Source organism: Miscanthus floridulus, chromosome 2 (assembly GCF_019320115.1).
Source record: "Miscanthus floridulus cultivar M001 chromosome 2, ASM1932011v1, whole genome shotgun sequence".
Lineage (NCBI taxonomy): Eukaryota > Viridiplantae > Streptophyta > Magnoliopsida > Poales > Poaceae > Miscanthus > Miscanthus floridulus.
In genome coordinates this window covers 24143827-24215915 of record NC_089581.1, presented here as the reverse complement: position 1 = coordinate 24215915, position 72089 = coordinate 24143827, and the positions used below count along the sequence as shown (strand labels likewise).

Here is a 72089-nt window from a genome sequence, read left to right as displayed (position 1 = left end):
CGAGTTGTCACCAACAAGTAAATTTCTAATATTGCGCGTCTAGCTCGGATGGTGTGCTAAGAGGACATTAGGTTTATACTAGTTCAGGCAGAATGTCCCAACATCCAGTTCATTGCTGCTGCTCATGTTACTAGCACTGAAAGTTTATAGTAAAGGTTATAAATGATCGAGAGAGAGATAGGTCCTAAGTCTCTGGTGAGAGGATCAAACAGGCGCTAGGGGCTCGGTCGCTTCTCTGCTATGTTTTTGTGATGCGATGGAGTCGAGTCGAGTCAATCCGATGGGGTTGAGAGTTCGATGGTTCAATGCAATGTGTTGCGATCGTTGGTTCGATGCTTCGATGCCCCCTAATGGGATGCCCTACTTCCCCTTTTATAGGCTAAGGAAAAGCATGGGATACAGTGGAGGAAGGGAAGAGAATGAGAGGAAGAAGTCCTTCAAGATCGCTGGGTCCTTCTTCTCCCATATGCGGGTCCCACCGACCCTGTAGACATCAACAGGGATAGCTTCTCATCGTGGCCCTGTCTATCACAGGCGCCATGCATAGGCGTCGTCTGCTGGTCATGGCGCTTCACTCTATCCTAGCGGTCATCGTGTCGAACTGACACGCCCGTCAGTGTTTGTACGGGGGTTAAGCAGAATAGTACCGGTACGCCCAACACTGTTCCTAACGTGAACCCCTAGGTATGTCCCGTCATGGATCGTAGGCTACATTGAGGCATGCTAGTCTCTTTCCTGGCATAAGAGCTTTGACCCAGGCCCATACGTTTGGACCTAGAGTGGTTGGCGGCAGTATGGATCTCCATTGGGCAAGACGGAGCCCCTAGCCTCGGGGTTAGGCGAGGCGAAGTTCCTCCCAAGAGGCTAGGCAAGGCAGAGTGTGAACCCAAGGCTTGAGCGAGGCGAAGCCTAAACCCAAGGGTCGCATGAGGTGGAGCCAGCCCTTAGGGGTCGAGCGAGACAGAGCCGCGGCCTTGGTGTCGGGTGAGGCGAAGCCACCCTCAGGGGTCATACGAGGTGGAGCCCATAGCCTTGATGTTGGGCGAGGCTGAGCCACCCTCAGGGGTCGAGCGAGGCAGAGCCCGCGACCTTGGTGGTCGGGCGAGGTAGAGCTTGCGCACTCGTGGTTTGGTTGGAGCTGTAGTTGCGCTCTTGGCTGCTTAGATGTATCAATGTTGATGGTTATTAGCACCTCCTCTTCGAGTACCCTAGTATTGGTCCTCGATAGTAGCCCCCAATCCTATGGAGGAGTAGAATACTCCTTCGAAGGCTTTTCTGAATGGGAGGACTATAAAGGCCTTGGCCTTTCTTTTGCTGCCCACAGTGTGATCTAGGGATGGTGATTCCCCTTCCTAGAGCCCCCTCCATAGCAGGGGCTTGGTCGAGGATCCATTCATCTTTGTGATTATCTTCCCTCAAGCATTTTTTCGATAAAAATGGAGGGTCTGAGCCATGCCACCATTTTCTTCTAAGGACGAATCATGGCACCTGGTGAGCTGTCAATGGCCTAGCCTGAGTATGGTCCCTGATATCCCATTCATAGGGATCTCGCTTGGGTTAGCTTGGCGACTGACCCTAGATTCTCAGCGGTCAATCCATATAGTTCTCGGGTCTATTCGATCGGTCCTGAGGGCTAAGCACCTTTCTTCAAAGAAAAACCATGGATTGTAACTGGCCAAGACTCGATCATGAGCTGGGATGCCCGTGGCGCTTGTTCACCCAGGTACTGGCCATTAGTGGGCCCATCCCTTTCCACATCTCACCCTAAAGGTGCCTAGAGCAGTCGTCGAACCCGTCGATAGGCCAACCTACAAACTCCTAGGCCCAGTCAAGCCATAAAGACATTTTTAGATCCGTATTCCTCTTACTCGTGACAAGTCGTGGCCCGTTCAGAGAGGCGAAACGTCCAGTGAGTTTTTCGAGGGAACGGATAGAGATTGCGTGCGCATGTCCTGTGGCAGGACGTTAGGCTAGATTGTGGCAGGCCTGGAGATCAAGGTGGATGGTTGGTTTCCTCGCATCCATCGCCCTAATAAAACCAAAGGGTTCACCCCTAGGATTCCATACCTTGCATCCTTGCCTCCATAGCCATGACTGCTGCCACTAATTGCCTAGTGTTCCCTATCTCCGCATCCCCACCGCCGTCGAGCCCGCATCCAATTGTCCCCTCCTCCAATGGATCTATGGTGCCATTCTAATATCACCTTCCAGTGTATGGAGGGCCTCATTCATCGTAGTCTTCTCCATGCGTGGACCTCAACTGAGGAGTGGCTGTTGCCCGGCAAGGAGGATCTACCATCACCGCCTAATGGCTACATAGTGTCGTTCGCCCACTTTAATGAGCGTGGGTTCACAACCCCCACCCACAAATTTCTTTGGGGACTGCTGCATTATTACAAGATTGAGCTGCAGCACCTCAACCCCAATGGAATCTAGCACATGGCGGTGTTCGTCACCCTATGTGAGGGATTCTTGGGGATTAGCCCCCACTTTGATCTATGGAGGTACTTCTTCGCCATCACCCTCTAGAAGAAGAGGGAGAAGAGCAGTAGGTAAGAGCTGCACATGCTGATGGGGTGCGCCGGCATCCAACTCTGGAACAATCGGGTTAGCGAGTACCCACTGATGAGGCTATCAACGTCCAACAAGGGGTGGCACTCGTAGTGGTTCTACCTCAAGAATGACGCCACTACCCCTCTGCTAGAGTTTATCGGGTGCCTGATCGAAGAGGCCGTAGAGTCATGGAGGAAGTGAGGCGTCCCATAGAAGGACAAGAAGAAGATTCGGGACCACATCACCGCCATCTAGATCCTCAAGGAGAATGGCCTGAAGGGGTTAGGCGTTATCGGGGCATACCACACAAGGAGGGTGGCACCATTAATGACGCATGTGCTCCTGCTATACGCAATGGCTCCCGAGGCATCGCTCGATGGAATGGCACTTGCTGAGGGGGCGCTCCCCAACTCTGAGATTACACAACACATCAAGGAGACCATGGAGCCCTCGTGGGATGATGCGGGCGCCCCCTCAATTTTGTCTACTCGGTGCTAGGACATCCTCTGATGTGGTCGAAACTAGGCCACGTCATCTTCATAAGTTCCTCCTTCTCTTGTCTTCTCTTCAATCGATTTCCTGACCTCTTGATACTAACTTTGAGTGGAGTGAGACCAGCCGAGGGACCTCATCTTCATGGATCACCCAACGCCATTGTCGAGGGATTCGTCCATGAGGGCAGTGAATCACGCCGAGGGTGAGCGACTGAGGAAGGCAAAGGAGGATAAGAGGAGGAAGAGGCAGCGAAAGCTGTAGGAGCGAGAATGGGGGGAGGATACTAACAGTGATGACGACGATGATGATGACGCCAACGAGGTAGCCGATGATGTCGAGTGAGACATCCTAGTAAATGAGGATGCACTGATAGGTATCGGTTCGTCCTTGCAGGAGTTGGGACCCTTCCCGTTCCACGGAGGAAAGGGTACATCTAGGAAGTCAGTGGAGGCGGGACATACCGTTGGGCCCCCTCAGGAGTCAACGGAGGCAGGCGGCTCTGCTATCGTGCTTGAGACATCGGCGTAGGCGGGCGGCCTTGTCATCATGCCCTAGGAGTCAAGGGGAGCATCCCCACTATCTAGGAGCAGAGGGTGAGCTCAAAATGGCCTTGTTCCGATGAGGTCGAGCGAAGGTCGAGGGGTTCACCCCCAAACGTATCTGCCATCCGACGGCATTGAGGTGAGTCATCAGCTCCTCTGTTTTTCTTTGTTTTGGTTGGATTTTGTCTTGACTTATGCTTTTCATCTCTTGTAGCATTGGGAGGCAGCGTAATCCTTTGGCGCTGGCACCAAAGAAGAGCGTCGCCCTTCAAGCGAGGTGACAACCGTCTGTTGGCGTTGTGCCTATTTTGGGAGGGAGCGGAGCCAGTGTGATTGCATCGTCGGTCGGTCAGGCGCTGCCCATGGTGGCACGTATGCCCTCAGCGGGACGAGTGGATGTGGGGGCTCAAGGGATGCCTTCGAAGGTTGTGGAATAGTTGACGATGGCGGTGATACCGCTGCCAATGATGGGGCAGATGGGGCTGTTGACCTCGCTCATGGCACTGACCATGGCGAGCGTGACATAGTCAGTCAGGACCCCACCGATGTAGACGGAGGTGGCGGCGGCTATGATAGGTGGGTCATAGTTGGGCGCTATCGTGGTGGCGCCTGAGGAACCGGTGCAACCCACGCCATCGATGGCCCAGGTGATGGCATCTAACATGGGCCAAATGGAGGGGGACACGACCAAGGGGTCCCTAGAGGTCGTGGTGCTGGGATAGGAGTCAACGTCTATTCCGCTGACCCCTTCCGTCATCGGAGGGACTGTCCCGGTAGGGACGTCATGGCGAGAAGGGTCGGCGGTGATCGGAGCTGGCGGGGAGCCATCCCTGGCCCCAATGTTGGTGGGCAGCGACTCGCCTACATGGGGCAAGCCCCTACTTCGGTGGGCGAGTCTGGAGGATCCGTTGTTGACGCTCTTCACTCTCGATGCCGCTGCAAAGAGCATGGAGCGAGAGAGCCTCGACATGGGGATCGTGTCCATGCTCAAAACCCTAGACCACGCCTAGGGTGCCTTGCATGATGTTGTTGTTCCCTCTAGCTGGGTTTTCGCTTGATCCTACTTATCGCCTTTTTCCTTCTCTATGTGCTTTTTGTATCCTGACCATCGTCTTCCTACAGTCCCTCATAGCTCATAGCCGAGGAAAGTCTCAGTTCCTTCATGAATATAAGGAAACCTAGGACCACCTCATCGAGGAGGCACGGCTGCATGGGGAGGTAACCACTTAGCTTGTTGTGGCCTAGTAGAGGGTGGCTGAGCTGACTCCCCTTGCCGAGGAGGTGGATAGTCTTTGGTCATGGGTGGCTGAGGCCCATCGGCATGCTGATGAGGACGAGAGGGCATTTAAGGCCCTATCGGCGAGATCGTGGAGGGACGATGAGGAAGCCACCAAGGTCAGGAAGGAGCTAGATGAGCTGCTCCAGAAGGACGCCAAGACCCACCAGCGGATCCTTGACCTTCTAGCTGAGGTTGAGAAGGAAAGGCAGCTGAAGCTGGGGGCCGAGGAGAAGCTCGTGGCCCTAGAGAAAAGGACAAGTCTGGATGCCATGGCGGTCACCCAGCTACGCAAGGAGTGGGATGAGCTACCCCAAATTGTGGAGAGGCTCCACTCGGAGCATGGCGTGGCTCACGAGGAGCATGACCACGCCCTCTGAGAGCATGATCTAGGCTATCAAGAGCGCGACCATGCACAACAGAAGGTTGACTCCCTCTAGGCCGAGCTTGGAAACACGACAGCCCAAAAGCTAGAGGCTGAGAGCGTCTCTGCCGAGCTGGCCATGGACCTTGCCGAGGAGAGGACAAATTCTCAAGCGGAGAGCAACAATCTTAGTATCCTGAGCACCGCCCTCAAAGTGGTCTGTGATGACCTTGAGGTGGTGCGATCAGAGGGGACCAGCTCACTCATGGCCCGTGCTGTCGAGATCACGGCTTGGGTGCGCTAGCTCGAAAAGAATGCCCTTCACACCAGGGTTAATCAATCCTTCGTGATTGCTCGTTATCATTATGGGGACAACATTGACTAGTAGGCGATGAGCCATGGCTTCGCGCCTGGCTATGAAGCCCACGAGCTGGAGGAGATGGAAGCGGTGGTGGCTCCCCTTTCGCCGGACCTGACGGATAGGATAGAAGACATAGTTCTCTCCCGGAGGGGCTAGTTAGTCAGATAGGTTAGATGATCATTATTGTAATCAATGGACAAGTGCCGACCCTTGTGTATTGTTTAAACAAACTCATCATTTTGTTTTGAATGAATTTATTTTTCCTCCCTTTTTATGTGTGCAAAGGGGTTCATGTGTTCCGACCCTTCTATTTGTTAAGACTGTAGGGCCCGAGGTGTAGGAGGGAAACTCTGATCATGTTGGTAAGCAAGAGTGCCATAGCTGCTGAGGCATAGATTTATTGCAGTCCGACCAGCCTCGCTCAGTTGTTTGTTTCCACAGACCTAGCCACTAGGTTTAACATGAGGAAGGGGTTGGGCATGGTGACTGTTTCAAAAAGGGTGTATGTATACCCTTATCACCCCCTAAGTGAGACCCGACCCCTTGCCATTGCTGGGGGTTGGGTGTCACTAAAGATTGAGGAGAGGATAGCGAAACTAGTAGGAGAAAGTGTCTTTTGTTTTCATGTGTACCCCCTCCCTAGTATCTGACCCATCATTCTGCGACCACGCGTTTGGTCTCCTTGCGAGTCTAACTTTCCTCGAGCCCCTACACGTAGTAGGGGTCCGGTCGAGGGTTAGCTGGTCTTTGTGATCGTCGCCCCGTCCGTGGTTTCCACAACTGGAGGGGTTGAGCTAATGTCACTTGCCACGATGACTCGAGTGACGTGCTCGGTGAGCTTACTAATGGGCATGTTCGAGTGGAATCTAGATCCGTCTTTTGTGACAGGGTCGGCATAGCCCTTATGTGACATTCCACTGCTCTTTAACCCGCCTCTCCTTAGATGCCTGAGCCGCTCTAGAGGGTGACTCAGGTGGCCCGATGGCCTCCCCTTAATGGGGATTCTGTGAGCTTGGCTCGAGGTTAGGATCAAATGAGAAGGTCGAGATGACCCTATCCGCCTCTAAGCGGGTCGAACGAAGGCCGCTGGGGCTCATCTGCATTTTCTCCTGTGGCTTTGTTCGATGCAAGGTGGCCTCGAGCCCTTCATGGGCTGGCCTTTGAACCTCGGTCTTCTGATTTTAGGTCGAGCAACTCGAGCCCCCGAGCCCCATGGGGGTCGCTAGGGGTCAGCCAGATTTCATGCGTCAGTTTTCACAACCAGAGGGGTTGAGCTAACGACACTTGCCTCGATGGCTCGAGTGTCACGTTCGGTGAGCTCGCTAACGAGCATGTCCGAGTGGAATCTAGGTCCATCATTCACTGATGGGGTCGGCATAGCCCTCATGTGACATTCCACTACTTCTTTACCCGCCTCCCGGTAGATGCCCTAAGCCGTTCGATTGGCTTGGGTGGCTCGCTGGCCTCTCCTCGATGGAGATTCTGTGGGCTTGGCTCGAGGTTAGGATTGAATGAGAAAGGTCTAGATGTCCCTATCTGCTTCTGAGCGGGGTTGGGCAAGGCCGTTGGGGCTCATCTAAGTTTTTCTCCTCTTTTTGTATAAAAAGGTTAGCGTGCTCTGACCCTTTCTGTTGTTAAGGCCGTAAAGCTTGGGGTGCAGGTGAGCAAACTCTAATCATGCGGTTGAGCAAATTTGCCATAGCCGCTGAGGCATGGGTTTCTCGCAGTTCGACCAGTTTTACTCAGAGTTTGTTTCTATATCCCTAGCTTCTAGGTCTGAATGTGAGAGGGGGTCTGGCATGGAAAATGTTTGCCAGGTGGATATACTCTTAGATGTGCACTGACCTCTTCGGTAGCTAAGGACAATAAGCCCAGGGTGTGGAAAAAACTCTGATCATGCTGGTGAGCAAAGGCCCCATAGCCGCCAACACGTAGGTTTCTCACAGTCTGACCAATTTTACTCAGCATTTGTTTTCACAAACCTCACTTCTAGGTCTTAACATGAGAGAAGGTCAGGCGTAGAGAATGTCTACCGATATGTATGCTCTTATTAGCCCCTGAGTGAGACCTAACCCCCCGCTGTTGCTGGGATCAGGCATCACCTAAAGATCTGGGAGTTGATAACGAAACTGTTAAGAGAAAATGTGCATATATTAAGGGTAAAAGTGACGTAGATGCTCGATATTCTAGGCATTGATGAAAACTTCATCGTCGATGGCCTTGGGCTTGTAGGCGCCTGGTCGGAGCACTACCACGATGACGTATGGTCCCTCCCATAGCGGAGAGAGCTTGGGGCGGTCCTTGGCGCTCTAGATGAGGTGGAGCACCAAGTCTTCGATGTTGAAGACCCGACCCACACTCGATGGCCGTGGTATCAGCGTGACGCTTGCTGGTACTTGGCTGAGCGAAGGAGGGCGACATCGCGTGCTTCATCTAGCTGGTCTCCTTCATACACTCCCCCTTATTGAAGCCTCTGAACAAGAACCACTTCGAGAGGCCGTAGTCCTTGTATAGGTGCTCGACAAGGAAAGCATGGTTCGGGCATGGCCCTTTGAGCAGTCTCTCGAAGTGGTTTGGGGTACCCTCGACGGGCTTTTAACCCCCCTTATGGTCGGTAGTGGCCATGAGCGAGCCCTTGCGCTGCTATTTGTTCTTCTTCTTGTTGGGATGGTTGGAGGTGCCTTCGCCAGTGTCCTTGTCCCACTTCGCCTTGCCCTCAAGGATTCATCGACCAAAGGCCTGAGGCCCCGACAAGTCGGGGCTTAGGCTTCGGTCCTCGCCACTGTCATAGCATCCGCCATGATGTGGGTGGTAGCCATGGCTAGCCCCTTCCCTCGCATCACTGTAGGTGCACCTACGGGCGTTGAGGATGTCACGTGCATCATGGTGGGAGCCGAGATGCTCACGCACCAGAACCGCAGTGTGCGGCCTATCACCTGGCTACACCTGGTGGACCAACACATCCTCATCGGTTTGTTCTAAGGGCACATCACGCCTACGGGCGTCAAGGGTGTCGTGTGCATCATGGTGGTGGCCGAGACGCTCATGCACTAGAACCGCGATGCGCGGCCTACACGGGAGCGCTGTCGGGGCGCTCCGAACGAGGTATTCTAGAGAGAGTGGCTCTCCTTCGGCGAGCTACGTCATGACATTGGCAAATGAAAAGGTGAGGTGGTGCAGGTTCTCCTAGGATGGTTGGGATCCCAGGAAGGCACCGAGCTGGCACTCTAACCTCTCGTAGTCGAAGCCAGGGGGCTAGTCGCTCCCAGGGGTGTGGGCCTCCGATGCGCGTAGCTACCGCTCCTCTAGCACCTCGGCGATCATACCATGGCTGGCGGAGTGGAGAGATTGGATGGTGGTGGGAGCCCGCACCAGCTCTCCTTCTGTCATGACGATGAATTCTAGATCCTAGAGGCGCACGTGCACGCCCGAGACCCGGCTGACGTTGCGATTAGCCATCTGAGGCCTAGTGTGGATGTTGAGACATGCAAAAGGCCCCTACCTGGCGCGCCAACTATCGGTGTTTTGAGTTGTCACCAACAAGTAAATTTCTAATATTACGCGTCTGGCTCGGATGGTGTGCTAAGAGGACACGAGGTTTATACTGGTTCAGACAGAATGTCCCTATGTCCAGTTTGTTGCTGCTGCTTGTGTTACTAGCACTAAAAGTTCGTACTAGGGGTTACAAATAGTTGAGAGAGGGACAGGTCCCATGTCTCTGGTGAGAGGAGCAAACGGGCGCTGGGGGCTCGGTTGCTTCTCTGCTATGTTTTTGTGATGCAATGGAGTCGAGTCGAGTTGATCCGACGAGGTTGAGAGTTTGATGGTTCAATGCAATGTATTGCGATTGTTGGTTCGATGCTTCGATGCTCCCTAATGGGATGCCCTGCTTCTCCTTTTATAGGCCAAGGAAAAGCATGTGTTACAGTGGAGGAAGGGAAGAGAATGAGAGAAAGAAGTCCTTCAGGATCACTAGGTCCTTCTTCTCCCATATGCAGGTCCCACCAACCCTATAGACGTCAACAAGGACAGCTTCCCGTCATGGCCCTGTCTGTCACAGGCACCATGTGTAGGCGTCGTCTGTTGGTCATGGGGCTCCACTCTGTCCTAGCGGTCGTCGTGTCGAACTGACGCGCCCATCAGTGTTTGTACGGGGGTTAGGCAGAACAGTACCGGTACGCCCAATGTTGTTCCTAACGTGAACCCACAGGTATGTCCCATCATGGGTCATGGGCTATATTGAGGCATGCTAGTCTCTTTCCTAGCGTCAGAGCTTTGACCCAGGCCTATATGCTTGGACTTGAAGTGGTTGGCGGCGGTATGGGTCTTCGTCGGGTGAGACGGAGCCCCTGACCTCGGGGTAGGGCGAGGTAGAGTTCCTCCCCAGAGGCCGAGCAAGGTAGAGCATGAACCCAAGGCTCAGGCAAGGCAGAGCCTAAACCCAAGGGTTAAGCAAGGTGGAGCCAACTCTCAGGGGCTGGGCAAGGCAGAGCCCGTGGCCTCGGTGTTGGGCGAGGTAGAGCCAACCCTTAGGGGTTAGGCGAGGTAGAGCCTAAAGCCTTGGTGTTGGGCGAGGCAGAGCCACCCTCAGGGGTCATACGAGGCAGAGCCCACGGCCTCTATGTCGGGCAAGGCAGAGTCTGTGGCCTCAGTGTTAGGCAAGGCGAAGCCCACCCTCAGGGGTCAGGTGAGGCAAAGCCCATGGCCTCAGTGTCGGGCGAGGCAGAGCCACCCTTAGGGGTCGAGCGAGGCAGAGCCCATGGCCTCAGTGTCAGGCGAGGCGGAGCCACCCTCAGGGGTTGGGCGAGGCAGAGCCCATGACCTTGGTGTTGGGCAAGGCAGAGCCAAGCCTCAGGGGTCGAGCCAGGAGGAGCTCATGGCCTCGGTGTCGGGCGAGGCGGAGCCAACCCTTAGGGGTCGGGCGAGATGAAGCCCACGGCCTCGGTGTTGGGTGAGGCGGAGCCACCCTCAAGGGTCGAGTGGGGCGGAGCCCACGGCCTCAATGGTCGAGCGATGCGGAGCTTGCGCGCCCAGGGGTTGGTTGGAGCTATAGTCATGCTCTTGACTGCTCGAATATATCAATATTGATGGTTATTAGCCCCTCCTCTTCGAGTACCCTAGTTTTGGTCTTTGACACTCCTGGAATAGATCAAAGTTATCCTTCACACCATCCTTCTAGAGTAGATTCTCGGTAAGGTACCGAGTACACCAACGATGGTGCAAAGGTGCATACCCCTCTATCTGCTCTCACATGTCATTAAGTATGCCCTAGTGTCTATCAGATATGACGCTAACCTCCCTGCCAGGCCCAACCATATGTATCCGGACTAGCCTTAAGAACCATCCCCAACTATCATTATTCTCCTTGTCAACCAAAGCAAATGCCAAAGGAACCAACTTATTGTTCGTGTCATAGGATATGGCTATAAAAAGTGTACCCTAGTATTTGGCAATAAAAAACATACCATCAATGGAGAAGACAGGACAACAGTGCCTAAAGGCCTCGACACACTGAGGGAAGCACCAGAAAACATGAAAGAATATCTATCTTCCATCCTTCCATGCATTTGGTTTTAGGATGTACTCATAATGCATGCTTGGATTCACCGCTTTGATTGCATTGAAAAGTACTGGCAGCTGCTCATACCTATCCGCTCAGTCCCCATATATCATCTTCCATGCTCGCTGCTTAACCCTCCAAGCTTTACCATAAGTTATCATATAACCTCCATACAACGCCTCAATGGTCCTGATAATTGTCCTAACCTTCATATTGGGTTCTCCCTGCAATATTCGCATCAACCGCTTGGCAATAAGGGTAGATATCAACTATCGATGCTTTAGTGTCAGCACATAGTCACTACAATTATGTGTCAACTGTCGATGCTTTAGTGTCAGCACATAGTCAGTACAATTGTGTGGACCGACAACTTTTGTGATATTCTACTTTTCGGTGACCTTTTGCTTCCTTGCACAAACCCTCCATGGGCAGAGTTCCTTGTCACACATAACTATGTAACGGCGCTCCATATATGAATACAAGACCTTGTAAGGTCTCTTTCATATCACTATAAATGCCTACAACCACCTCTTCAATGCAGGGAGGTCCTTGAATACCCTACCATTCTTAATTACCATGTTAGGGCTAGCCTCAGGAGCTTCTAGGAGCTCATCATCACGTCCTTCTACACATGCCTGATCAGAATTGAGAAAGATCGCTGAACTCATAACTCTTGGATCACGGCGGCCGGGAAAGATACGCCTCAGTATCTCAACATCACTCTCTGTTAGCTCTCCAACAGGATGATCATCATTAGAATCAAGAGCCCTTGCCATCTCATATGGCTCTGAATCATTCATAATTTCAACACTATTAGAGCCACGGAATCCATCTCCACAGTGGACTTGCGCAGCAACAGTGGGCACATCCACATTGTCAGGAATATCTCCTACAACATAAGTAGAAAAATAAGGAAAAAATGAAAAAAATGGATGTAAGGAAGGGGGTAAGCTCCCAATAACCATGCGGATAAGACACATACTTGGATGATTCTATGTCAAAGGGATCTCATGAGGAGGATCTGCCATAACATCATGAGTCTGACAAGTCTCCAACTAGCTCATTGGAGGTAGATTGAGCATCGAGAACCGTAGGTGCAACCTCCACATCTATATCAGGTTTTGGGATGGGAGGGTCGAAGTGTGCCTGCTGACCCATTGGTGGGGAAAACCCATGAGGGATGGGATCAACTAACACCCGACGCACAACCACGTCTAAACTTTAAAATTGACACTTCATAGCCGATCTCACATAGTTCTCCCACTGGTCTATAAACCCAATTGAGATCATCTTCCTTAGGATGTTGGGAAGGGAGCCTAGGTGAAGTACACCCTCCACTGCGATGGCATCATCATCATCAGCTCCATGGCAATATAGCTCCTCCCGAACCCTTTCAACCAACTCACTAAATGAAGGCTTCTTATTGAATAACACAGCATGCTTTGCATCTCAACAAACTCAACATATCCATAGCGATCTCTTTCCACGGTGCCTCTATGATATATGCTCACTAGGTTGTCCATCTAGTTCATACACATAAGAACGCACAATTCCTTTAGTCCAATATAAATGAAGCATACTAAGTACAGGGTCTCTAGTATGTAATAGCTAACTAAATAGATATTATCAATTCACTACTCACTACTAAGTACTACTAACTAATTATGTCAAGTAACTATCTAACTAACTATGTAACTAAGTACATAAATATTTAACTATCTTACTAACTATATAACTATGTAACTAACTATATATCTAACTATGTAAAGTATCCATCAATCAACGTATCAATCTAAATAACTTTCTACCTATCTAAATCACTACCAGACTAACCAACTAATAACCATTGTTAAATAACAAAATTTAAAAACTAATGTACCTCGAGTGCAAGGGAGGCATAGCCGGTCGACAAGAGGCAAAGATGGCTGGTGGGGAAGCTATCGTGCGCCCATGCGTGCACCCCGCCGGGAACCGGAGTGGCCAAGCGGGTGGGGCGGGCAGCCACAGGAGGCCAGCAAACGGCACCCCGCTACCGGCCTACGGCCCCCACTGCCCTTGTGGAGCGGGCAAGGGAGGCGGCACAGCATGGGCCGGTGCAGTCGTGGCCGTCCAGGTTCGACGATGGGTAGGGCGGCGCAGCAGTCGTGGGTGGGGCATGACGTCTCGTGGCTCAGCGCGAGGGGTGGGGATGGGCGCGGCCGGGCACTCCTAGCCATCGCGGCGCAGCACGGCGTGCAGGGCCGGTGGCCTGAGGCGCGTGGGGCAGGGCGCGGCTGGCCGCGACGCCGGTGTGCGGGGCAGCATGGGCGTGGCCGGGCACTCCCAGCCGGCGCGGCGCAGCATGGCGCGTGGCTCGCCAGCGAGCGGGACGGGGCGGGGCGTGGGCCGCGGTGGTCACGCGGGGCGGGGCATGGCTGGCCGCGGCGTCGGTGTACGGGTCGGGCTCAGGCGCGCGGCCGGCCGGGGCACGGGACGGGGTGGGGCGGGGCACGGCTGGCCGCGACGCCGGTGCTCGGGGCGAGCTCACCTACCAACGCGGAGCGGCGCGGCGCGCGGGCGAGGCTGGCTGGCCGTGGCGTGGCGCGTCGCGTGAGAGAGAACGGGAGAGGAAGAGAGGAGAGGAAGGAGGAGAGAAAGAAAACGGACCCCACCTGTAAGGCCGAAACGACGCCAAAATATTTGGCGCTGGGCTTGGCGCCAAGGTGCCTGCCAGGTCATCGTCACGTTTTCATTGATGCCTACTGGCCCCATAACCTAGGCGCCATATGCACTGACGCTCATACGTGTAAGCTCGACGTTAATTAATCCGACGTCGAGTTAAGGGTTCAGATTTTGAAATCATACCTAAGGGGCACATATGTGAAAAAAATTCAAAAAAAGGAAAAAAAACAAAAAATCCGGCCGTGCGTACTTGCACCCGTACTATACAAAAACCGTCCATTTCAATCTGAAACCCCGATCTCTCTAGAAGCACAGGAGTACATTATTCATACGCACGCCGCATGTATCCACTATCCGACAAAAGGTAGGAGTGGCTGCTCTTTGCCTCTTCGACATTTCATAAAAGGTGGCATCTCACCAGAAAACCTTCCAACTCAGAAAAAAAAGGACGCTATGATGTTGTAATGAACTAGTACTCTGAAGGCTCAAAAGCGCCGCAGGAGACCGAATCACCGAAACCAAATTTCCAAACTCATGTAGAGCACTGTAGTAGTAGTTTATGTCCCGTTGACTTGACTGATAAATCATGACTAAAAGTACTGTTAACTGATTTATTATAAGAGAAAAATATTACTCGTTGGTTGAAAAAGTACTGTGTATAAGCCAAGTGATCAGAGCGTTAGCAGGAGTATAGTAGAAGCATATTGAGCAGATCTTTAGTCTCCGATACAAAAGGCGAGGCAACAGGCAAGGCAAGGCAGCATGTTCCAAACGCCTGCGTCAATGGCTGCAACACAGCGACAGGCGCGGTACTCGTCGTTTCTTCAAAACCGCTGCGACTTCGGGCATGATTCGTGCGTGCAGGGCACTCCTCGATGCCTGTGGAGCCCCCACGGGCGACATACTCCTACTTGGAGTTGGAGGATGGCCGGCCGCCGGCGCGGCACGTCACTGTGCTCCCCAAAACCCGAGCTGCCGCCTCGCCACGAGACAGCAGCACCTAACCCGCACCCGCGCGCGGCAGAGAGCTTGAGCCCAGGAGGGAGAGGGACGACCGGCCAGCGGCCACACCGAGTTGCCGTCACGTGCCCGCCCCGCGCAGCCCCGTCCGTCGCCGTCGCGCCGGCTCCACCAGCCGCGGCGGGGCCGGCCACGTCGCCCCACGTGGTCCCCGTTCCCGCACCGCAAGGGACGCGTGGGTGGGGACGTCCGTCACCGTCCGCACTCCGGCAGTCCGCTGGGCCGTCGCTGGCGCTGGCGCTGTCCTCGGCACGCGCGCACAGTGGGGCCTGCGGACACGCAACGACGGAGCAAATGATGAGACTGCCCCCAGCACCGCACTGCTGCAACGGAGGCGCGGGTCCCGCGCCGCCTCCTGGCGTTTCGATGAGCTAGCCTTCTCGCGACCCCCCCCCCCCCCCCCCCGCGCTGCTACTGACCGAAACAAACAAGCAAGGACTTTACTAGAGCGTGTGTGTGTGCAGGCGAGCGCACTTCCGCCCGTACGCCTCCTCCCCCATCTTCTTTGTGCCCGCATCGTCTTCCTCCTTCACCCTCCCCACCACCGCCTCATCCTCCTCCGTGTGGCCGCGACCTTCTCACCCCGCCCCGATCCAGCTCTAGCCGGTGAGTGCCTCCGCCTCAAGCAACCCCCACCGTTACCGTCGGCGGTGACCTCCTCCTTCCCCTCCCCCTCCCTCCCGCCTCTCCTACATGCTGCCATGGCGAACTCCGGTGAGCTCCGACGAACTCCGACCATGGCGCACCCGCCCCGACCTAGCCTGGCCACCACGACCGCCGTTAGCTCCCCTAAACCGCCCGTCGATCTTTCCCACCGTATGACCTACCTACCTCCCCCCGGCCGGCCCTTCTATACCCCGCCGGAGTTGGAAAAGAAGGGTGGGGGTGCGGCCTCCGAAACCATAGGCGCCGCCGGAGGTGGGGAAGAGAGAGGGTGGGCGCGGGAGCGGCGTGGGCGCAGACGCGGACGGCGAGCTTTGGGCAGGCGCTAGCGCGGCGAATCGGGCGGTCTCCTTCTTCCCCGTGCGCATCGGACGGTCCTCGAGGTGTGCACGCCGAAGCTTCATCGCCTGCGCGTTCAGAAATTAGCATTTCCGAACAAGTAAGCAACCCCGTTTGATCTCAGAATAGATAGAAGTACTCCATTCGTCCACAAAAGAACGCAATTCTCGCTTCCCGAGAAGTTAATCAGTTTGAACTTTGACCAGATTATATAAAAAATACTAACCGGTGCAAAACTAGTATCATTAGATTAGTCATAGAATATATTTTCGTAATAAATTTATTTGAAGACATAAATATTAATACTATTTGCTATAAACTTGGTCAAACTTGAGCTACTTTGACCAGTATGGAATTCATAATTACATTCTTTTTTGGATGGAGGGAGTAATTGCTATCGTTCGTCGTGTGAGATGAAGGCTACTGCTAGTTCAGTTATGTGGCAGAACCGCCTAATCTAATGTCTCCTAGGAGTACTTGTCTTTTATTAGACACTAAGCACTCAAGGGAGAACACTAAATTACTCGGTTCCGTCGGGCATACCCCAAGGAAGAACCTGAAAATCTACATTTTTTCGGCAGGATCACAAATGAGAGAATAAAACTTACATCATTCTTAACCATTTCTTACATCAATTTTTAATACAACACTAGAGTATAATGTTTATTGTTATAACAGCGAAACGTAATCATATTATCAAAGTTATGAACAATTCAATTATACAGCGGAATATAAACATGTGAACAGGGTTACAGCGGAAATAATTATCTATTCATGGCATGATCAAAACATTAATTTGTAAACTATGACAACAAATTATAAACTTTTATTTATAAAAATATTTAGTGAGAGTTATAAATAAAAACTATGATCGCAGCGTGAAGGAAATCCTCTCTGAGCCCACCGGGAGGAATTCACACACAAGGATCAGCTCTAGCATCCGCCTGTCACATGCAACAGGAGAAATAAAACCCTGAGTACTCAATTGTACTCAACAAGACTTACCCGACAGGAGGATAGAAAAGACTTCAAGGATATGCAAGGCTATCTGACTTGTGGGTTTATTGCATCTGCAGAAAGCATTACTAAATGTGCGTCATTATATTCGATTTTTATTAGCAGTGCATTAATTCATTAACTAACCAGTCTATGTAAGCACCTGTGCTACTTTCCAGCAGGCGGTAAGCAATCAGATTCCTTTTTCCATCTTTCATCTTTTAGTTCTTACTATGATGCTAAACCGTAGACAAGTTGTACCGGAACGCCGGCGATTCGCGAATCAATGCCCCCAGCTAGGTACCCCAAAAATACACGCCTCGCTTGTACCCAAGGCATAAGCAGAACCAACCCACTATCCTCCTATCACGGGGTCTAGGTCCCCGTCCAAACTGGGACTCCAAGCCTCCGCCCCTGAGTCCTAAACTCAGTGTGGTGCAAGGACCTCCTAACCCAAAAACCACCATGACAGTCGGTTCGGAAATAGTCGGAACCCATGACAAGAGAGTAACAAGTCTTCCAAACGCCCATACCCAAGTATGTGCTCAGGATAATAAATATGTGACTTGCCTAGAGCCTTATACAATGGCCAGCCCTTTACCGACAAGGACAAGGAAAGCAGTATAACCAAGCTATGCCCCGTTGGCCGCAGGACACAACCTCTTACACCCACCAATACCCAAACCATATCCCTGCCCGGTCACCATTTTTTCTTTCCACCATTTATATTTGGGAAAATAGTGTTCTTGCCCCTTACACAGATGTGCAATTATGATTTTGCCCTTAACTGTTCACAAGTCAACGCGATTTTGCCCCTGGTCAACGCGAATTTGCCCCTGTTTTTACCATTGACTAGGGGCAAAATCGCGTTGACTTGTGAACAGTTAAGGGCAAAATCACAAAGTTAGAAAAACAAGGGCAAAATTACAATTTTACAACAAAGTAGGGGCAAGAACACAAGAGCCCCTTTATATTTTTCAAGTGATAACAATACAGTAATATATTTCCTATATCTCGCGAGCGATAGGAAATCACTCGACTTCTACCAGAGTCCTGTAGCATAGCAATCTACACGATCCTGTCATACTAGTAAGACTCATAGGATAAAGATATATATATGCAAGTGGGTTTCATTCAACTCCTAAAAACTTAATGCACAAATATAATTTAAAGCGCCGAAAAGTAGGGGTTATGCACCTGGGCTTGCCTGGGTAAAATATAACCAAAAGTTAGTATTTACGTCTTCAGATCATCCACCATCATCTGAATAGAAAGCCCATTGCATCATCTTCTAGAGAGAACACCATTACACCATCTTCAGATTCTCACTCATCCTTCACTTGATCCGTTGATCTATCATCGTACCTATATGATATGTAATGCGATGCAATGCACAGACATAATTAATCAACTACAATCGTGACTCGTAAAAATACGATTTACGCCTCTCAAGTTAATGAGCTAGTTCCAACAAAGACTGTAATTAGGCTACATATCCACGTCGTCAATTAAGGCATTATTTCCCAACAAATATTTTAGTTATACAAACCCAAGTTGTTTCTTTATTTCATTCTACCGATTTACTCATTATTCAAAATAGGGCATCATTATCTATCTAGCAAACTAATTATTCTAGAGCTGCAAAAATTACAGTGAGTATCTAATATTGCTAGGAGCCTACTATAAAAATTTCAGATCTAACACTATTACCAATTTATCACAACAATTCCTATAAGTTTATATTTTTACAATATTAAGTACCTTAAATTAAATATATAGCTTCCAAGAATATCATCAAACTATGTGAACAAACTATACTAACAGGTAGATCATGATTTTAGGAGACTAACAAAAATAGTTTCATAATTTTTGGATCCCTATACTATTTTATATTAGTTTCACAAGTTAAACTAGAAACCTAGATTAGAAAAGTATTTAGGAAATGAAAAGGACCGTGATAAGACGAAACCCAAGGTGCCGACTAAAGGAGTAGGCCAACAAGCACCGCGGAGCCAAGACGAAACCCATGGTGTCGATTTGGGGCCAAACGGTGACTTCTAATGCTCTGACCACGCCGGTGGACTAAAAGCTATGGTGGCGCGACTGTTCCAGCGACCTGCGACCTCAGAGACGGAAACGAAAAGATGGGAGAGCATCAGAACCTTACCCCGGACATGGCTATGGTGTTGTCTAGAGCGGAAACGACCCATTCTAGGATGGCCACGTGCATGGTGAAGGGCGGCGGCGCTCTGAGCGGGGCGTGGCCGTGTCACCTCGTTGCCGATGAAGGTACTGACCAAGCTGAGACGAGCACCAGATATAGGAGGTTAAGGTGGGTTAGAAATTGCCTTCGATCGAACTGCTACTGCTGCCTTGGGCCTTACCCCCAAATGTGCTCTATAACGGCGGCGAGCTGATCGGCGGCGATGGAAATGCCAAATTGGCCGGCAATGGAGCACTTCTAGTTCTCAATGCGGGTTGGGCATTTAGCTAGCTTCATGAACTAGCTACTGACACGAAGAATTGACTCGAGACGGACCATGCGTTGTGAATTTGAACGGTGCCTGCCGACAGCAGCACTAGGGCACGATAGGGCACAGTGCACGACATAGGGCGTGATTTGTCTTGATGGGTCGTGCGAGTTGACCGGTGGCGACAGAAATGCCAAATTAGACGGCAACGGAGCACTTCTAGTTCTCAATGCAGGTTGGGCATTTAGCTAGCTTTGTGACCTAGATACTGACATGAAGAATCGACTCGAGATGGACCACACGTTGTGAATTTGAATGGCGCCTACCGACAGCAGCACGAGGGCATGGCAGGGCACAGTGCACGACACCGGACGGCGGAGACGGTGAGTGCGTGGGAAGGGCATCATCAACCCGACAAGGTGGTAGCTCGATGAGATGGCCACAGCATAGGCGAAGCAACCCAACGTGCAGTAGCAGCGTGGTGTCGCGACATGCATAATGGCGGCAAGTATGTGTGGCGCTGGCCTAGCATGGCACGATGAAATGCAACACAATGAGGGCACAGCGGCTTAGCACGACTGCTCATGCACGCCCAGCAACACAACAGCGAGGCAACAATGGCACGTGACAAGGCAGGCAGCGTCGGTCAGCCGGGTCATAGACCTATGCTGATGCGCGAGAGCAGCGCCACGCCCGGCAATAGCTTGCGCACAGTAGGGGCGGCTACGGTCATGCCAGGCCCAACATGCAGCCGACAGCCACAAGGTCGGCCAGCGAGGCAGCGGGACAAGGCATGGTAGGAGTGCAACCAGGCGAACGGTGACAACAGCACGTTGATGGTGGCTAGGCTCGGCTAGGCGCTCAGCTGGCAGGCCAGGCCACGATGTGGCCAGACACGACAGATGTGTTGAGGCGCGTGGTGACCACGGCCACAAACTGAGTAGCCGAAACCAATGTCGTGCATGCTTTTTAAAGTGATGCCAAGGCCACCAACCAGTGCGGTTAAGGTTCGACCAACCTCACTAATCCAAAGTCCATGCCACCAGCTAGCTAGGGAAGCAATTGGCGTGACCAAAGAGCAACTAGGGAAAAAGATACGAGAAGGCCAAGATGAGTTCGTCGCGTAGCGCGTCGGTTCACGAACAAAACATCGAATGTGGTTCTTTGCATGTTCTAGCGAGTTTCGAGCAATTCTTGGGATAACCCCGCTACGTCAGACCATTCTACGAACCACTCCACGCCAAAGTACTCACCATGATGCAACTAGCGATACAAGGATATAAAGTTAGTGTTTAAGAAATTTAGCTAGAATCTAAATGCTAACACGTCATTGTCTATCGTTTCTGACTTCAAAAATTATAACTTTGAGTTTTGAACTAACATCCAAGAACTACTCAACTAGTTAGTTCAATATAACTCGCCACGAGTGATACTTTTAAACATCATTACAAGCGTTGTTGTCTTAACGAAATTCGATCTTTGAGCTATCAGAAATACCATGGAATAACGCCTATTTACCAAATCAACGGTTGCATTCCATCTACTAAACTTGCACTTAAATTTTCATTGAAGTACCACTTACAAGTTATATTTTATTTTTGTTTATAAAAAATATTTTTCATGCTCACAAGCAAACTGCTTCTCGTATTTTCTTGTTAAGATCTCATTAGCATATTTAAGTAACTACTCACTATATTAATAGATCTATTTCTTCGACCGTAATCTTAGTGCTAAGCGAGCTTGTAACACCAGAGGTGTTACAAGTTATTCTTGTCCTAATAAGAATTCTCATCTAAGTGACTTGATGCATTTGAAGTTATTCATATTTAATGAATGGAATCAAGTCACATGCTCAAGATGGCTATGCTCAAGTGATAAAGATCAAAGTTGACATGTTGGCACCCTCACTTGATGAAGATTGGAATACATGGCTTCGGTTGAAAGAGATCAACTCAAAAGGTTTAAATTCATTATACTCTTTAAATTTGAGTTAATAGGAATGTCGTACTATTAAGAGGGATGCATCATATTGATAGATAATGTTTCATAAGTGCTCAAGCCAACCCATGTGAGTTTTGAGTGTTTGAGAGACAAAAGAGCTAACCTGTTTTTTGCTGGTCTGGCATTGATACCAGACATATTCGGTATTTTCCCAACAATGGTAAAGTTGTTGTTCTCGAGTTGGTTCATCGGGAGTTCCGACAGTCGAGAGTTTCGGCAATGGTCAGGAGTTCTGATGTCTCGTGCTTAACTAACTTAGAGGGTTCACTGTCCTGGTAATACCGGACGTGTCTGGTATGGACGACTAGAGGCCAATGGCTAGTTTTCAAATGCCTTGAGGGTCAGGAGTTCCGACATGAGTCAGTAGTTCCGACCGTCGGGAGTTCCGACACGCGTCGTGTAACACCCTCGGTGTTACATTGTACTGTTCTTGCTAAAACATCGCATGAGCATCATATTTATGTGTACAACATGAATTATAAATCAATGTTAGGCACTTGAAATATTTATGCAAAACATGAAACAATGTTACGTGTCATGTCACTTGATTGAATTTTTGTCAAACAAAAATGTTATAGAACATTTTTGCGAACGGCGATGAAACATGTGCGGTCGAGGGCAAGGATAGCTAGTTAGTCCATCAAGTGGGTCGGATTTGGGATTCGACGTGAAACCATTCAAAGTTAAGTCATTCCATGTAGGTTAGAAAGAAGGTCGACGAAGCCACCTTTGGCAATAATTGTAGAGCGATCGACTTCGGAAGTGGTACGATACCTTGACTCCGATCGACAGCCCAACGTACCCTCTTGTGCATCGAACAGTTGGTTTGGCCTTTGGAGCATCGTGTACAAGTTTTCAAGCTACTTTAAAAAGCGTACACAACACATGACTTAGCTCTGGGCGCGGTCACCACTTGGCCTGGCACCGCTGCTGGCTTGCCAGCACACTGCCGCGCCGGCCACGTCCCACTGCTGCGCCAGTCACATCCCACTGTCGCGCCTGTGCATGTACGCACTCGCCTGGCTATGTCACTATGGGCCTTGACCACCTGCCATAGCGCTGGCCATGACCACCACCACTGCCCTCCCTGCCACCGCTGCTGGCTCACCCAGCGCGCTGGAGCGTTGGCTGCGCCCTCACTGCCTCCCGTGAATGCACAGGCCCTAGCTGCTGCTGCCCTTGCTAGAGCGTGGGTCACTTCACCGGCTGATGCACTGCATCTAGGGCACCGACCGTGCCTACCGTGCCATGCCCTGCTCTGCCCTACTTTGGCCAGAGGTGCGCCAGGTCCATGCTATACGCCGCCCATCACCACGCCAGCACTGCTCCCATTGACTCACCTTGGTGTCTCCCCATCACCCGGTGTCACGTTGCACTATGATTGTCTTGTTTGGCGCTGTCCACGGTGACGCCATACCATGCCTCATCGGCTTGTAGCCTCGGCCATGTAGACAGCCACCTGGGCATGCCTCGCTGTATCCGTCATTAGGTGCATGGGTACATTGCGTTGACGACCACGGCTGTGCCAAGCCATGCCACGCCAGAGCCCATGTCCTTGCTGTAGCCATGACCGGTGGGACCTCCTTCATTCAATTCACCGTGACCGTAGCAATCTAATCAAATTCATCATAGCCTCGGCTCCGTTGGGTCACTGGTCGTGCAACAGTCCCCACCTCACTACCTGTGTCCCCGTGCTGTGCCCCAATTTTGAAATGCCATGCCATCGGGTCCATAAGACCTGGGCGGTCTACGCCGTCGGCTAACCATGCAACCAAGGCACCCTATGGTAATTCAGTGCACCACCAGCCCTACTTTACCCTCCTGAGCACCCTGCACACCTCGATCATAGTGTTACAGTAGTCCAGCCATCACCGATGCGGCCGTGCCATCACCAAGAGTCGTCGCATCATCGGTGCGCACGCGGCCAACTCACCTCGAGCCTTCTCCGGCTAGACCGTCACCTCCAGGGTCTTCGTGGCTAGTGCCTCGAGCTCTCTAGCTATTAGGTCTGCTTCATTTTCGCTGTGGCTCATAGGAATGTACCCACCATCATAGGTCAGGGACCACCACCGGGGAGGGAGCCTAGGACGATGCCCCTGTTCACCGTAGCACTTCCAGCCGCTGTGCATTGTCGTGGACGTAATCATCGGCCCCTTAGCTAGGCCTTAGAGGCTCGGGTGGCGCCGGCGTGACCGCCCGGTGCCCGCACCGTCGTGCCAGTGCGCGCACGGGTGCCGAGGGATGTCACCGTGGTGAAGAAGAAGAAAGGGGAGGGCGTATCTGTAAAAGTGTAGACTAGTGAAATAGTGCCTTAGAGCTCGCTGTGAATATCGAGTAGATCGGGGGTGTTTTCACGTAATTGCCGTCATGCGTGGGTTTTCCCCCGTCGCGGGCCGTTGGCCGGCTGGGCCACGCGCGAGTGGGCTGCACTGCGCTGGCGCGCGTGTCGCGCCATGGTGGGCCGAGGTGTAGGATTCGATTTTCTTAATTTCCAGAAGAATAGAAATGCTTATTTATTTTAGTTATGAGTCGAACTTCGATAAATCATAGTAAATTGCGTAGTTGTCCAAAAATAGTGAGACTAATTTTGTTAGGTTCACAAAAATACCATCTACTCATTAGTACAGTCTGATTGTAGTTATGTGTGGCAAGTATTGGGTCATAAATTACAAACTAGTGGGCTAATAGTATGTAGATTAAGATTTGCAGGAATATTTATGGGCGATTGGTAATAGCTATAGACCTCAACATTGTACAGTGGGTTCACTAGGTTATTAGGCACTTGCTGTAAATTTTGTAGCCTTAGAATGAGTTGCTAACTGACGTAGCTACTACCCTTACTTTATCGTATTTAACGTAAATCAGCGTTAGGAGTAAGAATAACCGTAGTTGTTATAATAATAATGAATGTCATATCTCAAACCTATCGGTAATAATAGATGACTTAGCACCGTGGTCTGTATCATTAGCTTAGGAGTTAAATCGATGTACTTTTATTTTAAGAATTTTTGTTGCCGTATTATTAAACATTGCATCATCATTTCATGTAGATCATGAACTGGTAGACTTCGTGTCCATTGGCGAGCCAGAGTACGATGAGGTGATCGAGGAGTACAAGGAGGAGATCCTCATGTAGGGTGCTGACCCTGCTGACTCGGCGCCTGCCCAAGGCAAGCCCCGGAGCATAACCCATATTTTTATGATCACTGAATATATATATATATATATGTGATGTGCATTTAAGTTACAGACATTTTATGGAAACTACCTACATAAACATACCTACCCATGAGTCCTACTAGACAGGTCGAGTAGCTGCTATGCTTAGGATATCGGTAGCATGAGTAACCTGCCGTTACTCGCAAATATGTAATAAAATATGAACACTCATAATAAAATGGTGGAAAGGAAAAAGGTGACCGGGCAGGGATATGGATTGGGTATTGGTGGGTGTAAGGGGTTGTGTCCTACGGCCAATAGGGCATGACTTGATTACACTTTTTCCCTATCTGTGTCAATTAAGGACCGGTCATTGCATATGGTTTTAGGCAAGTCACAGATTTATTGTCCTGAGCACATACTTGGTATAGGCGCAGGGAAGACTTGTTGCTCTCTTGTCGCGGATCCGGCTCTTTCTGGATCGACTGATGAGAAGAGGAGGTGGTGGAGGTCCTTGCACCACACTGAGTCTGGGACTCAGGATGTGGGGGCTTGGAGTCCAAGTTTGGACAGGGACCTGAACACCCAGGATAGGAGAGTGATGGGCTAGTCCTGCTTGTGCCTAGGGTACAAGCAGGGCATGTGTTTTTAGGACACCCAGCTGGGCACATTGATTCATGAATCACCGGGAAATCTAGTACGGCTTGTCTACGGTTTAGCACCATAGTAAGAACTAAAAGTTGAAAGGAGAAGAAATGGAACTGGTTGCTCAACTCTTGCTTGAAAGTAGAATAGGTGCTTATATAGACTGGCTAGAGGATAACTTAATACGGCTAATAATAAGACATAAATAAGGACTCACTATTAGTGTTGCTTTCTGCTAAAGAAAACCAGCAAACCATAAAGCCTATCATATTCCTTGGAGTTGGGAGATTATTCCCACTAGTCGGATAAGTCTTGCGAGTACATTGTGTACTCAGGGTTTATTTACCCCTATTGCAGGTGATGTTTGAGAAGTACCTTGTATGGAGGATTCTTCTGGTGGGCTCAGACGGATCCTCATCCCTATCGCTAGATGTATATTTTTAAATTCTGCTGTTTATCATTCCACACTCTGGTATTTGGTATTGTAATAATGTACTTTTTAAGAAACTTTGATGTATGAAATGAACTTGTATTGTAACTCGTTCCCATTATTGGATCCTTGGGAAAAATGTGGATCTTTTGGGTCTCCCTTGGGGTGTGCCCGACGGACACCGCTCGTTGTAGCTTGCTTTCGGGGTGCTTAGTGTCTAGTGGAAGACGAGCGCCTCCCGTAAGTATGCTATTTCGGGCGGTTCTGCTATACGTCGGGAGTTTCGACACCTCACATACTTTAACTCAGTTACCATTGTTTTCAAATGTGCTGAGGGTCGGGAGTTTCGACATAAGTTGGGATTCTAACATGCATTAGGAGTTATGACATCTCAAATACTATAACTTAGTTACCATTGGCGTAGTGTAAGTCATACCGGACGTGTCGGCAACGACTATAAAATGACTAGTTTTTCTAAGAGGGCTATAAATACCCCCAAGCCTCCACCTTTGCAGGCTACTGATTCTGCTGGTTGTAATACATATTTTTTTGCCTTGCCAACTCTCCCAAACCCTCTCTTAGTGAGCGTGTGATCCAAATCACAAAATCCATTTGTGGTTTAAGAGAGAATTTAAAAAAGAGAGCAAGCCACTACTTGAGCACTTGTGCATATTGTCTATTTTGTGATTTGCATTTGTTACTCTTGGACTCTTTGGTCCTAGATGGCTAGGCGTCATCGGAGAGCACCCGAGAGATTGTTGTGTGCCTCAAAAAGTTTGTAATGGTCGATTCTGCTGCCTCGGAATCAACTAGTGGAATTAGGAAAAGGAGTTGGAAAAGACTCTGGCTAGAGTGACCTTTGTGGTACCCTCTAGGGCTGACCTTTGCTGGGTCGCCCGTAGCGCCCTCAACGAAGAGTAGGACTTGAACGAGTCCGAACTTCGGTAAAACAAATATCATGTCTCAATTCACATTTCATTCGATATTTGTGTTGCTCTAGCTCTTGAGCAGGTTCTCTGTGTATATTGTCATCTCCAGTAGATACCTGTAGTTTGGTTTGAAGATAGAAATCAAAAGGAGCAAATTTGGGGCTGCTCTGCAAAAACCATGCATATCGGACACATCCGATATACATACCAAACACGTCCGGTATTTTCTGCCTGTGCTGAATATATTCATTCTCTGTTCTAACTTTGTGTTGTAGGGTTGTAGCTTCAAGATATATTCTTTATACCTTGTATACTCTGTGGCTAACTTATGAGGGGTGGTATTGCTCTTATTTGGAGTTTCCATTTTGGAAACTCCCTTTACTAATCATTTTCCACAATTGAAGGTGTTAGTCTTTAGAAATACCTATTTACCCCCCTCTAGGCGGCATCCTAGGTCCTTTCAATTGATATCAGAGCGAGGTTCTCACCTAAAGCTTCACCGCCGTGAGAAAAGGATGTCGACGCATATCGAGTTGGAGCCGGTGCTTCTCCAAAATAACGGTTCAAACTTTCTACCTTAGTCTATTCATGTACTCAATGCTTTTAGAGATATTAGTCCTCTTGTTGAGCATATTGTGGATGCAAGCATACCTCTTTCTATAGTTGATGGGAGCAACTACAAAAATTTATCAAAAGAGGAAGAGATATGCGTGCAACTCAATGCTCAAGCTATTAATATTATTTTGAGTACATTGAGTGCAGAGGTTCAAGATGAGGCAATCTTCGATGGATAACCACATCCAGAGAGTGCTCATCTCATTTGGACTAGACTTGTTGAATTATATGGAAAATCCAAATGTGATGATGCTATTGAGTGCAATTCAATGGAAAGTATTCCATTGTGTCTTCATGCAGTGAAGAAACCTCACAAGACCTCAAGAGCGCCGAGTGGGAGCAAGAAGTGCAAGCAACGCATGACATGCTGTCTGCCTGCACATATCGGACATGTCCGATATTACTACCAGACGTGTCCGGTATGGCCGTGGCAGTAGGACAACAGGCAGTCTATGATGATGAGGCTCAAGCCCGGTGGTGACTAAGTGATGAGTCAACCTCAGTATCTCGTGATACTCATCACTTGTGTCTCATGGCCAAGAAAAGCAAGAAGAAGAGTAACAAGAAAGATCAAGAAAAGGAGAAAGCACAAGTGGATGATCAAGATAACGGTGATGTTGAAGTTGAAGACAATTACAACCTTGATCATCTCAACCGCAAGGATAAGTTCATCATCATGAAGATAGTTGAAAAGAATGATGAGCTTGAAGAAGAGATTGAGAAGCAAGAGCAATCACTTCAAAAGTAAGAATTATTTCTCATCTCCAAGATGGAAGAACTAAAGGCTCTAAGTAAAAGGTATGAAAAATTGTCATTTGAGCATGCTTTAGTTACTAACTCCTCTTCTAGTGTTTCACAACTAGAGAAGGAAAACTTTGAGCTCAAGGCAAGGCTAGATGAACTATCAAGCAAGTATAATGTGCTATAAGCAAACTATGTTCATCTAAAGTGCTCTCATGAGAAAGTAGTAGAATCAAGCATCATGCTTGAGGTAGCTCATGAGGTTGTGATCACATCGGTAAAATTTTCTCAACCTCTTACACATTCACTCACTAGTACACCATCTCAATTAAATATTTCTTGTATTAATGAGTGTGCTCCTCAAGCAAGCTAATCTTCGATTGAGCTAAATCATATAGAAAACATAGAGCTCAAAGAAGAGGTGAAAAGGTTAAAGAAAGATGTGATTCGGTTGAAGGGTAAGGAGAAAGCACAACCTTCTCAAGATAACCGTGATAACATGGTGAAGAAGCTTGAGAAGGGTTCAAACCTTGCTTCCTCCAAAGTCCAACAAAAGAATCACATTTCAAGCAAGGCCAACACAACCAAGAGCAAGAAACATGGAAAAAGGTTATGCTATGGTTGTGGATTATATGGACATGAGTGGGCAATGTGTCCACATAAGAGTTGGGCCGATAAGTGTGAAGCGGCCAAACAAAAGACCTCAAACAAGTTGGCCAACCAAAACAAAAGTGATGGACAAAGCGCTTGTCTCATGATCAAGAAATTGGGGCATCCTACCAAGAAATGCCCAATGTACAAAGAGGTAAGAAAGGAAGCCCAAGTTGCAACAAGAAGATGCTATGGATGCAATGAGATGGGCCACAAGGTTGATAGATGTCCATACAAGCAAAACAAGCATAGAGTAAACAAAGGCCACATATGCTATGCTTGTAGAAGAAAGGGGCATTTAAGCTATGAATGCCCAAATGGTAACACTCCTAAGCCAAACACATTTGTTTATAATGATATACTTAGGAAGACCACAAATGGAGTTAACACTAGCAAGGTGATGTGTTCACCACAAATTAGTGCTAAAGTCATTTGGGTGCCTAAGCACTTGTTGACAAACACAAAAGGACCCAACAAGAGTTGGGCACCAAAGTGTGCTTAGGTTAATGAAGTAGGTACTTGGTGATGAGATGAAGGCTTCGGGGTGGTTGAGCAAGTAAAATGAAAATATTCACTCAATCTATCAACTAATTCTTATCATAATCTCTTATATGGTTGACCCAAAGATAATTCAATGAATATATCATCTATTTCATTCTCACCATTGGTAACAAGTACATAAACCTTATAGGATAGCCACTTTGTTCATTTTGTGTTCAATAGTTCACAAATAGGCATATTTGTGAAATATTGAAAGTGGCTAATTAGATTCAATTGAAAAGTATTTTATTTTGCCATATGATGCTTTTAATGGCTTTCTAGTAGAGCAATTTACTTGTTGAGATGTAGGGCATAAAATAAATACTACAGCTAAAATGAAGAATCACAAGCAGCGGGTTATTTGTTTCTGTCCTACACCTATCGGACATGTTCGGTATTACTATCGGACATGTCTGGTATGGACGGGGATAGAAAGAAAATGTTTCTGTTCTGCGTTTTCCGAACGTGTCCGGTATACCTACCGGTCGTGTCTGGTATTGCAGGAACCAGAACACTAATAGGATTGCAACCGAGTCTTTGATTCATATATCCTCAATTTACTCAGAAGCTTGTGATTTATCATATCTTAATGGATTGTGAGCATCTCTTGAACTCAAATTTAAATATGATAAATTATTTGGTTGTGGTTCAAAATTGAAAATTGACTCTCAAATTCTTTATAGAATAAAGTGCTAGATAAAAGTCATTCAAATTACTTAAAGCACTTATTTAGGGGGAGCTCAGTTTCTATTTTGCACCTTGTGGACTAACAAATTTATCTAGCATTCTTTGTAGTCCTTTGGATATTTTTTTATTTGGTATCTAGCATGATTATTTGACAATTAAGGTCAACATAAATATTATCATGCTATGAATCTTCTTAGTGGTATTCTTGTGTGCTTAAGGCAAAGGTATGTTTTTACATACATGCATTGTAAGTGCATCTAAGGCCCTTTATATGTTAGAATGTGCATTTATGTGATATAGGACAGATGTTTTTCAAAACTCATAACTACCATGTGTAGGTGGTGTGAATTTGAAAAACTATTTGAATCTTGGTCTTTGTGACCTAGCCGGTCATGTGATAATTATAGCTCTCCTTGATTGTTTGATTGGCTAATTACACATGACATGGCTTTCTTAAGTCCATAATCTACTATGTCTCACAATCTCTCTCTCTCAAGTAATCAAAATCTATATATGCCAAATATTTAGAAAAGAGAAGTGATACTCATGGCATTTGGATAAGAAAAGTGTTTACACCTTATTTGGATCAAGGACATACATGTTTTTGGATCAAGAAATGATAGAGACGGGGATTGGAATTAAGTGAATGAAATTTGGAACAAAAATAGCCAGCCTGCAAATATCGGACGTGTCCGGTGTGGTATAAGCGGGGTTATAAAAAGCCCATACCCCTTCAGCCCTGGTCCTCTATCTCTCTTTTCTCTTCTCCAAGCCGACGCCACCACCGCTATTGCACCATATTGGTGATCGAGTGATTCCATAGAGAAAAAGAAGAGAGAGAGATTGGATCATAGGAGATTTGCATCAAGATCGAAGGCTCCAGGACTTGGATTTCCAATCGCATCTTCATTCACTCTCTCAACATACCCTAATCCCAGACCTCATCCAATCTAAGCGGTTAGGGCATGATTTTGAAATCCCTTTGGTAGAGATGCTATATTACCTGTCTTGAAGCAATGCCCAAAGTTTGGATTGAGTTGGTTAAAGATTGAGCGAAGGACCCCAGTTAGGGTTGCTGTCTGCTCATACCGGACGTGTCCAGTGTCCAGTATGGGATAGCAGAGCAGGTTTTGCTCCCTTGTTTCAATCTTCTCAGTGGTTGATTCTTAGGACTAAGTTTAATTGTCTATTATGTTTTGTGAACCTTGTGACCTAGTTTGGTTGAGGTGATTGCAAAGCATAGGATAATTATTCTTATTTCTTTGTTTCAACTAAAATAAGCTATCGTTTGGCATATATCTAAAATTCCTTGCAAATCTTTAGATACAGGACATTAGCCATGAGTGGAAGATAGGAGCCTAGGTCAAAGCATATGCATGATCCAGCTCTAGAGAAATACAAGAAGGCAAGGCAGGACACATCCCAGATACAGTCAGCAGGAGCAGGGTAGCAATAGGAGACTCTCCAGAGCTACTAGGGGTGCTCCATAGTACAAAGAGGGAGACAACAGTTCTTCCTCTAACACATATATAGAGGAGTATAGAGTGGAGCCCAGTACCAGAAAGAGAAAGAGCACTGATAGAGGTTCAGATGGGGACAACTCAGATGATGAGCAGGAGATTAAGGAGGAGCAACCAGTATCTCTAGCTCAGCACCAGCCAGGCCAGGGTATGCACTATGGATTACTTAAGACACATCCACCTAGTGTACCCTCTTATGTGTCTAGAGTTGACTATCGAGTGAACGGCATGACCAGAAGAGCTAGAGATGAGAGGAGAATTGATCTAAGGGGCTTGCCTAGGATTCAGTTTGATCATCGATTTCAGACAGCCTTTCATAAGGACTTCTACACCAGTGTGATCCTCACTAGGAACCCAGTGATTGCCAGGTCTCAGTGGATTGACTAGTAGTATGTCAGAGATTTGCAGAAGGCCCCCATTGATCACGCTATTGCCATTTGCCAGCATATAGGGTTTTATGAGATTATGGAGTTCCAGCATGACTGGAACATAGAGGTGGTAGCTCAGTTCTACGCCACCTTGTATGTTGAGGAGGATGAGAGGCGGATGCGCTAGATGCTTGAGGGCTAGTGGTACAGTGTGGATTATGATGCTTTCACCGCCCTACTTGTTTTTTTAGAGGAGGATCTTCAGAGAGACAGGATCCATACAGAGCAGGTACTCCCTCCAGAGTAGCTGGCCTACATGTACCCACCAGGGGGTGAGAGAGGAGCAGTAGGGAAGGTTCTAGGTCTTTACCCTACTTATAGATACCTAGATAGGATGTTCAAGAAGACCATTGATTACAAGGGTGGAGATAAGGGAAACATTATAGATTATTCTACAAACCTGCTCCATAGGATGACACCTGAAGCATGCCCCTTTAGTGTCTTTGACTTCATATGGTGCGAGATTAGGAGCATTGGCGAGAGGCCCCTCAAGGGCTATGGTTTTGCTCTCTACATTATGCACATGATTGAGCAGGTCATAGGGCATACCTTTGAGTATGACAAGGTACATAAGGCCCTAAAGATAGTTGTAGATCTACCTAAGATAGGTGTACCTCTAGCAGGACTAGGAGGAGCAATAGCAGCACTAGAGGCAGATGCACCTGCAAGTGGTGCAGCAGTAGGAGGAGCTTCTCCTCTACCACATGCTGCTTCACGTTTCTCTTCACATCGCCGTAGTCCTCCTTCTCCTTTTCGTAAGATGTTCAGTGCTATATTTGGGATGTGTAGAGACATCTAGACCTATCAGCAGAAGAAGAGGGAGGTTAGGAGGAAGGACACTCGGATTCTGAAGCAGATTGCTGCTAGACTTGAGCTTGATCCTCCTAGGTCTCCATTATCAGATGAGGCAGCTAGTGAGCTAGAGATAGAGGAGCAACAACAGGCCAGGTATGATAGAGGGTTTGTTGAGTTTCTTCAGCGACAGCAGCAGCAGCAGGCACCAGAGCACCCTGACACTCTACCACTATAGGCTCATGTGCCTACTCACTCTTAGCCACATCCTAGTACTACAGACGAGTATGCTTTAGACTGGTGGAGTGACCTTAATGGGAACGAGGGTCCCGGTCTTTTGTCACGTAGAGGTAATTATCGTTGTGGTGGAGAATGACACACCGATCTGGCTTCAGATCGAAAGATCGAAACCTGCAATCTTAGCACCACAACTCCTCTGGTTATCAACCGAGACACGAATCCGGTTGACCTCACCAAGAAGGCTAATCCCTGCCTGTGCAATGAAGAATAGAAGCAAGAACAAGAAAGAAAGCAACCAAATTGCAGATGAATGATTAATCTCACGAAGCTAGGGTCTCACAAACCGATGAACGGCAAAACTGTACTTGACAGATTAATCTAAGCAAAACTTAAAACCTAATGATGGTGGTAGTGTATGATTATAAAGGTCTTAGGGTCATCGCCTACCCTAGACACGCCCCCTAATGGGCCCAAACACAATACACGGTCCATCGGACCAAAAGACGGTGTCGCAGCACCCTGGCAGATTCTGGACGCTGACTTGTTTTGATGATTCCTATTGATTATGAAGGCCTTTTGATGTGAGACCACTTGGATTGGCTTCTTTATCAAATTAGCTTTCCATCCATATGTAGATCATCGAAAACAGAGTCCGGATGCGTCCTGGGTGACCAGTTTAAGATAGACTGGTCATAGAGGCCGAGGCAGACTCGAAATCATATTGGATCAGGACTCCGGTTTCTATTGGACGTCCTTGCTGGTCATCATCGCCTCCACCACATCCTCTAAGTCCTTCATGACCCTCTTCAATGTTCCTAAGCAAGATAACATCATTAGGTAGTAGTCTATTCTCAAAAGTATGAAAAGGATCGCTTAAGATCGAGCTCACCTCTAAATTGAGTTGACACATTCGAGCCCGGGTCATTGGACCTTGCATGACGGTTAGAGGATCAGTGGATGCATCTGAAGGAGTGATGTCCTCATCATCATCCCCCTCTTGAAATGGAGTTATCCTTGACTCAAGCTCATCTTCTTCTCCTAAATAAGGTTTCAAATCTGCAATGTTAAAGGTGGGACTAACCCCAAACTCGGGTGGCAACTCAGCTAGAAAAATGTCCTCATACTCCTACAAAAGGTTAGTGATAGCAGGAGGCGCCAAGCTAACAATATCATCAAGCAAAAACATAGCTCGTTTGCATATCAAAGCATAGCAAATATTATCATCAGAAATTTCAGCAAAGTCACATTTTGTTACAAGCATAACACCACCCTTCAATTTAATTCCTTCGGCCTTAGAAATAGATGTAGACTTATCCTTTTTAGGTAGAAGAATAGAATTAGCAACTTGCTAATTTTCAGATTGATCATCATTCAAACTAGCAACACGTTCTCTATCAGCTTGTACAATTTGAGTAGGGGTCAAAGGTACCAAAGTAATTCTCTTTCCTTTATACACAAAGGTGTATTTATTACTTTTACCATGGTGTGTAGCATCATTATCATGTTCCCAAGGATGACCCAATAAGAGTGAACAAGCTTGCATAGGTACCACATCACAATCAACAGAATCAGCATAAGAACCAATAGAAAATGATACTCTACAAGTTTGTGTTACCTTTGCTTTACCAGAATCATTTAGCCACTGAATATGGTATGGACGTGGGTGCGGGCGTGTGGTCAAGCCAAGCTTCTTGACCAAATCAGAACTCACCAAATTATTGTAGCTACCTCCATCAATAATGACACATGCTCGATGGTTGCTGATGATGAAGAAAATCTAGAACAAGTTATGGCATTGTAGCTTCTCAGGTTGCTGTACTTGTGAACTGAGCACCCATTGTATAATGATGCTCCTATAGGACGCCATGGCCTCATCACCAAGGACTTCGCCGTCCTCCTCATCTGCATCTTGGTCTTCTTCATCCTCAATGTCAGAGGTGCTGATGTAACCATCTTCTGTAGCAATATATGCCCGCTGACTTAGGCAGTCCTTCTGCACATAGCCAATGCCATGGCAGCGGTGGCACTGAATGTCCAAAGTGTGTCCCATCGATGCAATGGATGAGGCACTCTTGGTAGGCACATGCAAAGAATTTTTACCTAAATCTAAAGGTCATGTGGGAGGTGCCTTAGGTGTAGCAGAAACTCTAGAGGCTGTTGGTCACTTGCTCACTGGTGGAGGCGCTCGAAAAGTGGTTGGCTTGGTCAGCCCCAAAGATGGTGCCGAGCATGGCGTGTATGTGGTGCTGACCTTACTCTTGCTCTATTGTTCATGCCCCTGCAATTCCTTTTCTACAAGCATAGTAAACTGAAACAACTGGTTGACAGTGTTAAATTCTTTATAATCAACAATGTCCTGAATCTCAGGCCTCGAACCCGAATAAAAATGACAGATGGCATCTTCGTCCCCCCTTCACAACACTACAGCGCATCAATCCCTTTTGGAGCTCACCATAGTAATCCTGTATAGATTTATCTCCTTGTTCTAAACGCATCAATTTCTTACGCAAGTCACTATGATAAGAAGGGGGAACAAAACGATCACGCATAGCTACCTTAAGTTCTTCCCACGTACCAGGTAAAGTATCCTATGCAGCTAGCCCATTCCACCAAATAATGGCAAAATCCTTAAACTCACTAGTAGCTTGTCAAACTCTATGATGCTCAGGCACGAGGTGGGCACTAAACTTTTGTTCTACTGTCATCTCCCAATCAAGATATCCCTCAGCATCATAATGACCTGAAAAAGATGGTATTGTGAACTTAATCTTAGCATAAGGATCATCGGGCACACGGTGATTATTACCTTGATGGTGGTGGACGCCACCCATACCTGTCGTGTTGCGACAAGACGTCATCGTAATCTTGCTTGTCGGAAGGCTACTCGATCTATGTTCCTAGCAGCATCATGCACCAGTGTCTTCTGGCAAGAGACCATCGGTGTTGCTGCCGGAGACGTCATTATTGTTAATCGCCACCAAGGTTTTCAACTCAGTAACCTTGTCGGTTAGCGTAGAAATTCATTTGTCCAATCTCTCCATGCTGTTGCCAATGTTGAGTTCAATGAGTGCGTCAGTGATGGCCTTCCTGACGGCCTTCATTCATCCTTTTTTGGGTATCCTCTACAACAGCTTGTAGTTGCTCTTGGCTGACACACTCATTGAAACCCTTAGGATTGTTATCTCCAATCTGATCACCTCCTACCATTGTAAACACAAAAACAGGAACAAACGGTGAAAGTTATCCATACCAAATGACTACGTGGTTGCAGTGGTGTCACTTTTCACAGCAAGTGGAAGCGTCTTACCAAGCTCTTACAAAGTTCTTACCAACGCAAGCAGTGAGTGGTACAACCGGCGGCTAGTTCGTGATACCTGTGAGGCAGTGATACCAAGATTGCAAGGCCCTTTTTCTGTACTGGTCTAAAGAGTTTGTGGAGCTTGGAAGGCACATAAAGAATAATATGTATATCTGGCATATAAGTCAGTAACAGCAAGTAATGCTGAATTATAGTCCAAAGTACTTGTTCTCGTTGCTGGTCTAAAATGTTCCAAGTACTAGGTGTGTGACAAACAAGTATGATGGATAGCAAGGTGACAGGTGTGTGAAAAACAAGTATGGTGGATGGAAACAACAATACAAATAAGGAACCAGACAGCACACGCTAACACAACTCACTTTGGTCTTCTCTATGTGCTCCTCTAGATATTGTTCCTCTTTTGCCCCTCTCTTTTTTCTATTTTTTTGGTATCGTCGTTATTTTTTGGGAAATTTTGATTTTTTTTATTTTATTTTTCGATATTTTTCCTTCACTTAGGAGCATAAAAGAAGTAACCATAGATAATATGAGCTTAAAAAATGAAATACGTGGTCTGTGGAAATTTCAGAAGACGTGCTCAAAATCGACTAAAAAGCTTGTGACCACGAAAAGAGGATCTTGTGACCAGTTTTTGACCAATTTAAAATTTTCCAACCCCAACTAGAGCTAGGGATGAACAGATCAAAAAAAAATTTCTGATCGATTTTGATATATGGAACGTCGAAATCAGGAGTTCGTATGTGAAAACTAGATCAGTTTTAAGAATTGGCTCCGAATTAGAGGACAAAACGAGAATAATGTGCGCAAAATTGGTCAGAGCAAGCAAAGATTTGATGGAAACGATCGGGGGAAAACACATGAACTAGGACTCTAACACGACCTTAACCAGCAACAAGACCTCGACCCGGACACAAACTCAACACGACGGACTCTGAAACTAAAATATGCAAAGGCTATGGCGTGGAAGGTTCTAGGACAGGAAATAAAAGTATGGCACTAGGACTATGGGACGAATGCGAAACACTCAAAACTAGGGAATAAATGTGAACCTGATGGTATACCTTAGCTCCGATTACCACTTAATGGGAACGAGGGTCCCAATCTTCCGTCAGGTAGAGGTAACTATCGTTGTGGCGGAGAATGACACACCGATCCGGCTTCAGATCGAAAGATCGAGCCCTACAATCTTAGCACCACAACTCCTCTGGTTATCAACCGAGACACAAATCTAGTTGACCTCACCAAGAAGGCTAATCCCTGCCTGCACAATGAAGAACATAAGCAAGAACAAGAAAGAACGCAACCAAATTACAGATGAATGATTAATCTCACGAAGTTAGGGTCTCACAAACCGATGAACGACAAAACTGTTCTTGATAGATTAATCTAAGCAAAACCCAAAACCTAATGATGGCGGCAGCGTATGATTATAAAGGTCTTAGGGTCATCGCCTACCCTAGACACGCCCCCTAATGGGCCCATACACGATACACGGTCCATCGGACCAAAAGACGGTATCGCAGCACCCTGGTAGATTCTGGACGCTGACTTGTTTTGATGATTATCATTGATTCTAGAGGCCTTTTGACGTGAGACCACTTAGATTGGCTTCCTTATCAAATTAGCTTTCCAACCATATATGGATCATCGAAAACGGAGTCCAGATGCATCCTGGGTGACCAGTTTAAGACAAACTGGTCCTAGAGGCCGAGGCAGACTCGAAATCATGTTGGATCAGGACTCCGGTTTCTATTGGATGTCCTTGCTAGTCATCATCGCCTCCACCACGTCCTCTAAGTCCTTCATGACCTTCTCTAATGTTCCTAAGCAAGATAACATCATTAGGTAGTAGTCTATTCTCAAAAGTATGAAAAGGATCGCTTAAGAACGAGCTCACCTCTAAATTGAGTTGACACATTCGAGCCTGGGTCATTAGACCTTGCATGACGGTTGGAGGATTAGCGGATGCTTCTGAAGGAGTGATGTCCTCATCAGACCTCATAGGTGGTTTCGGCTACTATGGGTCTAGGTGGCTATGACCCGTTTGGTGCGGGTGGTTCTCGTCTAGCCGGTGCTCCATGCTCAGATGATGAGGATGTTGGCAGAGATGAAGATGGTGATGAGTGATCACAGCTTTCAGAGATTGCTTGCAGCCCCTTTATCCGTAGTATGTCATTGTTGGACCTTTGTGGTGATAGATGATAAAGGGGGAGAGACTGATTAAAGCTTCAGGATATTTGTTTCATTTTGCTTATCTTTGTACCTGAAGATATGTACTGTAGGCCGTAGTTTTTGAGCTTCATTTTAGTTTTTTTAGCTTCATAGATTGTATCATGTGAGAGATGAGACTTATACTTATGCTTTATCTATGTATCTATTGAGACATGATCTTTATTTATATATTAGTGGCTTATGGACTTGAGAAAATGTGTAATGAGTGCTATGTGTGACATACATGTGTTATATTTATTTTCATAAGGACTATGTATGCTAGAATGAAAATATTTGATGTGATGCCTTTATATTTTCTTGTGTGATATATCTTGTCATATGCATCATGGTTTTACTTTGTCACACACATATGCACCCCACGGATGCAATGATTTAGGGGTAGTCTCCTATATATTTTAGTATGTGCAATTGACATTTGAGGTCATCTTGTGAATTCTAATCATAAGCTTAAATAGTTTATATTCTTTTGTAAGCTTTAATCAAGTTGTCATCAATCACCAAAAAGGGGGAGATTGAAAGTGCATCTAGCCCTTTAGTGGGTTTTGGATGATTGAATGACAACGTGATTAAAGGTCTAACCTGTTTGCTAAGTGTGGACTAGTAATAGGTTATCTCACAGGTACTTAATGAAAGCCAAAATGATGTGTTGTTGTATAAACAATCTAGTTCAAGCACAAGACAACAATGCAAATGGAATTCATGCAAAGGCTTATTTATTATGGGATTTCCATGTACTATATGAAAGCAAGCCTGGTAAAAATTAGTTGATGAGACATAAGGGATTGCATATGGAATGGTCTCATATTTGAAGCTTGCTAAATTGAAATAAAAAAGATAACAATACAAATGAATAGATGATTCAACACAAGATGTGACTTGATGGCTTGAGATGGTGAAGATAGCAAGGAAAGGCTTCGAGGCACTAAGCAAGGGTGAAGGGCAAGCGATGGCTTGGCAGCCGAAGAACCTAGCTTGGGTGAAGAAGAAAGTACTTGCATTTAGTTGAGGTACTAATCAAGCTATGATGGTCATATTGATGTGGAGGATCAAAGCTATAGTGGACAAAGTGTTGGAAGTGACTTGATGCATTTGAAGTTATTCAAATTTAATGAATGGAATCAAGTCACATGCTCAAGATGGCTATGCTCAAGTGATAAAGATCAAAGTTGACATGTTGGCACCCTCACTTGATGAAGATTGGAATACACGGCTTCGGTTGAAAAAGATCAACTCAAAAGGTTTAAATTCGTTATACTCTTTAAATTTGAGTTAATAGGAATGCCGTACTATTAAGAGGGATGCATCATGTTGATAGATAATGTTTCATAAGTGCTTAAGCCAACCCATGTGAGTTTTGAGTGTTTGAGAGACAAAAGAGCTAACCTATTTTTTGTTGGTCTGGCAATACAGGACGTGTCCGGTATTTACCCAATAATGGTAAAGTTGTTGTTCTCGGGTTGGTTCATCGGGAGTTCTAGAAATGGTTGAGAGTTTCGATGTCTCGTCTTAACTGACTTGGAGGGTTCACTGTCCTGGTAATACCGGACGTGTCCTGGTATGGACGGCCAGAGGCCAATGGCTAGTTTTCAAATGCCTTGAGGGTCGGGAGTTACGGCACGCGTCGGGAGTTCCGACACCTCACATACTTTAACTCAATTACCATTGTTTTCAAATGTGCTGAGGGTTGGGAGTTCTGACATAAGTCGGGAGTTCCAACGGTCAGGAGTTCCGATATGCGTCGGGTGTTCCGACATCTCAAATACAGTAACTTAGTTACCGTTGACGTAGTGTAAGTCATACCGGACGTGTTGGCAACAACTATAAAACGGTTAGTTTTTTCAGGGGGGGCTATAAATACCCCAAGCCTCCACCTTTGGAGGATGCTGATTCTGCTGGTTGCAATACATATTTTTGAGCCTTGCCAACTCTCCTATACCCTCTCTTAGTGAGTGTGTGATCCAAATCGCAAAATCCATTTGTGGTTTAAGAGAGAATTTGAAAAAGAGAGCAAGCCACCACTTGAGCACTTATGCATATTGTCTATTTCATGATTTGCATTTGTTACTCTTAGACTCTTTGGTCCTAGATGGCTAGGGGTCGCTGGAGAGCACCTAAGAGATTATGGTGTGCCTCGGAAAGTTTGTAATGGTCGATTCTACCGCCTCGGAATCAACTAGTGGAAGGAGGAAAAGAAGTTGAAAAAGACTCCGGCTAGAGTGACCGCGGAGGCCCGCGTGCGCCAATGTTTTTGCAGAAACGAACCCTAGGATTTCAATGAAAGTAACCTATAATCCTTTCCACTATTTCTCTCTCTCTCTCTGATGCTTTCACCTAGCCCCCTAGGCTTTCTCCTAATTCGAGCGAACCCGCCCCCTAGCGACTCCACACGCGACTGGCGTGGCTACGGCTGCACACTGCCCCGCTACGCCGATCAATAGAGCGAGGCACCGACTAAAGGAGTAGGCCGACAAGCACCATGGAGCCAAGACAAACCCAAGGTGTCGATTCAGGGTCGAACTGATGACTTCTAACTGCTCTGACCACGTCGGCAAACTAAAAGCTATGGCGGCGCGACTGTTCTAGCGACCTGCGACCTCGGAGATAGAAATGAAAATATGGGAGAGCATCAGGACCTTTACCCCAGGACACTGGACTATGGTGTCATCTGGAGCAAAAACAGCCCGTGCTTGGATGGCCACGTGCACGGTGAAGGGTGGCGATGCTCTGAGCTTGGCGTGGCCGTGTCAGCTTGCACCGGTGAAGGTCCTGACCAAGCCGAGACGAGCACCAGATATAGGAGGTTAAGGCGAGTTAGAAATTGCATTTGATCGAACTGCTACCACTGCCTTGGGCCTTACCCCCAAATGTGCTCTATAACTGCAGCGAGCTGATCGGTGGCGATAGAAATGCCAAATTGGCCGGCAACGGAGCACTTCTAGTTCTCAATGCGGGTTGGGCATTTAGCTAGCTTCGTGACCTAGCTACTAAAGCAAAGAATCGACTCGAGACAGACCATGCGTTGTGAATTTGAACGGCGCCTACCGACAACAGCACGAGGGCGCAGCAGGGCACAGTGCATGACACAGGGCATGATTTGTCTTGTTGGGTCGTGCGAGTGACAGGGCAGCTACGCTATTGGACGGTGGAGACGGGTGGCTACACAACGGGGCCACCTGGCCTTGTCTGAGAGCGGGCGGCTAAAGCGAAACGGCGAGCGCGCGGGAAGGGCATCATCCACCCGACAAGGCGGTAGCTCGACGAGATGGCCACAGCGCAGGTGTAGCGACCCAGCGTGCAGCAGCCGCGCAGTGTCACGATGTGCATAATGGCGGCAAGTATGCGTGGCGTTGGCCGAGCATGGCGCGACGGGACATGACACAACACGGGCATAGCGGCTCAGCGCGACTGCTCATGCGCGCCCAGCAACACAACAACGAGGCAACAATGGCGTGTGACAAGGTAGGCAGCGTCGGTCAGCCAGGTCACAGACCTATGTCGGTGCGCGAGAGCAGTGCCCCGGCCAGCAACAACATGCGCACAGTAGGGGGGGCAGCTGCGGTCATGCCAGGCCCGGCATGCAGCCGTGGCCACAAGGTCGGCCAGCGGGGCATGGCATGGTAGGAGTGCAACCAGGTGAACGGTGACAGCAGCACGGCGATGGTGGCTAGGCTCGGCCAGGCGCTCAGCCGGCAGGCCAGGCCACGGCATGGCCAGACATGGCAGACGTGCTGAGGCGCGTGGTGACCGTAGCCGCAAGCTGAGCAGCCAAAACCAACGTCGTGCATGCTTTTTAAAGCGATGCCAAGGCTACCAACCAGTGCGATTAAGGTTCGACCAACCTCACTAATCCAAAGTCCGTGCCACCAGCTAGCTAGGGAAGCAATTGGCGCGATCACAGAGCGACTAGGCAAAAAGATACGAGAAGGCCAAGATGAGTTCATCGCGCAGCGCGCTGGTTCACGAACAAAACACCGAACGTGGTTCTTCGCGTGTTCTAGCGAGTTTCGAGCAATTCTTGGGATAACCCCGCTACGTCAGACCATTCTACGAACCACTCCACGCCAAAGTACTCACCATGATGCAACTAGCGATACAAGGATATAAAGTTAGTGTTTAAGAAATTTAGCTAGAATCTAAATGCTAACACGTCATTGTCTATCGTTTCCGACTTTGAAAATTATAACTTTGAGTTTTGAACTAACATCCAAGAGCTACTCAACTAGCTAGTTCAATATAACTCGCCACGAGCAATACTTTTAAACATCATTACAAGCGTTGCCGTCTTAACGAAATTCGATCTTTGAGCTATCAGAAATACCATGGAACAACGCCTATTTACCAAATCAACGGTTGCATTTCATCTACTAAACTTGCACTTAAATTTTCATTTAAGTACCACTTACAAGTTATATTTTATTTTTGTTTATAAAAATTGTTTTTCGTGCTCACAAGCAAACTGCTTCTCGTATTTTCTTGTTAAGATCTCATTAGCATATTTAAGTAACTACTCACTATATTAATAGATCTATTTCTCCGACCATAATCTTAGTGCTAAACGAGCTCATAACACCAAAGGTGTTACAAGTTATTCTTGTCCTGATAAGAATTCTCGTCTAAGGATCCGTTTAGTGGAGTTTCTTCACCAGTTCCAGAGCTATTCTGATCTTAGCGGCCGGAAGCGTGGAACATGGTCACGTTACAGGAACATCGTTCCAAAAACGTCTACATCACTGATACGAGAACATTTACGTTCCCACGTTATAAAATACCACCCAAGTTTACGTTCCCGTTCCCTTGTGGGAACTCACTGCTAGGGTTCCGATGCCTGCACAGTCAATTGATGCTACCTCTAAGCAGTCAGCACCACGCGTAAAGTCACGACAAACATACTCTCACAAAGGATGGATATAGAGTGGAGCTTAACAAACCTAGGATGGAGGGAGTAAAAATAATAACATGCCTTATACACGGAGAGACTTTGTGCGAATTTTAAGTATTTACTGCAAATCTCCCTTGCTCCTTGCTCATTGCAGGTCTCGAATAAGCATGATCTCCTTTTTTTTTTCTAAAAAAGAATATCCTTGTTGGATTGTCCTTCAAAAAAGAAAAGAATATCCTCAAGGAGCATAAAAAAAGAAAGAAAAATCACGGGAGCTCGCTTTTTCATGTGCTTCATGTCTTAATTAAAAAAGTGATCTAATCACCGGAGTCCTACTAATCACACCAAACAAAAAGAAAAGCGCCGATAAAACCATCACGTCCGGCGACGGTAGCTAGCATATACCCGTACCTACCTTAACACCAAACTTTTTATTTGCAACAGCCAACAACCGTATGGGCTCAACGCTCAAGTAGGAGTGGAGTGGTACCGTGGAAGACATCATTTGCAGTGGCGATCGGAAAGGCAAGCTAACTGCGCCGGCTAATCAGAACATCATCAAGGACAAGGACCATTATTTGTAGAAGAAATACGGGGGAAAGTGACACAAAGGAGCACGGATCGGATGGTGATTAACTCGCTAACTCGCCATCTGGCAGAGCGCAAGCTTAATTAAATGGACACTAAACACGCCGCGTGCCACGCATTACCGGAGAACCGGGTGGGATTAGCCGCCTCGCTCTTGTTTAGCATTATCCTTTGGAAGAAAGTTATTAACAACAGCGCTTGCTCTGTCTCTCTCTCTCACCACTTCTCCAGCGTCACGCTCTGGCCGTCCCTCTGTCACTTCACACTTGACGCACCGCACAGCTGCCGAGCCAAAAAAAGCCCGTGGTGACCACTTCACTTTTGTCGCGCACAAGTCTATCCGATCCGAAGAGAATCTTCTACCCGCCGCATCCGGGCCGTCCACTCGTCCGCCTACCCGTATCCCACGCCCCTCAAAAATCTGTTCATTTGTTAAACTAACCCATGCTTATAATGATTATTATTAATCCATGCCCGTCGTCCACCTGTCCGGCTGTCCGAGACACTACAATAATCCCTGCCCAATTCCGGCATGTTCGCTGCTGTATTCAGCCGACTTTAATTCGTCGTGGAGCCGTGTTTCTCTAGAAGCCGTGCAAATGGTAGAAGCCGATTTAATACCAGCTTAGCTGCTAGAGTTACGCGTCCACGGCGACGACCTCTACGCAGAGCGTGCTCCGATTGGCCGGCCTCCTGGGATCCTCCTCCCCGCGCCTCGCCCCCGGAACGCGCGCGCGAGAGAGCGTGAGAGATAGAGAGAGGAAACAAGGGAAGGAGACGACGCGCTCTCTTATTGGCCGCCGGCTCCGCCCCTTCGCGCCCAGTGGTCAGTATCAGCAGCGGCGTCTGAGCCTCTCTTCCCGACTTCCCGTTCGCCCTCGCTTGCTTCCTTTTATTCCCTTGCTTCTTCCTGATTGGCGGTTTGGTGTTGGTTGGCCCTCTTTTTTGCCCTGCCTCGGGTTTGATGCGGCCGCCGCCTCGTGACCGACCTCGTTTCCATTTTTGGGCGGCGGGCCGGGCGGGTTCGGATAAGGCGGCCTCCCAATTTCGGCGGAGGGAGCCGTTGCGGGGAGCTTGCAGTGCCAGTGGGTTGGGGAATTCTGGTTGGATCAGGGGGAGATGGGTCCTGTTCATCGGAGCAGCAGGATTGATTTGGAGTAGGACTGATGGTGGGGTGTGATTATTTTTCTGGAGAGGATTGATTTCTGCGGCAGGGGCTGCAGCTTGGTTTCGTTGGTCTGGTCGAGTCGAGGGAGAATTCCTGTGTTCTTCAGCACCTGCTTGTCACGTGCTGTCGGGTTCAGAAATCCAGGGTTCTCGATAGGTCTGTTTCTCGGTAAAAGCTCGGTCTAGCAGACAGCATTACAACAACGCGTGACTTCTGGTCTGGCTCGGCCGGAAGAGCGATCTAAGTCTTCGACCGCGCGTCTTCGACCGGGGATACACCGAACCTCTGTTTATAACTCTTCTTCGACCGGCACGGTCAGAGCCGACTGGGAACGACCGAACGGGGACGTCCGCTCGGTAAAGACCCCAGAATTAGGCGGAGCAGATAAGACAAGACGCTGTCAACCGTAATACCGAGGACCGTACCCTGCACACATGCAGAACAGTACTGTCAGGGCATGCCAAAAAGGTGCTTTACAACATTTCAGACATGTCAGAACATGAATAGTGTTATGGGCGTCGATATTTATTCTACATTATGGTAGGCGCCGGCATTTGTCATACAAGAAAAATACGATGTGGACGTCAACAGTATTGTAGGCGCCGACAAACTGTCTTATACCTGACGGCGTGGACAACAAGACTAAGACACTCTCTCTACTTATAAAGTCGTCATCTTCACCTGTAAAAGGGGATGCGCTCTCTTCTAAAAGGAAGATGATTCATTCATTCGGACGACGATGGATTCCGATCCTCACTTTGCTAGGCTCACGTTCCAATACTTAGCGTATGTTCCAATACTTAACGCACGTTAGAGTTCCCGTTACTCTTAGCTCTTCAGTCTAAAGTCCAACTAGACCTCTGATACCCTTATTTTATTCCTACTCGTTTGTAACCCCACGACAAACTTTGAGTAGCTTTACTTAGGAATAAAGTCTCTGACCGACTAGAACTGGACATAGGGTATGTTGGCTGGACCAGTATAAACCATATATCATTGAGCGCTAAACCACGTCCGATCACAACATAGGACGAAGCTATAAATAATTACGGTCGATCACTTGCACCGACGCATGGTGTTTGGTTTTTGCCTTCCGATCGGCGTTTTGTTGCTTATTGCGGTTTTAAATGGTTTCGAGTGAATCGGTAGCTAGAGCTGAAACTCGAGTCTCGCGGCGAAACCTTGCGCTCTATCTTGAATTGGCCCTGATGTTTCGTGTCCAGTGTTCTGCTGCTCCATGATTCGCGACTTGCGAGCAAGAATGTGTTCTGCGATGGAGTCAGAGCGTCGCAGAGTTTTACGTGCCTGCGATCGAGTCGGGATCGCGACCCTGTTTTGCACCGAGCACATCCTGCATTCATTGTCGATCCTCGTTTGTGACGTACTGCCACTGTTCAACTCGGTTTGACTTTTCCATCGCTCGTCTTCCTGATGCCACTGAAACAGCGACGGCCACGGCCTGAGCGGCGCTGCCAGCAGGGCGGCGAGCGTGAGCAGCATGGAGTCGCGGCCGGGCGGGACGAACCTGGTGGAGCCCAGAGGGCAGGGCGCCGGGCTGCCGTCCGGTGGCCCGGCGGTGCAGCCGTGGTGGACGACCTCCGGGGCCGTGCTCGGTGCAGTGTCGCCAGCCGTTGTGGCGCCCGGGAGTGGGGCGGGGATTAGCCTGTCGAGCAGCCCGGCAGGTGGTAGTGGTGGCGGCGGCGCGGCTAAAGGAGCCCCGAGTGACGAGAGCAGCGAGGATTCACGGAGATCCGGGGAACCAAAAGGTATGGCGATGCTAACTTTTTTTCTCCCTCTTAGTTAATAAAGAGATGGCTGAGCTGTTATTGCAGGAAGTTGTTGTAGTGGTGCACTGGTGCCTCTTCTCTTATAGTTCAGCGTTCTTGCTTCTTTTAGCATACAGTACTGCATCTTGATTTGAATTCGTTGGAAGATCTTTCTATATCAATGGAAGGTCTTGCATAAAAGATGCTTCCACTACTAAGGAGTACTCCATCCGTCCGGTCCCCAAAGCTAGAATTGCGTTTTTTTTCTGGACGGAGAGAGCAGGCATAGCACGGCAGTTTCTTATTTAGTATATAAAAGTATGGACGAATGACATTGAATGCAGCCATGCAGGCCTTGCTGAAGCTGCAGCAGTATTGGCACCACCAGAAGTCTGAAACCTTGCTCAGTTCTCTGATTCCGAATCTTTTGTAGCTGCATCAATCTCATGGACGGGTATCATATCTGCTGTGCTGATGTTGTATTGTACTATTGTGTATTTATCATCACATTCGTAGTTCCACTTGCCTAGTTCCATGTTGAAGGAGTACCATCTTAATTCTTATCTTATAAATGTTAAGCAAGTACTTTAATGAACTAGAGCAGTTTGTGCAATACCATCTTATTAATATTAAGTAAGTACTTTAATCAACTAGAGCAGTTTGTGCAAAAGGATAAATGGGTTTCAAATGATTATCATTGTGTTAAATGTCCTGTAGTTTTCCCTGGTATAGTATTGACAGTGCTAGGATCGTGGCTGTTTCTCTTTATCGTATCTTTATGTGTAAATGTTTTTTTTCCCTCTGCATTGAAGTGTTCACTAATCAACTAATCATAATAGCATTATCCAGTGTGTATATTAACAGAGAATCGTATGAAAGTAAATATGAAAATTGAATGAAGAGTTAAATATTATAGAACTTTATGCATCAAATGCTTGCATGACTTAGAGAACTCATTTCTGCAGAAGTAATCCCAGTAGTAATTGGCAGATAGCTTAAGCATTGAAATATCTATAATTTGAGTTTCTATCTTTGTTTCTGGGTTCCCTTCCGCCCTGGGAGTTTGGCTTGTGAGCCTGGTGCTCATCTTCTCTTTGTAAAGCTTTATACCGTTTCCTTCTCTACAAAATGATCGGCAGAGCTCCTGCCACTCTTTACCAGAAAAAAGGTTTCTGGTACATCCTGCTTGTCTAATTAATCCTAACTTCCACTGCTTGGCCAAGTATTTCATCCTTTTATCAATTCTTCCAGCAGCATGGTGGAGCCTTGATTGCATTGACTAAAAATAAATAGATGTGTATGATAACAACATAAATTAGTTCGTTTTGATGCAAAAAATGCAAAATAGTGGTCAGTTAAGATATTAGGATTTCAACAGTAGCTACTTACGAGTACCTCTTTGTACACCTCCATGAGAATGTGCTCCCAGCAAGCTGCAATCTTCTGTGAACTGATTTGCATCGCCCCCCCCCTGTCCGTTTTTGCATTATCATATCTCACCATTAGCAGGCTAAATGGTTCCTTGCAAGAATCATTTGACTGCCTTGAAAGGTCGCTATAAACAGCTCAGGCTGTTGAAATATAGTATGGTTGCCAAAATTCCATGCTTTGCTAGTTCCAACTTTTGGTATAGCCCCCTCCCCTCCCTCCCTCCCTCCCTCCCTTCCTCCCTCTTGTCTTTTGGCTAATGCTCCTTGTTTTGAAATTTTCATAGTATTGGTTTGCCTCTATTGACAATGCTGCGTTCTATAATGTCAGATGAGAGGGGAATGCTACTTCCTTATGTAATGTTTTAAACGTTGGTGTGAGTACAGCTGTACACGTTCTACTTGGGTAAACATGCTATACTGTTAGATTTGAAGAGTTTGATTCATTATCAATCATTGCGTTGGCAACAAAAGTAGATCTTTTTGATACCTAACAACAATAAGAAGAAAGCCTTTTAGCTCCAAGCAACTTTTGCTACCAACAAAAGAAATCAAGAACTGATGTTATTTTAATTCCAGATGGAAGCGCTGGTCAAGAAAAGAACCATGCCACATCGCAGATACCTGCTTTGGTGCCAGAGTATTTGGCACCATACTCACAGCTGGAACTGAACCAATCAATTGTGTGCACCCTTTTCTCTATGGACTCTGTTTCTTGTCTGTTTATGTTTCCATTTCTGAGAACTTGTAAGGCAACGTGTTCCTTGTCTCATGTTTATATATCTTTCCTTGTGTAGGCTTCTGCAGCATATCAGTACCCAGATCCTTACTATGCAGGCATGGTTGCTCCCTATGGAAGTCAAGCTGTGGTACTATTCTATGCTGATTTAAGCATTATAAATCATGGGGCCCCTTTTATGCAAATTTTAATAGCACTGCTCTAAATAACAGCATTAGCTACTCAAGCAAAATATGAAATCTGAGATGAAGAGAGTGGAGATGTATTGAACAGTTGTCAGTCTTATGAGCATGCTTCCTATTAAAATTACAGCACATGATCCAGAAAATGGAAGCAAAATTGAATTGAAAATACTTGTGTTCCTTTTTTTGGTAAAAAATGCTAACCTATGGTAAGCAGAAACATTTGGTTGTGTGCGTGGGTGTGTGCATGTGTAGGGTGGGTGTGTATGTGTTAGTCGCTGAATTCTCACTCTTGGAAGTAGCAGAATTCTTACTCTCATCGAGAGAGGATGACACTAGGAGTTAAGACAATTTTCTGGTTTATTTCTTAATGCCATACCAACCCGAGGGGTTGGGGATACATATTTATAGGCTGCTAGCCAGCCAAGTATATGCCAAGATGCTAGTCTAAGATGCTGTCCTAGATGCTAAGATGATGTTCTCTAGATGCTAGTATAAGATGTTGTCCTAGATGCTGTCCTCTAGTCTAAGATGTTGTCCTAAAAACACAAAGACCACAACAGCCCCACAAAGACCACAACAGCTCCACAAAGACCACAGCAGCCAGACTTATCCATCATTCTCCCCCTAAGTCTTGTGGGAAAGTTGAACCATCCCGGTCCTGGAGCAGAGCTCAAGGAACTTGATCCTCCTAAGGGGCTTGGTGAGCAGGTCCGCAAGCTGGTCCTTGGTGTTGATGTAGCTCGTCTTGATGCTCCCTTCCTCAAGACAGCCTCGGATGAAGTGTTACCTCACCCGGATGTGCTTGCCGCGTTCATGGAAAACGGGGTTCTTTGCCAGGGCCAGAGCGGACTTGCTGTCCACCCTGAGCTCCACCGCTCTAGTGTCTCTACCGAGGAGATCACCAAGCAGTCGAGCGAGCCAGAGCGCCTGAGTCGAAGCGGTGGAGGCCGCTATGTACTTGGCCTCGTAGCTAGACAGGGCCACCACCTGCTGCTTGACCGACTGCCAGTTAACGAGGCACTTGCCGAGGAAGAAGAGGATCCTGCTCGTGCTCTTGCTGGTGTCGATGTCGTCGGCGTGGTCGCTGTCGTTGTACCCGACGAAGTGTGCCGCCCCAGGGCACCTAGGGTAGTAGAGGCCGTGGTCGAGAGTCCCCGCAACGTAGCTGATGATCCTCTTCACAGCCTGCTGGTGCTCCGTTGTCGGTCGCTGCATGAACCGACTAACGTAGCCGACGGAGAATGCCAGGTCTGGCCGTGTGTGGGCGAGGTAGCGAAGGCTCCCCACAAGACGTCGGTACTGCGTAGCGTCCACCTCCTCCGTCGTGCTGTCGCGGCTCAGCTTCAGCCTGTCCTCCATCGGAGTGAGAGCTGGGTTGCAGTCGGTGAGCCCAACTAGCTCAACGACGCGCTTGGCGTAGGCGATCTGTCGAAGCGTGATCCCGGAGTCATCCTGGTGCACCTCGATTCCCAGGTAGGAGAGAGGCCCCAGGTCACTCATCTGGAAGGTGGCCTTCATCTCTTTCTTGAATGCCGCCATCTCCGCATCCTTGGTGCCGGTGATCACCAAGTCGTCGATGTAGACACCCACCAGCAGAGCATTACCTCCACTGCCCCGTCGGTAGATGGCCGCCTCGTGCGGGCTTTGCTCGAAGCCCATCCCCTTTAGCGTGGAATCCAACTTGGCATTCCACGCCCTCGGTGCCTGCCGCAAGCCATAGAGGGCCTTGCGCAGGCGGAGCACCTTGCCCTCATTGCCGGGGATCGCAAATCCCGGCGGCTGGTGCACGTAGACCTCCTCCTTCAAGTCGCCGTTAAGGAACGCCGACTTGACGTCCATGTGATGAACACGCCAGCCCTCCTGGGCAGCTAGCGCAAGGAGGAGTCGCACGGACTCCATCCGTGCCACGGGAGCAAAGGCGTCGTCGAAGTCGACCCCCTCCTACTGCATGAAACCTCGTGCCACCAAGCGAGCCTTGTGCTTGACGATGGCACCGGCTTCATCCCTCTTCAGCTTGTACACTCACTTAAGGGTGATCGCGCGGTGACCACGAGGAAGGTCAGCAAGCTCCCAGGTGCGGTTCTTCTCAACCGCATCCATCTCCAACTGCATCGCGGCACGCCATGCCGCGTGTCTCTCGGCCTCTGCAAACGACCGAGGCTCGCCGTCGTCTCACGCAAGGTGCAACTGCGCCTCCAGGTCGTGAGGCACCGGTCCCGGCACCGGCTGGTCGCCGAGAAGGTTCTCCATCGTACGGTACCGCAACGGCTCGCCGTCGTGGTACGCGTCGACGTGCTCCTCGTCGTGAGAGAGCGGAGTAGCGAGCTCAACCGGGCGGTGCTCGACACGAGCTGGTGGTGGAGTAGACGTGCCCGGAGTGGTGCCTGTCGGTGCTGGAGTGCGTGGCGTTGCCGGTTGTGGTGGAGCCGGCGAAGAACTCATCGCAGCCGAGGTCTTGGCTGGAGAGCGTGGTGCTGTCGGAGTAGCAGGCGCTGGGGTCGGTGGAGGCTCAGGGACTGGGGTAGACGCGCTCGCCGAAGAAGAGCCGCCTACTCCCCCAGCTCCCTCGAAGTGGACGTACTCGACAGTGAAGTCGTCGTACGTCGGAGCCGAGCCGTCGTCCACCGCCTTGTCCCACGTCCATCCTCGCCCTTCGTTGAACACAACGTCGCGCGCCGTGCGCACACACTGTGTCTTCGGGTCCAGGATGCGGTAGGCCTTCGAGCCCTCCGCGTAGCCGATGAACACTCCCGGAGTGCTCCTGTCGTCGAGCTTGCTGATGTGGCCAAGCTCCTTGGCGAACGCAAGGCAGCCGAAGACCCGCAAGTGGGAGACCGCCGGCTTGTGCCCATGCCAAGCCTCGTACGACGTCCTGCCGTCGAGCGTCTTGGTAGGCGAGCGGTTGAGGATGTAGACGGCCGTCACTACCGTCTCTCCCCAGAAGACAGTCGGCATCCCCCTCTGCTTGAGGAGGGCCCGAGCCATCCCCACAACCGTCTGGTTGCGCCGCTCGACGACGCCATTCTGCTGCGGGTTGTACGGCGCGGAGTAGTGGCGCTGAATGCCCTCGTCAGCACAGTACGACGCGAATTCAGCCGCCGTGAATTCGCCGCTGTTGTCGGTGCGCAGCATGCGCAGCTTGCGGCCGCACTCCGCCTCCGCAGCAGCCTGCGCGCGCCTGATGGCGTCCGCAGCCTCTCCCTTGCTGTCGAGGACCATCGCCCACATGTAGCGGGAGAGGTCGTCGATGAGCAGCAGGAAGTAGCGTCGTCCTCCCGGTGTGGCCGGTGTCACTGGGCCACACAAGTCCCCGTGCACAAGCTTGAGCCTCTCCTTGGCTCGAAAGCTAGCCCGCTGTGGAAAGAGGAGTCGCCTCTACTTTGTCAACACGCAGATGTCGCAGAGCTGCTCCACGTGGTCGAGGCACAACAGGCCTCGCACCATCTCCGTGGCACTGAGCCGCTTCAGGGCCTCAAAGTGAAGGTGCCCGAAACGCTCGTGCCACTGCCACGCCTCGTCGTCCTGACGAGCAGCGAGACAGAGGGGTTGTGCCACCTGCACGTTAAGGACGTAGAGTCGATTTGCGCTTCTGGATACCTTGGCAAGAAGGCGACGACGACGATCCCAAATCCTCATGACTCCGTCCTCAACCACCACGCGTGAAACGTTCTCATCCAGCTGTCCTAAGCTGATGATGGAGTTCCTCAATGCGGGGATGTAGTAGACTCCGATGACCAGCCTGTGCTCACCAGACACGGCGGTGAAGATGACGGAGCCGACGCCCTTGATCTCTACGCCGGAGGCATCCCCAAACTTGACGGAGCCTTGGACGCTAGAGTCAAGCTTGGTGAAGAACTCCCGTCGACCGGTCATGTGATGGGTGGCGCCAGTGTCGAGGCACCACCCGTCAGTCTTGTCGTTGCCGGAGCTGTCGCCGAGGAGGGCGTGTGCTTTTGGCTTGTCGAGGTGGAGGAGAGCCGCTGCGGCCGGTGTCGCTGGAGGTAGCTCAATGCTTGCATGTGCCATGAACAGAGCCGGCTCCTCCGCCTGTGCGACGTGGGCCTGGCCGCGTTGTGGCTGTCGGTAGTCCTTGGCCCAATGGCCGAGCTGGCCGCAGTTGCGGCAGGCGTCGTCTCGTGCCAGCTTGTTCCTGCCGGCGGCGCCGCCCTGGGCGCCTCCGCGAGCATCACCCTCGGCACGTCCTCGCGCCCCGGCCTGGGCGTCTCTGTGCGCCTTGCGTGGCTTGCCACGCTTGCGGCCGCCTGTCGCGGAAGAAGGCTCCCCCTTCTTTCGGTCACCTTGGCTGGCAAGCCATTGCTTCCGAGTGAGAAGGAGCTTCCCGCCAGTGGTGATGGGCCCCGAGAGAGACTGTGGCTCATCGCTGTCGACGACCTTGAGCCAACCTATCGCCTCCTCGATCGACATCGTGGAGAGATCCAGCAGGGACTCGATCGAGCGAGCCATCTGCTTGTACTTCTCGGGGACACAGCGAAAGAGTTTTTCGACAGCTCTCTCCTCGCCGTAGGTGTCATCGCCGAACTGCACCATCTTCTGCAACAGAGTGTTGAGACAGAGAGCAAAGTCATCAACGTCCTCACCTGGCTTGAAGGCCAGTTCTCCCACTCCTTGCGAAGTGCGTGCATTGTGGACTTGCGGGCGCGGTCGCTGCCGATGCGTGCTGCAGCGATGGCGTCCCAAGCCTCTTTGGCAGTCCGCTTGTTGGTAAGCGAGAACTGTATCTCGGGCGGGACTGCAGCGATGAGGGCATCCAGCGCCCGTCGATCTAGATCGTAGTCGACGTCGCCGTATCGGACTGCCTCCCACATATGCCGCACCTAGAGCTTTACCCTCATCACCACAGCCCACTCGACGTAGTTGGTCTTGGTGAGGGTAGGCCACCCACCACCGGGACCGACGTCCTTGACAACAGCCTGGAGCCCGTGGTAACCACGGTACCGATCCGGGGAGAGAGAGCCACGCTGCCTGTGAAGGCCGCGCTCTTCATCGACCCGTCGGTACCGATCTGGGGAGAGAGAGCCACGCTGCCTGTGAAGGCCGCACTCTCCATCGACCTGTCCGCCACCGTTGCCGTGCGCGCCTCCTCCAGGAGCGCCGCCAGCGCGTCCGCGCCTGTCTGGGCTGCCGCCGCGCTCGTGGGCGTGCGCGGCTGCCCCAGGAGCGCCACCGTCGTGCGCGCCTCCTCCAGGAGCGCCGCCAGCGCGTCCGTGTCTCGTGGGCGTGCACGGCTGCCCACTGCGCCGCCCGCGCTCGCGCTGCCTCCCTCTCTAGCAGCTCGAGGTCCGCGTCGGCGGTGTCGTCAGCGGAAATGGAGCTGCCGATGCTGCCGCGCAGAGCCTTGACCTCCGCTGCCGCCGCACGCGGTGCATTCGCCGCCGCCGCTACTTCCGCCTCCGCTCTGGCTGTTGCCAGCCTCGACGCCCTTGCCGCCGCCGTAGCGGTCTCTGCCGCCGCTCGGTCGCGTTCCTCTAACGCGGCAAGTTCGGCCTCCTGCCGACACCGCGTGCTCGAGGCGACCGAGCGCTGAGACTGCCCTGCGGACATGACGCGCTACCGGGGGCTGCTGCGTGGGGAGAGGGCTGCTTCAGACGAGCTACTGCTCGTTTGCACGGGGGAGGAGTGAGCAGGAGCGGCCGGAGCTGCTGCTCGCAGCTGGGGCTGTTGTGTGGCTGGGAATGGAGATGAGCAGGAGATGCTCAGGCTACAGGATAATACGGCTCTAATACCACTTGTTAGTCGCTGAATTCTCACTCTTGGAAGTAGCAGAATTCTTACTCTCATCGAGAGAGGATGACACTAGGAGTTGGGATAATTTTTTGGTTTATTTCTCAATGCCATACCAACCCGAGGGGTTAGAGATACATATTTATAGGCTGCTAGCCAGCCAAGCATATGCGAAGATGCTAGTCTAAGATGCTGTCCTAGATGCTAAGATGCTGTCCTCTAGATGCTAGTCTAAGATGTTGTCCTAGATGCTGTCCTCTAGTCTAAGATGCTGTCCTATGCTGTCCTGAAAACACAAAGACCACAACAGCTCCACAAAGACTACAGCAGCCAGACTTATCCATCAGTATGTGCACATGAACACACACTACAGCTTGTCCCATTAGAGGTGTCAAAAGAAGAAAAAAGTAACGTTGTCATAACTATGGAAGATGGTAGTGCTCAGATGTCTTTGGATCAAGTACAACACTCTGAATAGACGAATTCATCTTCACTTTATTCAATTTATGTAATCATGTATTATCAATACATCTATGTTCAAAGCTCGACCGAATTGCCTGAATTAACTTGGAAAAACAAAGAGCACTGCTACACGTACAATCATTTGAGTACAACTCAAGATTCCAACTGTTAAAATCACATGGATGATAACGGTTTAGGTGCATGGTTGTACTTCAGTTGTAGTCAAATTGTTGTACTCAAAGCATTTCCCTTCCGCTTGTGTTGTAGTACTCTTCTTTTTTAATGTATAAAGCGCCCTACATACTCTTTCTTTTTTAGTATATAAAGCGCCTTACGTTTACGTTATATGTGCAGGCTCATTTTCAGCCACCTGGACTAACTCAATCTCGAATGCCATTACCTCTTGAAGTATCTGAGGAGCCTGTTTATGTAAATGCCAAGCAGTACCATGGTATTTTAAGACGGCGGCAGTCACGTGCCAAGGCTGAACTTGAGAAAAAGGTGGTCAAAGCCAGAAAGGTTAGTGGAGTAGTATTATGACCCTGCCTCCTCTGTACTTCCCTTGTACTACTTTTCAAGATCTAGGATCAGTGACTTTCAGCTTGTTCCTTAGCAAACTACGTGTCTTGTTTATTTCTGGACGTCCTTGAGTGGTTGAGTTATAGTCATAAGTGAAGTATGTAACTTGACAGTTTGCTAAGAACTTGCATTTGATATTGCAGCCATATCTTCATGAGTCTCGTCATCAGCACGCGATGAGGAGGGCAAGAGGAAATGGGGGACGCTTCGTAAACACAAAGAAAAGTGACAATGGTACTCCCAATGGTAAAGCTGAACCTAAGAAAGGTAGTACAGTTGTTCCATAATCTCTTCATACTGCACTTCATATGAGTGCATGCATTTCCATTTCTTATACCCTGCTTCTGCATGCCCTAGGAGATGATAACTCCGAGCATCTCCATGTCCCTCCTGACTTACTACAACTACGACAGAACGAGGCTTGAAGTAGCGGTCTGGCTCTGGCATCCTAGAACAGCAGTTTCTGCCCACAGGCATAAGCATTTGAGATCGGATTCATAGCTCCACAGTATGCGCAGCCATCTCTGCGGTAATGCTCGTTCACCTGAATGAGCTTTGTACCGAGGTAGCTATGCAATGCAATCTGGGCGCAGGAGTCCATCAAGTGTCCAATGCCATGGGTAGGTATGCTGTTTCAGGCAGTTCATTCTTGGCTTTCGCGTTCCACCCTTGTGTAACTGGTGTGTTGTAAGTGAGAAACAAAGCTTGTGCTCTGTATTGGGCCGTTCGGCGATACTGTGAAACATCTGTCTGTCTGTATAATTAAGAAGGTCAAACTTTGGACTAACTCGGTAGTGCTTTGTCTGATTTTCTTTTAGCTTTTGAACGGTAACACGGCAACAGCTGAACTCATGTTGGCTTTGTTCGTTGCTCCGCAACGTCGGTCTTGTACTGAATATTCCTTGCGCCATGTTCGCTCTGGCTTATTAGCCATGTTATAGTATTTTTTTTCTTACAAATCAGCGAACAGTATTTTTCATGGAACGCTGTAATTTTATATTTTTATATGTGGGAATCGACACAAAATCGTGCAATCTTCCTGCGACCCAGTTGTGACTCTGATTGAACCGCACGAATTCATATGAAACTCCTACAAAGTTCTCGTGAAATTCATGTGTTTCAATGAGGGCTATTCCAAGGTTTTCATTTTCGGAAATTAAAATTTATCGGGGGTCACAAATAAAGAGGATAAACAGGATATATCAGAAATATCCGACCAAATTCAAATAAAATTTAATTTGAATTTAAGTAAATTAATAATTAAACAAAATGTGTACGAAAAAGATAGATATTTTCTTATCGACACCTACGGATAAAAATGATATATTGGAAATATCAGGAGATTTCCTTGGTCGACTTCAGTACCGCTGTACGTGCATCCCTTTCATCAGTTTCGTCGTATTAACCCCAGAAAAAAAAATTATGCGCTCGTGATGCACAGCAGCACCGGTGCAGCACCGCTCAATGCCTTTGATTCTTTCGTCGACTGGGCTGGGTTGCGCGTAAAATCAGGACTGACTAGAAACAAAGGCGTGGCTTTGCCACGCCAACACCAGATTTGGGCCAGTGTAGAATCCGGTGTGAGTCATAGTTACCTATAGTTCTCTCCAAATGATGTATTCATCTAAATCTGTGCCATGGTCAGTAGAAATGGTCTTACATGATGTTTCCATCTAAATCTTTGTCCCAGATTAAAAAACATAGTCATTGATTAACATGAGGAGTTGCATGGAGCTACAAATTCTCTTGAAAATGGTCGTGGCATCTGACACGGTTGCTATATATGGTCTCATTTTAGTTCACAAATAAGATATAACATAGTAGGCTCCATGCCTACCCGAACTTGCGCAAAAGGCCTGATTCTTCTATTGGTACTGCATAAATTCCTCCACACTCTGTTGCTGCAACCTAACCCAATGCAGAGAAAAAGGACAATGATTTAGATACTGATCCAACAAAACTAAGAACAAGGGAAAGAGGCTAGTAAATAAAAATAATGAGGATTCAGACACCAGTTGCTGATATTGCGTATAGAATTTTTAGTCCATAATTTCTAGCAATTGTTAGGAATCAAACATTATTGGAAGATAGAAAGATTTATAAAATGAACCTGTATTGTAGACAAAGAAGACCATAAGCATTTACTAATTGCAGTCACATCCTAACTAAATCTTTCTTGTTGAAACACTTGTGTGCAATCTAGAGAGTTTGTTAAAATGGAATTATATTAAGACTGAAGTTATTAGGAGGCATATATATGTTTAATTTAGTGCATATACGAATATATCTACTACTATAGTGATGGCCCCTTGTGTTTATTGATGTATAATTGAAATTGTTGTTTTCCCTTTTGTTACACCCAATGACTCAAATCTATATACCAGGTTACACTTGTGTTTAGAGGAAAAATTGTGAGTTCTCCATTTGGTGAACAAAATGAGTATACAACCAGTGAGATGATGGTAAATCAACAAATCGAAGGGAAAAAGGTATAAGGTCACCTCACCAGCTGATTGTTGGAAGAACATGGACCGTTGAAATTGCTTTACACATTAGATAATAGTAGATTACAGTGACTGTTTGATATTGGATACACTGCAGAAAATACATAGGTCAGTTTATTTAGGTGTTTCTTAGTTCAGTTTAAGTTGTTGTGAATGCCTTCCAATGTGGGTCTATATGAAGAATCGTAAAGGTACTAAAAGATGAATTAGAAATTACTTACATAGAAAATGCCTAAGAGGACAAAAACGAGTAGAATCAGGCCACTAATAAAATAGAAAATCCAACATAAGACATCACAAAAAGGTAAAAAATGGACGGAACAGATGTTGATTCGCGGAGCTATTCTAACTCAGAGCCTAGATGGGTCTTGTAGATAAACATGAACATGACATGGATATAGAACGTATACAAGAATATAAAAGCTAAGGATTAGACTAATTTGTCTCCGTGAAAATTTGAATTGTATAGGCATTTCAAATCTTAATATTATTGGAAAAAAAATAAGAACATATGTGTATGTGGCTGATGTTGAAATAAATTGAAGAAAGAGGGAGAGGAGAATATACCTAGTGGGCGTCACAGAAGAGAGCTGGATTTAGCAGGGGCACCCACCGGATACCCGGAATTGGAGCTGTACTCTAGAATTGCCGCCTTATACAAGAGAGAGAAGGGATCATCATCACTCGTACTGTGGCCTTGTATACTGGCGAAAGAAGAGAGCAGCAGCATGTGTGCTGGATCTGTTCAGGACGGAAGATAGTTGATTGCCTTACCATGGCGGACCAGACTAGCGTGTGGTCTTAGGACGGGGCTGCTGCTGCTGCCCCTACCGCCGCCTCCCCTGGTACAGGGAAGATGACTCGTGAAGCATCACGAACACACGAACATTCGCCGAGCCCAGGTATTGGATGAACAGCCTGATCAAACTCTATCACAGTGAGTATCTAATAAGAGGATTGGTTAGAAGCAGTACAGCAAAAAAGATCTCACACAGAGCCCAGATAAGGATTGATTCATGGCATATACATGGAGATAAGGATGCGCTGTTCTCCTAATGGGCATTCCATCGAACACCTCATGTGTGCTATCGATGTCGACATCTCGAGGCCAAGGCCGGCGTCCTCCACCTTCACAGCGGCAGTGGCGGCAATGGGCAGCGAGACTGTAGTCGATGCTACCGACGTCCACGGACGCCTCTCCTTCCCCTTTCTCCTTCCAATCCGACAAAAAATATGTTGAAGTTCTCCGGCCTGGAAGAGTTGCGTTGTTAAGTAGCCAAGTGAAATCACAGTAGTATATGTGACTGGATTTAGAATCTGCTTTGGCTCACCGTGTAGAGAGGTGGAGCTCTATTCATCTGCCTCACGCGAGGGCCACATGGCGTGGAGCATTTCAGGAGTGACCTGCTGTTGTTGCCTCAACCACTCTGATAATGTTCTGAAACAATACCATGTGTGCGCCTCGGCGACGAGGGCGCGCGAGCGGAGTAGGCCTTGCTGGAGGCAGTGGAAGTAGAAGGCGTGAGGCGTACCACGTTGCTCGCCGTGGCGCCAACAGTCGACGGAGTTCGCTGGCCGCTGCCTTGGATGTGCAGATGCGTCGCCGTCCGCGGCCGCGCTACCCCGCCTCGGTCGCGTCATCCAGCCTAGGTAGCGCTCGCGCCACAGTGTGCTGCCTTGGCGGCACACACTCATGCGCCGCCGTGCGTGGCCCACCCTCCACCTCGGCCGCGCTCGCATCACGCTGCCGCCGTTCATTGCCGCGCCGCTCCACCTCGGCCGCGCAGATGCGCGGCGCCGCCCGCATAGTCACGCCGCCTCGCGACCCCGCTGCTGGTCTGCTGCGACTACGCCTTCGCCGTCCGTGGCTAGTGCAGCGCCGCCGCGCCGGGGTCTCCGTAGGAGGGGGTCCGCCGGGGCTGCCGCGCCCGAGTCGCCTCGCTCGTGCCGAGGTGGCTGGGGATGGCGTCCCCACGCCCCGCGGCCCCCCGCCCGGACTGCGGTTGATTTCGAAATAATCTGAGGTGTTTTTTTTTTGCAAAATATACTGAGAGGGTCTTGGAAGCGTGGGTTGATTTTTGAAAAATAGAAGGGGGTTTTTTAAAAATGACCGCGGCTACCCCGATCTGGGCCGTCCGCGCGTCCAATCGAATGGCTTCGAAAAGCATGCGACGTGGCACGCTGGCTGGCCAGCTTTTGGATGCAGGATTCATATGTAAAAGATGGGCCATGTGTGTTGTCGACTCCACGAAGGCCCAGGCACGGAAGGATCAGGAACGTACCAATCAAGGGCAGGCGAGCGCGGGAATTCTGAATATTTTTCCACCCTATAGGTACATGACCATCGCCCATCAGCCAGTCGGGCCGTGGTGTAGTGCATGACCATCGTCCATCAGCCTGATCAGTTCATCCTGTGGCGATGCATAGGCCCGCTGCCGCTAGTACAACAGTATCAGCCACCGCGTTATCTTTAGGCCCAAGGTCACTGAAAGCATATTGATGTTGTGGGCCTCCCACACCACCCTTTAGGTAGAGCAGAGAGATCCGAGCGAAGGGCAAGAGGTGGTGTCGTGTAGCCGGCAGCGTTGATGCTTCTCACGGGCGACACAATGGGTAGCGGTAGCGGTGTCCTAGGCTCACGGATCTGTAGCTCCAAGATCCACAAAAAGCAATGGAGGTGTGGGTCAAACCCTAGCGGATCCATGCAACGAAGGAAATGAGGTGCACTGACCTTCGAGACGGATGGTAATGACGGTGGAGATGGTGACGACGGACAAGGAGCATGTTCTCATCATATACCCTTAAAGATGGACTCAAATGAAAATAGTCTCTTTGGAGACAACTCTAAGGGGGATGTGATTGATCTCGGTAAAGTTGCTATAATCCTTGAGCATTCAATTACAAATGTCTTACATGTTGATTCGTTAGGTTACAATTTGTTGCCCATCTCTCAATTATGTGAGATGGGCTTCAATTGTCTCTTTATGGATAAGGGTGTAGAAGTCTTTAGAAGGGAGGATTCCTCTATTATCTTTACGAGTCATTTAAAGAACAAGCTTTACCTAATTGATTTCAACAAAAGTAAAGCTAATCTTGAGACTTGTTTAGTGGCAAAATCTAGCATGGGGTGGCTTTGGCATCACCGACTAGCCCATGTTGGGATGAGGAACTTGGCCAAACTTCAAAAAGACGAACACATCCTTGAACTAACAAATGTTCACTTTGAAAAAGATAGGATATGTAACGCTTGTCAAGCCAAAAAGCAAGTTGGCGTATCTCACCCACCAAAGAGCATCATGACCACGACATAACCATTGGAGCTCATACACATGGATCTCTTTAGACCGGTCGCCTACCTAAGTATCGGGGGTAACAAATATGGTCTTGTTATTGTTGATAATTATTTCTGTTTCACTTGGGTATTCTTCTTGTTTGATAAATATCAAGTTAGAGACAAAGTGAAGACTTTTGTTAGAAGAGCTCAAAAGGAGTTCGGTCTCTCCATCAAGAAAATGAGGAGCGACAATAGGACCGAATTCAAAAACACTCAAGTTGAGGAGTTTTTTTATGAAGAAGGTATTAAGCATGAGTTCTCAACTCTGGTGTAGTAGAGAGAAAGAATCGTACACTAATTGACATGGCAATGATAATGCTAGATGAGTACAAGACGTCGGACCTCTTTTGGTGCGAAGCCGTCAACACCGCTTGCCATGCCATCAACCGCCTCTACCTACACAAGAAGTTGAAGAAAACTTCATATGAGCTTCTAACCGGCAACAAACCAAAAGTGTCCTACTTTAGAGTGTTTGGGTGCAAGTATTTCATACTTAATAAGAAACTCAAAACCTCTAAATTTGCACTTAAAGTTAATAAAGGTTTTATTCTTAGTTATGGATCAAATGAGCATGCCTATCGTGTTTTCAATAAAACCTCCGAGAGAGTTGAAATATCGGTAGACATGACATTTGATGAATCTAATGACTCTCAAGTAGAGCAAGTTAATTCAAATATTGTAGGAAAGGAGGATCCTCCATATGAAGCAATCAAACAATTGGCTATTGGTGATATAAGACCACAAGAAAATGAAGTTACTAAAGTGGAGGTTCCTCAAGCTGCTGACGAATAAAGTTCCACTGACGTACCTGATGCTAAGGGAGAGCAGACCCCTGCTGCAAATCAGTAGAGCGGTAGTGCTGCACATAAGAGCGGTAGTGCCACACTCTCTCTGACAGCAGCAGCATGTCTAACTTTGATTTAAGGACAGAACCTACAACCTATATTCGAGCAAGAAGATAATGAAGATCCAGAAGATGAACAAGAGGCCATTGATCATCCAAGGCTAAGGCAAACAATACAACAGGATCATCCCATTGACAATATTCTTGGGAGTCTTTGAAAGGGGGTAACAACTTGTACAGTAGGCTCCTAGCAATATTAGGTACCCACTATAATTTTTGTAGCTCTAGAATAATTAGTTGATAGATAGATAATGATGCCCAATTCCTATTAAAGATTAAATCAATAGAATGAAATAATAAAACAACTTGGGTTTATATAACTAAAACTTTTGTTGGGAGATAACGCCTTATTCGCCAACATGGATATGTAGCCTAAGTATGGACGTCGTTAGAGCGAGCTCGTTAGCTTGTGAGGCGTGATCGGGTTTCTAAGCATTTCGATTGTTGTTGGTTATTTACATTTATGCAATTGCATCAATGCATATCATATAGGTACAATGATGGATCAACAGATCAATTGAAGGATGATTGGGAATCCGAAGATGGTGTAATGGTATTCTCTCTAGGAGATGATGCAATAGGCTTTCTATTCATATGATGGTGGATGATCCGAAGATGCAAATACTAACTTTTGGTTATATTTTACCTAGGCAAGCCCTAGTGCATAACCCCTACTTTCTGTAGTTTAAATTATATTTATGCATTAAGTTTTAAGGTGTTGAATGAAACCCACTTGCATATATATCTTTATCCTACGAGTCTTACTAGTATGACAGGATCATGTAGAATGCTATGCTACAGGACTCCGGTAGAAGTCGAGTGATGGCTATCACTCGCGAGAGATAGGAAATATATTATTGGATTATTATCACTTGGAATATATAAATGGTGGAAAGGAAAATGGTGACCGGGCAGGGATATGGTTTGGGTATTGGTGGGTGTAAGAGGTTGTGTCACCGTGGACGTGGGGCATAGCTTGGTTACACTGCCTTCCCTATCTTTGTCGGTTAAGGACCGATCGTTGCATAAGCCATCGAGGCAAGTCATAGACTTATTATTCCAAGCACATACTTGGGTATGGGTGCTTGTAAGATTTGTTGCTCTCTTGTTGTAGGTTCCAGCTCTTTCTAGACCGACTGTTAGAGTTTTGTTTTGGTGGAGGAGGTCCTTACACCGTACTGAGTTTGGGACTCAGGAGCGGGGGCTTAGAGTCCTAGTTTGGATGGGGACCTATGACCCTAGGACAAGAGGGTGATGGGTTGGTCCTGCTTGTGCCTTAGACACAAGCGGTGCATGTGTTTTTGGGGTACCCAGCTGGGGGCATTGATTCACGAATCGTCGGGCGATCTAGTACAACTTGTCCTATGCCTAGCACCGTAGTAAGAACTAAAAGATAAAAGATGGAAAGAAAAGGAAATCTGATTGCTTACCACCTGCTTGAAAAGTAGCACATGTGCTTACATAGAATGGTTAGTTAATGAACCAATGCAGGTCATTAATAAAAATTGAATATAAGGACACACGCTTAGTAATGCTTCCTGCAAATGCAATAAACCCATAATCCAGATAGCCTTACATATCCTTGGAGTCTTTTCTTTTCTCCTATCGGGTAAGTCTTGCTAAGTGCAATTGAGTACTTAGTGTTTTATTCCCCCTATTGCAGGTGACAGGTGGATGTTAGAGCTGACCCTCGTGTGTGGATACCTTCTGGTGGGCTCAGCGAGGATTCCTTTACGCTGTGATCATAGTTTTTATTTACAACTCTCATCAAATGCTTTTATAAATAAAGTTTCATAATCTGTTGTCATAGTTTGTATATCAATACTTTCATCATGTCATATTAGATATTTATTTCTGTTGTAATTCAGATCACTTGTTTATATTCTGCTGTTCAATTAAATTGTTTATAACTCTGATAATATGTTCATATTCCGCTATTATAAATAATAAATATTGTACTCTGATGTTACATGCAAAGTGATGTAAGAAATGGTTAAGAATGATGTAAGCTTTATTCTCTCATTTATGATCCTGATGGCAAAAATGTGGATTTTCAGGTTCTCCCCTAGGGTGTGCCCGATAGGACCGTGTAATTTGGTGTTCTCCTTCGAGTGCTTAGTGTCTAATGGAAGATGAGCACTCCTAGGAGACATTAGATTAGGCGGTTCTGCCATAGTCATGTACCACATCGTCAGGGCATCCGGACAAGGCCAAGCACAACGGCCACCTACCGCAATGAATGTACTGGCCCACAAGGGACTGAGCGACAAATCTCGAACAAGCCACGACTATGAACCTGCATTCGATATGTATGCAACTCAGTGCTTTCACGATCACTTTATGATCGTGAAAATGCTTGGGGGCTACTATCAGGGTCATAACCCTAGGGTGTCTCATGGCACTGATTAGTTAGTCAACCAAGCGACCCATGAGACATCGGCTAGCAAAAGCCTGAGCGACCGAGTCCTAGCTGAGCCAAGTGAACCAGGCCAAACACCAAGGCTAGGGTTAGCTACGATCCCTTCCTTCTGTCTCAGCCGCATAACGAATAGGAGACTCATGACCTCCTCATCGTCCCAACCCTCGGGAGGAATGAGGAGAGGTCACACCTAGCCAAACTTGCCCGCTCTGACAAGAGTAGGCCTACCACACTAACCCCATAAGGACCGAGGGGACAACAGTCACCTCGGTCTGGTCAGACGCCACCCCTATGCCACGTGGCATGAACAAGGCAACACTGCCCAAGGCGGTGACAGCCGGTACAGAGCCCACTGTCCAAATACGGCCTGATAGGACGCATGTATGATTCTATCCACCACAGGATAGGATCCACAATGAAGGCCTTGACTTAGAGGCCATCCAACCCAACGAGAGCCACAACCCCAACGATCGAGATCATGGCCCTCAGCTCCTCAAACCAACAAGACGATCGATGACCAAGGGGCGGCTATCAACTCCTGTAGGATGCCCCCAAAAATAGGAGGCAATAACAAAGACCATGGCGAGGACCACGTCGCACAGGACAGCTAGCGAACCACCACCGTGCCTATAGTGCTAGCATGACCGGCACAGTAGCACCACTTCACACTATGCCACAACGTGGCCACAAGACCATGATGACAACCACGCTCAGACATGCTCCACAAGATGGCGTAGCTTGCAAGCCTAGTTAGCTAGGACCTCCCTCAAGCTAACGACCCTTTGGTCGGGAAAACCTTCTTCTTTGTATATGCCCTGGCCCTAAACTCTATATAAGGACAGCTAGGGCACCTATCTAGGACATCCTCTACCATTTTACTCATTCTCCATCGTAGTAGGGCTCCTAGGGCTTCCCCTCAGACTATCCATCTCCTAGCACTAGCTCTCTAACCTCTTCTACCATTTTTGCACCCCTCCCGTTGTAAGAACTTCAGAGCATTCAAGCTAGGAACACACACTCGATCTTCTCTAAGACTATATATAGGGCTTCGGCCTGAACCAATATAAATCCTCATGTCTTTTGAATGCTACCATCGTCTTTCCAGAGCAGCGTGACAATTGTATAAATTTACTAGTCCGGTTTACAAAACACCAAGAAGATGCTTATGAACAACTAAGGATATGAGGCTAGCAGAACGAGAAAAACTTCAAGTAGAAGAAAAAGACCACCACAAGTCATATACCCTTCGTCACATGGTGTCATCATGCTCTAATGATGAAGGTAACATCTTAAGGTAAGTGGTCATTATTTAATGCTTTTCCTTGATTCTAGTAGGCATATAAATAATAAACAAACATATTTGAGTTACAACTTTGCTTGATCGAACCTGACTAACTCAACATGATTCGTTCTTTAAGTTTGTTCATAGCACCTCTTTCTTGATTTCATAGCCTTAACCAAATGAGCTAAAATATTGTATATCTTATCTTTGGAAGATGAAAGTCAATCATGTAAAGCTTGTTACATTATGTAAAGATGGACAATCCTTCCATAGGTTAAGCGACTCCAATCTTTTTGTTCAAATGCTACATTCATCTTTTGATTTTATCATCCATGTTACAAGAATGAACAATGCACAAATATCAATCTTATCATATTCAATGTGCCTAAGGCTAGAGAAGAATAAATAGAGTTTTGGTTATGTTGGTATTTTTCCACCAACAGCGCCCATACACTTGATCTCTACCTTGTCTTTGTGACTAGAACATACCTCGAGCAAGGTGTGGGAAAACATCCAAACTCCCAATTTTTACAGAGATTAGATGCGGTACCAGACAAGAGTGCTTCTGCAAGGATGACTCATGGCACACGCCAATAGTACTACGCCATAGATCCAACACCTAAAGGAGCCAACCCACTGGCAGCAAGCTTCAAGAGACAAAAGGCATATAAAGAATTTTAAACACTACCATCTCCTTCCAAGGAGGACCAATGTCCTTCTTAGGCCGTGGGTACCATGATCTATAGATCGACAATAGGCTTCAACCCATGGAAGAAACAACTGCTGCCATACAAAGTACTTTGCATGATCACACACAATGGCAAGCAAACATGGGACAAGCAGGTGGCAAATCTCCAACAACAATAGCAACAACAACCCCAGAGCATGGATACGATGTTCCAACATTTTGGCATTCGGCCACCACACTGAACTACCATGCCAACAACAAGTTTGGGGGAGAGGCACCCCTTGTATCAAGCTAAGTATTTCTTTTTCTTTATTTTATTTTTTAAAATTTTGGCTATATATATAGTTAGCTAAAAAATGCAAAGCTAAAAGCAAAATAAATATTTATCTATAGTAATAATAGTAGTTTAAATAATGAAAACTAAATAAAGAGAGTGTGTATGTAGTTTGCTTTACTTTCTTTTAAGAGCTGATAATAAATAAAAGAAACTCTAAATAATTTCTGAATATGAAAATAATGAATAGTTGCTCTGCTGTAATTTATTTCAAGTACCTAGTTTTTAGCCTTGAATTCTTCTGAGTTTTGGATAAAACTGCTTTGATATTTACTCTGAACTTGAAACTCGTGGGTAGCATATGCTTGATCTAAGTCTAGGTAATTGACGGATATGATATGAGAAGGTCTGAGCTGCTGTTTATCTTGTTTCAAGTGACACTAGAATTCTGGAGAGTTACTTAAAAACATAAAAATATTACCTGATGAGTTCCTATATGACAAAGTTTGAATTCCTACCATAGCCATATATGTAATTTAGTCTAGAAAAACTTCCACATATATGGTGCTTGCTTTGCATTGAGTATTGTCAAGCTTTGTTGACCCTTATGAGAGACTTGTCATGCTCTTAAAATCAAGATCACGTATACACCACCCACATATACACTACTCCTACACTAGGGGTAGGCGCAAAAACATGCCATTCCATTTAGATACACAAAAAATATTCTACTCCTACACTGGGAGTGAACACAAAAACAAGTTTGATAGATTTTTCATCCACCAAATAAATGTTCCATTGTTCTTGTTACTATTCCTCAAAACTTTTTGTTGCAGAAAGAGATTTAGGACTATGCAAAAGCATTGAAAAAATAGACACAAAGATGTCCGAGTATTGTACTTAGATGCCCGCCTAAAAAAGAGACAGAGAAAAAGGAAAAGGAAAAGAAAGAATAAAGATAGCCCAAGGTTCTTGCAAAGACTGTTTCGAAGTTTCAAAAGAGAGATATGTTTTCAAGGAGCTAAGTAGAATTAGGTTTTCACCACCTTCACCGCACATATATCTACTCCATATATATCCACACACATGCACATCTTTATTTGATTGTATGATTCGTTTCTCTTTGGATCCATTGTTTGACTTTACAATATATGCTTTGCAAGTATGTATGCACTGTCTCCACACCTATGAGCTCCACATAAGCCTTAGTTGTAGAGAGAGAAAGGCATAACGTCATTATCTTTGCCTTGGTAAAGGATCCACAAATACCACATATGAGAGACTTGAGAGTGTCATACAATGGAATCTCTGAGTTTTATTTTCAAAACTTATAAAAACTCTAAAACAATGGTGGAACAAAGAACTTGAGACATAGTGCTTGACTTGATCATTATGTCTTTCAATTGCTCAAGACTCAAGTGAAGGCTAAAAAGCCCATGGTTGAAGGTAATATGGGTAAGTTTAAAAGTCAGAATAGTTTATTCTAATCCGGAGGAGAATTTTTGTTTGAACGCATGTGTACTTTTGAGGAGTGAACGCATTGATGCAACTCCTAATCCATAGTTCAAGTTTAGCTTTGCTTAGGGACAAGCAAAGGTTAAACTTAGGGGAGTTTGTTGACGGTAGTTAACATTCATTATAAACCGTCAACATAACCTGCATAAATAATTAATTTCATCATCAAACATAGGATAGAAGTTTAAACTAATGGATTCCACAAGTTTTGGTGAATATTTGTATACAGGAGAATTTATCCAGAAAACAACCCCGGAACCACTGTCATACACTCTAAACAAGCAAACCGACGACAACGAGTGATTCAACTTGCAAAAACTACAAAAGGCAACTCAAGATGGAGTCCAGGACTCACCACACGAAGGGAGGCCCACTTGCCAAAGTGGGAGGCTGGCCGGCCCAGTGAGGAGGCCGCCCGGCCCACTTCGGGAGCCCGTTCGCTCTCCACCGCCTTATATGCGTTTCTAAGATCTAGACCCTTGATTCTAAGGCGGTTTTAAGTCGGTTTACCCAACGGTGATCGAGAGAGTTGACGCGGATCGATGACGTGGCAATGCCTTTCCCCCCTACTCCATCTCCCCTATATAAGGCACCCTCTACCCCCTCCAGGAGGCCATCTGTGATCATTCAGAAACATCTCATTCAGATCAACATACATCGGGAGGATTAGGGTTAGACTCTCCAATGTAGTAGATTAGTATCTTAAGAGTTAATATTGAGTGGACTCATGTCTAGATTCTGGATCTAGTCTCGGAGGCTTGGTAAGCCATTGTATCTACACTTTCATATCATATTATGAGACTTCAATGCTTACATTCTTATCTACATGGTTATGCTTACATTGATTATATACTTAGAAGTGGTCAAAGTTATCTTTATGCTTATGTATAGGACCACGGAGCGCTTAGCTTGTAATCGATCAAGTTAAGTAGCAGACTTTGTGTAAACGTGGTGTTTATACACAGTAGTGCCCCGGAGGCAGCCTACACTTCGGATCGTGTGGTAGATCACGGGGGTGAAAGCCCTGTTGAGTCCTCTGTAATTCACCTCCCGTCTGTAGGCTAAGCAGGACACGTGTTGTGACGGAGATAGCATACTCTGTATATGCTCCTCCCTAATAATGTCCCCTATGCATGAACATGAAGTTAATCTTTTGCTATAACTAAGTACATATGTAGTAAGAATATCATAGGAATCTATCTCACTCTTATGCTCTCAAGTTATCAATCTATATGATTCACAGATATATCTTCTGAGTGTCATTATACTTAATTCCTATCATTACATTTACCTCTGCTCTAACTATGTTGGTATGTTGATTAGTAGTTACTCCTTTATTATTCTATAAATCTTTGCTCCATTGTTTTTCTATGGTAAAATATAAATAACGATACATGAAATACTCTCGGTAAAATGCTACAATAGGTATTCTGTGCGCTTGAGGAATCCTTCATATTCTATTTACACTTAATAAAATACCAACAGTAACCAATCAGAAGGTGGTTGGTGCAAAACTGAAAGATCCAGGAATAAAAAAGGGAAAACACTACACTATTTTTCTGCCATCTTAACAGCCATAAAAATAGAAACAACTGGTATATATCAACAAGTGGAAGATGGTAAGTTACTAACATTAGTAAACAGCTGATATTCATCCATCTTGGTGAGGTCCGAAACAACATCGTACCAGTAAAAAAAATCTAGCCAAAACTAAATTGTTTGTCTAGTCTAGAGTTCAAACAAACCCACAAGTTCTTCCTTCAATTCGATATAAATGTACAACTTTATCAAACTATCATCCATTTGTTTCCTCTTTGTTGTTTTTTTTATCAATTTTTGGTCAAATTTCAGTCAATATTAGCTAAAATTGAACATTTTGACGGTCAAGATAAGTGAACCCTAGTCTGAAATTTCCTACATTCACCCATTTTGATAAGGTCCGAGATTTTTTGCCATTTTTTCTTTCCAAATGGCCAAATCCCTGGTTGATACTTGAAAGCACATCACTTTTCATTCTGTTAAGTGTGAACGCTTGGTTCTCTCTAATGATATTGTCCATCTTTGAGCTTAGAAGAAAGCTTAGAGATGGAGGACACTCCGACTGTGGTGGTGGACAGATAGCATATGGCAACAAGAGCTCCGACTTTTTTTGTTGTACCGAGCATTGAGCACGACGCGTGGGAGGAGGCATTTTGGCATTCTGTTTGGTGCGCATGCTCGGCGGAGCATTTTGTGGATTTTTTTTTATTTTTTTTTGTGTCTAGCAAAAAAAAAACCAACAAAAAATGTATGCACTGGCATAAAATAAATATATTTTGTGTGTGTACTATTCAAACCGATAGAGAAATTATTTTTCCTATCGGTACACAACCCACACAGAAAAGTTATTGCATTTTTATGTCGGTCAGTGACCACCAACAGAGAAATCCATATTTTTTCTGCCGGTGGAGGCCATAACGACAGGAAAATCTTGGTTTTTAGTAGTGGCGTGTCTAATGGCCAGCTACTTAGCTATATAGCTGAGTCTTACATGCTGGTTAGCGACAAGCATTCACTACTATTTCGTATTGACAGAGGAAAGGATAAAGCCTATGCGAGGAGACCAAGGGAGAACGTGTGATTTTTTTTTTCTTGCTCCACCTCAACTATATATCAGCTGGCTACGTAAGGCTTTTGCTGGGCCTTCTCCACTGGTTTAATCAAAACCCTGTCAAACGTACGTACACGAAAACAGCTCGTGAAGCCATAACTAAGCAAAAAGAAAAAATGATGGTGCTGAAGTTGTTTTGGTCTAGAAGCCGAAGCCACATTTGAAAAGATCGTTATAGGTTGGCCAAAGATTCTAACACGCACGTTCAAAAGCAAAATGAGAAATTTGTTTTGTTGCTCTCCCCTTTGAACAAAACTAGTTCAAGGATTCGTTGTAAAGAGCGGGAACTTTCAATAAGCATGGGCGGACCCAGCCCTAGTCCTGGTAGGCCTCTCTAGATTTTAGCCAAAGGTCCCTGTTCGCTTGGAGGAATTTGGATGAATCTGTGAGAGAAAAACACTGTTCTGGATGAAAAAAAAAGCGGATCAAGCCTGGGTTTAAGGGCACGCGAACGGAGCCAAAATCATTAGTACTAGTGTGATTTAAGTCCAAACTAAAAATACTTCGGTCTTCATATCATCCCTCCACTCGGATGATGCTCGTTTGCGCTTGGTATCACTAGATCTAGATTATATCTTGGACTATATTAACATATTGAATATGAGATATTTTTTTTTGCTAGATATATCCTGGGTTCAAATCTTGGATCCGCCACTATCAATAAGGGCTAGAGCATATCTAAACAGCCCACAGGTACTCATGGATAGTGTCACATAACAAAACACGGTCAGCGGTCTCATCCTGACCACATAGC

At 47.3% G+C, this 72089-nt stretch overlaps 1 protein-coding gene and 1 long non-coding RNA gene across 3 annotated transcripts; one reads left to right on the top strand and one right to left on the bottom strand.

The window, feature by feature from the left end:
- The first annotated feature begins 44196 nt into the window (after positions 1-44196).
- LOC136520120 (nuclear transcription factor Y subunit A-9-like) lies at positions 44197-56552 on the top strand. Of its 2 annotated transcripts, none has more exons than XM_066513534.1 (7): positions 44197-44523; positions 46312-46631; positions 48638-48741; positions 48856-48927; positions 55541-55705; positions 55909-56032; positions 56126-56552. In XM_066513534.1, exons 2-7 carry the CDS (start codon positions 46364-46366, stop codon positions 56188-56190), a joined length of 798 nt encoding a protein of 265 aa, XP_066369631.1. In that variant the 5' UTR covers positions 44197-44523; positions 46312-46363; the 3' UTR covers positions 56191-56552. The 2 variants fall into 2 exon arrangements, with proteins under 2 accessions (XP_066369631.1, XP_066369621.1); XM_066513524.1 differs by having other exon boundaries at positions 44204-44523; positions 56123-56552.
- A 736-nt stretch (positions 56553-57288) lies between these two features.
- Positions 57289-59451, bottom strand: LOC136538231 (uncharacterized). Its single transcript, XR_010779236.1, has 5 exons — positions 59297-59451; positions 59044-59214; positions 58837-58921; positions 58272-58360; positions 57289-57673 (listed from the first exon to the last, which is right to left on the bottom strand). It is a non-coding gene; the product is annotated as an uncharacterized lncRNA (long non-coding RNA).
- Positions 59452-72089: the final 12638 nt, after the last annotated feature.

What these genes read in the sequence shown, in the direction of transcription:
- LOC136520120 (XM_066513524.1), top strand. Translation starts at nt 46,364, where the DNA reads ATGGAGTCGCGGCCGGGCGGGACGAACCTGGTGGAGCCCAGAGGGCAG. An exon ending in GAGATCCGGGGAACCAAAAG is followed by an intron (nt 46,632 to 48,637) that starts GTATGGCGATGC and finishes TTTTAATTCCAG; the next exon opens with ATGGAAGCGCTGGTCAAGAA. An exon ending in TGGAACTGAACCAATCAATT is followed by an intron (nt 48,742 to 48,855) that starts GTGTGCACCCTT and finishes TTCCTTGTGTAG; the next exon opens with GCTTCTGCAGCATATCAGTA.